General features: G+C 51.9%; 4 protein-coding genes across 16 annotated transcripts in view; 1 reads left to right on the top strand and 3 right to left on the bottom strand.

The window, feature by feature from the left end:
- Positions 1–2,110, top strand: part of NRL (neural retina leucine zipper) — a 2,677-nt gene extending 567 nt beyond the window's left edge. Inside the window, exons 1-2 of one of the 2 annotated variants that reach the window (XM_059708471.1) lie at positions 1–834; positions 1,829–2,110. The exon at positions 1–834 is cut by the window's left edge and continues 124 nt beyond it. In XM_059708471.1, coding sequence (XP_059564454.1) covers positions 287–834; positions 1,829–2,000 — 720 coding nt within the window. In that variant the 5' untranslated portion in view covers positions 1–286 and the 3' untranslated portion in view covers positions 2,001–2,110. The other variant, XM_059708481.1, reaches the window with a different exon arrangement.
- A 1,625-nt stretch (positions 2,111–3,735) lies between these two features.
- CPNE6 (copine 6) lies at positions 3,736–10,161 on the bottom strand. The gene is made up of 17 exons (XM_059708457.1): positions 10,052–10,161; positions 8,513–8,684; positions 7,913–8,092; positions 7,549–7,623; positions 7,301–7,375; positions 7,085–7,168; positions 6,904–6,993; positions 6,454–6,558; positions 6,162–6,248; positions 5,898–5,957; positions 5,502–5,635; positions 5,365–5,419; positions 5,234–5,285; positions 4,773–4,906; positions 4,407–4,643; positions 4,052–4,226; positions 3,736–3,927 (listed from the first exon to the last, which is right to left on the bottom strand). Exons 2-16 carry the CDS (start codon positions 8,678–8,680, stop codon positions 4,089–4,091), a joined length of 1,674 nt encoding a protein of 557 aa, XP_059564440.1. The 5' UTR covers positions 8,681–8,684; positions 10,052–10,161; the 3' UTR covers positions 3,736–3,927; positions 4,052–4,088.
- A 1,887-nt stretch (positions 10,162–12,048) lies between these two features.
- Positions 12,049–28,772, bottom strand: CARMIL3 (capping protein regulator and myosin 1 linker 3). Of its 11 annotated transcripts, none has more exons than XM_059708339.1 (40): positions 28,019–28,772; positions 26,450–26,544; positions 26,091–26,141; positions 25,936–25,995; positions 25,735–25,850; positions 25,423–25,520; positions 25,121–25,191; positions 24,946–25,019; positions 24,683–24,758; positions 24,514–24,602; positions 23,959–24,053; positions 23,666–23,752; positions 23,343–23,452; positions 23,157–23,234; positions 22,549–22,625; positions 22,363–22,467; positions 22,199–22,268; positions 21,636–21,717; positions 21,414–21,510; positions 21,238–21,292; positions 20,992–21,164; positions 20,684–20,752; positions 20,372–20,465; positions 20,188–20,286; positions 19,685–19,813; positions 19,414–19,527; positions 18,905–19,080; positions 18,059–18,146; positions 17,787–17,930; positions 17,451–17,514; positions 17,126–17,334; positions 16,686–16,789; positions 15,797–16,112; positions 15,352–15,480; positions 14,653–14,719; positions 14,453–14,542; positions 12,884–12,984; positions 12,618–12,798; positions 12,376–12,492; positions 12,049–12,261 (listed from the first exon to the last, which is right to left on the bottom strand). In XM_059708339.1, exons 1-40 carry the CDS (start codon positions 28,056–28,058, stop codon positions 12,233–12,235), a joined length of 4,119 nt encoding a protein of 1,372 aa, XP_059564322.1. In that variant the 5' UTR covers positions 28,059–28,772; the 3' UTR covers positions 12,049–12,232. The 11 variants fall into 11 exon arrangements, 10 of the variants coding, with proteins under 10 accessions (XP_059564322.1, XP_059564340.1, XP_059564348.1 ...); XM_059708357.1 differs by having other exon boundaries at positions 12,049–12,258; XM_059708365.1 differs by having other exon boundaries at positions 12,382–12,492.
- Positions 28,773–29,138: 366 nt separating this feature from the next.
- On the bottom strand, positions 29,139–40,659 carry LOC132240790 (dehydrogenase/reductase SDR family member 4). Of its 2 annotated transcripts, XM_059708436.1 has the most exons (8): positions 40,482–40,651; positions 39,319–39,496; positions 34,365–34,466; positions 32,061–32,131; positions 31,912–31,963; positions 31,492–31,626; positions 31,016–31,071; positions 29,139–29,360 (listed from the first exon to the last, which is right to left on the bottom strand). In XM_059708436.1, the coding sequence occupies exons 1-8, from the start codon at positions 40,610–40,612 to the stop codon at positions 29,246–29,248; spliced, it is 840 nt and encodes a 279-aa protein (XP_059564419.1). In that variant the 5' UTR covers positions 40,613–40,651; the 3' UTR covers positions 29,139–29,245. The 2 variants fall into 2 exon arrangements, with proteins under 2 accessions (XP_059564419.1, XP_059564426.1); XM_059708443.1 differs by lacking the exons at positions 31,492–31,626; positions 32,061–32,131 and having other exon boundaries at positions 40,482–40,659.
- Positions 40,660–67,562: the final 26,903 nt, after the last annotated feature.

Here is a 67,562-nt window from a genome sequence, read left to right as displayed (position 1 = left end):
TTTTCCAAATGGAGAGAAATGAATAGGCTGACCCAGGAGGAAAAGGGAGAAGATAAGGTTAGAAGAGGACAGAAAAGGCAGAGTTGAGAATTAAAGGGCGTCGAGGAGCAGGCGATTATGGGCCCGTAAAAAGGGGAGGTAAAAACCATGCGTGGAAAACAGGGAATGGTGTGGAGTCAAGACTGTGGGAACTCGTATGAAGTTGGCCTTTTCAAGACTTGGTGCTACCCCAGCCCCCAACCTTCTCAGAAAGGATTGGGACTCATCCTATTAATTATAGACACAAATGGGGGTGTTGAGGGCATTAAGATTTAATCCAAATCCGTTGAGGGTCACAGGGTTGCGGCCTCCAGGAGAGGAGAGCCAGGTGCGTTGGAAAGGTGGGGTCTATCTGGCCATGGGTCCACTGGAGACACGTGGGCCTGGAGCCGGATCCTATGCCCTGGGCTCAGGTGCAGGATGGGCTCGCTTGACAGTGGGAGGCGGGCGGGGCCAGCAGCGCTGGGCGGGTCTAACGGCTGGAGTCCCTGGGCAAGGACCTATGGGAGCCCGGAAGTGTTGGGACCTGGGGCGGGTCTGGACTGGGAGATTGAATCAGTGGAAGGGCGAGCATTCAGGTCAAGTCCCAAGCCAGGCGGGGCCAGCCTGGCGTTGGGAACTGAGTGTCCAGGTCGGACCAGGTCTCTACCTACTCCCTCTGCAGCTGGCCGAGCGCTTTTCTGACGCGGCGCTGGTGTCGATGTCTGTGCGGGAGTTAAACCGACAGCTGCGGGGCTGCGGGCGCGATGAGGCGCTGCGGCTGAAGCAGAGACGCCGCACGCTGAAGAACCGAGGGTACGCGCAGGCCTGTCGCTCCAAGAGGCTGCAGCAGCGGCGCGGGCTGGAGGCGGAGCGCGCCCGCCTGGCCGCCCAGCTGGAGGCGCTGCGGACCGAGGTGGCCCGCCTGGCCAGGGAGCGCGACCTCTACAAGGCTCGTTGTGACCGGCTGTCCTCCGGCGGCCCCGGGCCCGGGGACCACTCTCACTTCTTCCTCTGAGCCTCTTGGGGCCACGGAGTGGTGGTGGAATAGGTTGGGGTGGGCTCACCATCCAGAAGGCAGCTGTCTCATTCACTAGGTGGTTATTGAGCGCCTTCTGGTGCCAGACACTCCTTTGTATGACCACAGCAATATCCCCAAATTTCCTGGACCCTTAAGGCATGTACCGAGGTTAGATGATGGTCATTTTCTGGGAGAGGGTTCCCCTCCCTTCAAGCGGGCCATGTACAGAAACCCTCTATTTTTTGCCCAAATCCACACGACCAGGATACTGAGATCAGCAGGAACCAGTACCAGGCAATGTGTGTGAGTGTGTGTGGGAGGTGGTGTGGGTGGGGGGAGGGCAAGGGCGTGGATGATGGCTGAGTGACAGTGCATGGGAGGTGAGGGAGTGGTGTATATTTTAATTAAAGGTTTTCAGCCTATAGTGCATTAGGCAGTAATTAACAAGAAGGCTGTATTTTCATTCTGGGGCTTGTAACCTCCCCATTTAGGACTATTGCATTTTCAAGATTTTAATTTCCAATAGCAAGACAGACTAGGAATTTTATCCAAGAGGCTTTCCTCCTACCCAACCCAGTAGCTTCCAGGGCCCAGAGCTGCAAAGGCCTGAGGAGTTCTGGGGGTGCTTAGTGTGGGCTGGGAGAGAACCCTGGGCAGGAGTCTGGAGACCTGGGTGCTCCGGCTCTGCCAAGGATACCACTGTAGTCTTGAGCAAATCATTTACTCCCTGGGTCTTGGTTACCTCATCTAATCCTCATTCGGGTTGGATGACTTCTGTTACCTTTCCAGTTCCGGCACCCTTAGTGTGGGAGTCCAGTGGTCTCCCCAAGACAACCTCACCAAAGGGACTTCCTGTCCTGCTCCAGCTTCCTGGCTGCAGCCTACACACTGGATGAGCCCATGCACGGGTCCTCTGCTGCTCCCTGCAGGCTGCCTTGACCTCCAGACCTACATAAGGTGACCCTGCTACCTCCTGCCTTTCTGAGGGCTGAGGTGAGACTTGCCCCAGCATGACAAGGAGCTGAGAGTGCAGCTTTTGTGAATTAAACTTGAATTCCAGACAGAACTTTATGCTATTGGCTAATGTTCTTGTAATTTAGAAGTGTTCATTTTTTATCCTTGCTTCAGACGTGTGTGTGTGTGTGTGTGTGTGTGTGTGTGTGTGTGTGTGAGAGAGAGAGAGAGAGAGAGAGAGAGAGAGAGAGAGAGAGAGAGAGAGAGAGAGACTGGGAAGCCCCACCTGGGCTGAGTGGTGGTTTTTAGTTCTGGAGGTCCAATAAAAATGGGGTGGAGGTGTGGGGACTGGGCCAGATGGAGCCTGCCCCTCCCACCACTACTGCACAGAAGCTCAGGAGCATCAGTGACTATTCTGAGGGCTCACAGTTGCTATAGTAATCCAGCCCTCTGCTTCAGCAGCCTATGGTGAGAGTGGGTGGGGGATATGGGCTGATCAGAGGCATTGAACTGGGAGCAGCAACCTCACCAGCTACTGTCATAGGTCCTCTAAGTAACATAATAAATGGGGAGAAGCAGTCAGGCATGGGGGAAGAAACTGTCATGTCTCTCTACCTTTCTGCTCCCTCTAACCACTGCTTCCCCAGCTGTCTCTTCCCATCTCAGTTCTTGTTACTGCCTCCCCCTCCTCTAGCCCAGCTTGTCCCTCCTCCACTCAGGAGCCTGCATTGGAGGCCTCTCTTTCATCTCCCCAGGATTTCTTACTTTTCTCCTCTTCTTTTCCCACTACTGGCTATTGGCTACTGGCAATGGCTGGCTCATGGCACCTTTAGCCTCTCCTCCTTCATCCCCTTCCACGCACATCACTGAAGGGAGAGGCTGGGGCAGGGAGGATCCCTCAGGAGCCCAGCTCTTCTTCCTTCATTCTGGATCTCACACATGTCTTACCTGCTCTCTGAAGCTGCAATCCAGACCTACTACTGTTCTTGCACACCTTACTTGATTGGCTGAGGCACACACACGGACAGAGATGCCCATCCACAAGTGTCTCTGAGTCACAAGATGAGGGTCACTCAGATATATTCCACACAGAAATTGCACTAGTGATTGATAGTGTGTGCACTTTAGTCAGATGGGCCTGGGCTCAAGTTTCAGGGCTCCCGGTTCTTCTTTAGCTAAACAATAATGTGCCCTGCTATTGTGAATGTTATTAAGAGTACACAGCTGGACTACCTGAACCATTAAGGCCACACTCATAGAAAACCAGGGATGTGCAGTCATGAGCACACACATACATTCGAACAACTAGGAAAACCAGGCAGCACAGACCTTAGATGCCCCTTCTGTATTCTTAGTTCACTAGCAGACCTCCTGCCCTCCTTCATTCCCCACACACCCCTTCTGGGCCTCACCCCACAGCTGTGTGTGGGCTGGAGTTCCACCCCTTGGGCTCAGCTGGGATTCTCTGGAGACAGCTGTAAAAAGGCATTAGCCTGCCCCCTTGACAGCCCCTTATTACCTTCCCCATCTCCAATAATTAACCCCCATGGTGCCTGGGATCGGGAGTTGAGGATAGGGGCTCCTCAGATCTCCTTGGTACATAGTTGGGGTGAGAGTGTAGAGACATGTGACTGCCTGGTGAACTCTGGCCCAGTTTTTGAAAGGTGCTGGTTCTTAATGGTATTTGTGGGTGCTACAGACTGCCCAGTGGGCATCTGAGACATGATGGATAGAGGCTGAGGTGCTAAGACTGGTTCCCTTTATTAACGGCCAGAAAGTCAGGATCACTGAAGAGCGTCAGTGAGGGGCCACAAGACTATGGGGCCTGGAGAGATGGGGCAGGGCTCTCCACTCACTTCCAGGACCCAGGGGGCACAGCTGATCCAAGAGGGAGAGGCACTGGTCACTCGAGTCACAAGGGTCAGGACAGGCACCTGAGAGAGAGTGGGATAGTCATAAGCACCCTTCTCTGTACCATACCTGGCTGAGATGGGCTCCACCAAGCCCCACTTTGCACCCCCTAGTTAGTGTCCACTCCTTTGGGCCCCCAGGACTCACTGAGAGGCTGAGGGCGTGTCCATCCGGTGGGAGGCAGTCATGGGCTAGGGCTGGGAGTCGTGGCAGGCGTGCAGGGCCTGGGCGCCCCCGGGCTGATGCCCTGGCTGGCGTAGTACTCCACCACCTGCCTAGGCACCTCAGCCAGGACACACTTAGCCAGCGCAGAAGGTGCGGCCTACGGGTAGGGATCATGGCAGTGTTGTTAGGAACCCAAGCATAAGGGGCAGGGGCGGGTATGGGCAGGGCTTTGGAGTGGCCATCTGGGCTCTAGCATCCACCTGGTGGGAGAACCAGGTCAGATTTGGGTGTGTGAGGAGCTGTGGAGTCCTGCTGGGAGGGAGCATCAGACACTCACATCCTTGAAGTCCCGGAAGGGAACAAACTGGACGATGTCGCGGGCCGCGGGCACCCCTCGAGGGCAGCGCAAGGGACCCTCATCGCCATCCAGCAGCCGCATATCAGAGAAGTCAGCATTGCCCACGCCCACGATGATGATGGACATGGGCAGGCGGGAAGCGCGCACGATGGCGGTGCGGGTCTCAGCCATGTCGCTTACCACACCGTCTGTGAGCACCAGCAGCACCGAGTACTTCTGCAGTGGAGGGGAGGAAGGTAGCCTCTGTATGCAAGGGCACTGGCACATGCCCCAAGCCCAGTCCCTGCTCCCCTGCCCCACCCAAGAGCACCCGGGCAGAGTCTGGTTGCCGCTTCCTCTCCTCACCGTGGCTTGGCCGGTGCTCTGCTCCCGCTGGGCTGGCTCAGCCACGCGGTTGATGATGGGGGCCACGTTGGTGGGGCCATAGAGCTGGATCTGGGGCAGGCAACGGCGGTAGGAGGTGATGACCCCCGAGATCTCTGTGGGCAGAGGTGAGGCTTTAAGAGATTAGTGGGGAGCCCTTCCTGATACCCCTTAAAGCAAGGAAGTGTCCTGTTCCTGCCCATCACCACCCCCCCCACCCCAGTTTCTCAGTAAGAAGGAGAGTTGGATGGTCCAGGCACTGGGCAATTGGGTGGGTAGATGCTGGACCAGGGTCTGGAAGTCTTACCAAATGGACCCAGGCACTGAATGGGTAAAGGGTCAGGGAGCTGGGCCCATGGGAATGCAGTCTGTGCTTTGTCGTGGGGTGTACTTGAGTGTGCAGCAAGCTGTATTAGGGGGCTGGTGGGAGCATCCCCTCTTACCTTCACATTCAGGATTTTCCGGGTCAAAGTTGATAGCAAAGTCATGGGACACCTATGAGAACAGTAAGGGGATCATTCCTTCTTGTCTCACTCTCCCACCAGCTCCTCCCTTCTCTTGGCACCCAGCCTACCTCGAAGTTGGGAGGGATTCGAGCCCCAAAGCCGAACGCTGGGAACCGCTTATCACTGGGGAGAAGAAAAGGCTGTAAGGGCCCATTGGGCAAAGCCTCCCTGACTGTCTCCGGCCCTGCCCCCCACCTCTTTCTACCTGTCATAGTCTTGACAGATGCCTCCCACTGCACGCAGGGCCTGCAAGTAGTGATTGGGCTGGCGAGGGCTGAGGCAGTGTAGAGACTGGCTGCTCCTCGGGTCCCCATTGGAGGCTGTGAAGTCAATGGCCACCTGGTGGAGGTGGGGAAACGGACTTGCTACATCCTTGAGAGCCAACAGAGAGGCTAGGCCAGTGCTAGTGTCTGTAGGGAGGACTAAGGTGAATCTGGGTGAGCCCACAGGTAGCATCATCATAGAGCGGGGTGAGGGGTATAAATGAAAATGCCAGGCTCATGAGAGGCCTAAGTAGGGCAGAGGGCATTCTGGGTTCTTTCTGTTCACTATAGGCTTAGCCCTTCCCTCTGGTCTGTGTCCCCATCCCCTGGGCATTTACCGTGAAGCTGATCTGGCAGCCGCCCATGATGTAATCCAGAAATGTGTGTACCTTTTCCACCTGGTGGAAGCAGGGGAGATAAGGTGGAGGGATAGTCCTTCGGGGAGGGACTAGGTGGGGCTTCTGTGAGGGAAGTGGAGGAACCAGAGCTTTTGAGATTGAAGTTGGGAGTTTTCAGTTCCCAGAGGCAAAGGAAGAGCTGAATGTGAGGTTGCAGTGGGGCTCAGGGCTGGGGCAGGACTGGAGGTGGGCACTGGGATTTACCGTGCACTGGGCCAGAACTACGGTCCCCGAGCTCTTGTAGTTCTTCTTCTTGTCCCGATATTTGGGGTTGATGCAGTCCCACTGCATCTAGACCCCACATTCCCCAAAAGCCCAGGTCACAATTCCATCAGGTGACCCCTCATCCCCCTTCCAGCAAAGCCTCCCAGAGCAGGACCTCCATGGCTCAGTCCTTAGGGTGATGCTGACGAAGCATGGTGGCCTCTTCAGCATCGCCCTCAGAATTTTCCCAGAGGTCTTAGGGGGGATCCTAGGGGCGGGGTCTTTGTGACACCTCTTGTCCAGGATTTGCCGTTCCTTCCTGCATCTCCTGGAAGGTGCTGGTGAACTCTCCAATGAAGTCATGTTTCCCACTTGAGTCATAGTCATACACCAGGAACTGAGAAGGCAGGGGGGTCAGGGTCAGGATGCTTTGCGGTGGTTCCTGGGGTCAGGGGGAGGGACTCAGGGAGGTAGGGGTCTAACAGTCTCTAGGTCCGAAAAGACGAACTCAACCTGCCCAGAGAGGCCATTTGCCGAGAACGTCATTCTTTGGCTCAGCCTGGCAGGGACTTTGGCTTCTGATAAAAGGCACACATGTAGGCACACATGTAGGCACACTGAGCTGTGACAGCTTCTGTACCGCACGGTGGGGGAGAGGAAGGGAGCTTGCTACACTCAGGGGAAGGTCTCAGGCAGAGGCTGGGTGCTTCAGTCGGCTGCCCTTGCTTGAAGGGGGCTTCACCTTGAGAGGCCGGTGGATGTCACAGCTGCATAGGGAGTGCAGGGACAGGCGGAATGGCTCCCAGGTGGGGTTCAGGTTGTTCTTCACCACCTTGGAGAGGCACCAGAGAGCCCGTCACCTCCTATCCGGGTTTTCCTACTCTGCGCTTCCTCCCTCCTTCCCCATAGCCCCAGGCACCAACCTCGGTCCTCCAGACCAGCTGGTCACTCTGGTCCTCGTTGGTCTTATAGATCTCTATGAAAGGGTCAGATTTGCTGAACAGATCCTGGTGACATAGGGGAACAGACCCATAAGCCTGGTGAGGTGTGCAGGGGGAAGCGGCTAACACAGAGAAGGGAACAGTGCCGGGACTTTGGGATTTGTCTTGACTTGGGGGCCTGGACTCTGGGATTTTAACCTTGTTGTCCAGCTTGTGGGCTCTGAAGGTGAGCTGCACATAGTCGTTGGTGCCAGACACCTCCTCAGCGACAATCTGCAAGGGGAACACAAGTGGCAGGACTCCCCCACCCCAAACCCCTACCACAAGGTCCACCCTATGCCCTTTCCTTTAAGTGGGGGCCAGTCCTGGGCATGGTGTCACCATGGTTGTTGGTGCAGGGGCATTGAATGCCCTGTCCAATGGTGAGTAGAGGTGACCTTGCCTACCGTGATGGTGGACTTGCCCGCAGTCTTCCCGTTCTTCAGCAGCAATGGCTTAGTGACCTTGGTTTGTGACACAATCTGGAGATGGAGGTGGAGGGAGACCGGCTGTGAGGCCCCACCTGCCTTGGCCAGGGTATAAGGGACAGGGGTAATAGGTTGGGCTAGGGTCGGACTGTGACCCCCATTGTTTAGATGAGGAAACTAAGACTCAGAGAGGTTAAGTATCTTGCCCAAGGCTGCACAGCCAGTGAATGGCGGAGATGGAGGTCCAAGCCTGGAATGAACTAGCCCTAGAGCTCATGCTCTCTGTTAATTTGGATTTCAGAGGGGAAGCAGAAGCTGATGGGGGTGGGGTGGGAATGCAGACCTGGCCCAAGGTGCACTCTGTAGAGCCAAGGAAGGTGTCACTGCTGGGGCTGGTGGCTCCGTCCTCGGCATCAAATACATGGAACTGCAGGGGCTGCTTTTCTTCAAAAAAGTACTCGAGGGCCAGCACCCGGGAGAAGACGGGGCTGGAGCAGGAGCGCAGCACCTCTGTGCGCTCCACCTGCGGCAGGAGGGTGAGGGCCCTCTGGGAACCCAGGTACTTTCCCCCTGGACCACCCTCCGTGCCAGCTTTCCTTGGGCTGGCACACCCCCAGCGACTAGCTCTTCCTTCCCTAGGTTGACCCCCCTCCCCCCCTCCCCCACCCCAGCTCAGGATGCTGCCAGCTCACTAGAGCTTCAGCCCTCTGGGGCTCTCATAAGGCCGTTGGGAGCAGTGCCACTGCCCATGGGGCCATCTCAGGCCCCTCTGTAACTCTGGGCTTTAGAAACTAGAAATGATTTGTGTTTGTAAGGATGGCACACCCTTCACCAAGGTTACCCACACAGCCTGGAGGAGGCCCCTCAGGGTCTTCGCTTTCCCACCTGAGGCCTTTGTTGCCTCCACCCAGCCTCCCTCCTTCCAGGCCTGAGCTGCTCTCACCTCCACCCACTGCTCATCAGAGTAGAGCTTGAGCAGCACGCAGGGGTGGGGCTTGGTGAGTGTGTCTCGGTCCAAGAGGCCATGGCAGGATACCCGAAGCTCCACCCGCGAGGCCCCCAGTGTCATGGCTGGGGGCTCAGGCACCCATCCCATCTCAGGGTCCGACATGTCACTGTGGGGACAGAGCAGATGGCCTGGATACTGGAAGGGGAACACCTGCCATGGGAGGGGGTCTATCTTCTGGAAGCCTGGGCCCCACCCTCCCTTGCCCTGTTTTTTTCCTGAGGCCCGGGACCTCCTGCACCCCCTGCACCCCCTGCACCTCCTGGACCTCCTGGACCTCCTGGACCTCCTGTTTCCCCTGCCCCTTCTGGGCTTGGCTTCTCTTGGAGCTCTGAGCAGAGGCGGGCAGAGTACCTGAGCCTCCCACACCTGCACAGTCTGTGCTTCTGTCACGCCTTCTGGCCTAGTAGGTATGGAAGGGGCTGGACAGGGCTAGAGGGTTGGGGGTGTTCCTGGCAGTCTTGGCTCCTAGGCCATCAATTGATCCACACTTTTTGCTGCCTCAGCACCTTCTGCTGTTTCCCAAGCTATGTTTGAGCCAGCACAGCACTCAGTCTTGGCCCCAGGGAGATAAACTGGGGCAAGGGGGGTGGGGAAAGGGGTGGATGGGCCGCTGAAAGTCTGAAGAGGATGGGCCCCAGGAATGGAGCTGCAGTGGGCCGGAGGGGGCAGGGTGAAAGGTGCCCTGGGCTGTCCCTATTTATCTCCCCCCACTCACTTTGCAGTTGGCTGATGGGAAGGGAGAGTGGTGGGCTTAGGGAGCTGGAGGCAGAGCCCTGTGCCTGCTGAGAGCTCCTCCAGGCTCCTGGCAAGGGCTCCCACTATGACAACTCTCGCTTTCCTCCCCACCTCCCCTGTTCTCACACTTCTTGGCAGCGCTGGCAGTGTCTCTAAGCGACGAGATTTTTGGGGAGCTGCGGCCCCCTCCATGCTGCCCGTGGGATGCACGCACGCCACCTTCCCCCAGCAGTGGTACCAAGCCTCGGGCAGCAGCAGGCAGGGGTACGCTGGCCCAAGTTCATGGCTGGTCAGTTCATCTATCTGTATCTGTCCACGTCTCAGGGTGAGGCTGTCTGATCTCATGTTGTGGTTCTGCCAGCGAGTGTGCATTGGTGTGTCTGAATGCTCCCACCTTGTGTGTCTGTCCCCTAGTCCTGTGTCTGTCTCCAGGAGGGTGTGACAGTTCCTGTAGGCACCTCCCTCAGAACGGGGACCCTTCTCTGGCTGGGTACCCCCTCCCCACAGCCTGTGCTTTCTGGATCTGTGAGGGAGGGTCTGGATTGCAGGGGTCTCTGCCTTCTAGCCACCAGTCTCCGGTTCTAGTAGGTCCCCTGAGAAGGGCAAGGGCATGTGATAGTGAGGGGATCCAGCAGAACCGGAGACTTCTCTGGGGGCTGGGGGAGATGCTATTACAGAGACTGGGTCAGGCTGGGCTGGGCAGGGCTGGGCTAGGCTAGGGAGGAAGGGGAGGCTCACCTGGGCTCTAGTTGGGGGGTTCCTCTCTCCGGCTCTGGCCCCAGCCTTGACTCCTTTTCTTCTCCAGCCGCTGGCGCCAGCTCCGGCTCTGGCTCTGCTGCTATTTATGGGGCAGGGATGGGGAGGGGAGGTGGCAGCACCAGCTCCCCCCTCACCCTCCCTCCAGTTGGGAGGGAGAAGAGAGGAGGGGCAGGGACACTGCCTGGGAGGGAGCCACAGATCTCGGGGAGGAGGGTGGGCTGGAGGTGGCTCAGAGGCAGGACCTCCATGGACACAATGACACACATCTCCTCCTTCACACCACACCCACACCCAGCATCACAGAGATGCACACGCATTCACACCGGGAAGTGATGGAGACACGCACCCACAACCCACAGGCTCACACATATCTTGACACGCACAGATGCCAGCACGTAAACTCTCTGTGACACCACGACGGTTATAGCCCTACAGATACACATAGGGAAACACACCCAGTCTCACAACACTCTCCACATCATGCTTGTTAAGGATATTTGCGCATATAAAAGAACGCCGGCTACACTTGTCACTCACACACACTCACTCATGCCAGCTCAAATACAGCAGAATGGAGATCTTCACGTGCTCCTTAAAAACCACTCGGAACCTCATAGCTCTGAGAATGAGATTCAGTGTCCCAGCCACCAGTCTCCCTTTAACAGGGAGACACAAGGTCATGGACACAGTTGCTTAAGGGCATGCAGTCTCACATTCTGGTCACACAACCAACCCCCAGTGAGATGTGCTGAAGGACTGATTCCAGAGGCATCTCCCCAGTGCCCACAATTCACTGTCCCCCAACCTGAGATTCCTTGCGGGAGGGGCCAAACCATGCACAGATCCTGAGGAAAGATTAGTCATTCCCTAGTGAGACCAGGGGAAGTGAGCAATTGCCTGAGGGCTGCCTGCCCCACGTGAAGACATCTGGGTCCATGTGATGGTGATCTGGGATGAGTAGGCAATAAGGTTCCCCAGAACACCTTCACCTTCAGCCCCTAAGCGGGCAGTCACTTACTGACAGCTCCTGGGTACCAGGCACTGTGCCAGGGGCTGGGGCTATACAGGTGATGAGGACACAGCTCCCGGCCCTGGGGGAGGTGTGTGCATATAGAACAGACAACTTCACAGACAGAGACGATAAGCCAATACACAAGCGCAATGAAGTGTGGCAGGTGCAAAGGTGTGGATCTGGTCAGGACGCAGTGGGCTGCAAAGAGGGAGGGTTCCCTGGGATGGGTCGGGGAGGGCATCAGGAAGGGCTTCACAGAGGAAGAGGCTCTTGAGCGGGAGTCTGGAATGCTACGCTAGTATTTGGCAGCACACCAATGGGAAAAATTAATGTAATCATCAATCTTCTCACACCATAGACGCTCTGTTCACCTTCAGGCCGCTTTACTGCGGAGATTTCTGACTATTGATGGTGCCTGTAGGATGGCACACCATCTAATTCCACCATTAGTGAGCCTGCCTATGTGTAAACACACACACACACACACACACGCACACGCACACGCACACGCACACGCACAGCACCCTGCTCCCAAGTCTCCTCCTGGTACACTGGGGTCTTCCAATCCCACCACACGCCCCAAAGCTGGACACACACTGGTGCTGGTTTCTATCATTTTGGTCTCTTCTCCAGCCAGCTCAGCCCAGATCCTACACATGACACTTACTGGGGTCCCCTCTGACCTGCCCATCACTTCTCTAGTCTCTCCTCTCTGCTCAGAGCCCCAGCCCCAACCCTGTGAGGTATGCCTCCCTCTTCCCCACTGAGAACAAGCACTGAAGGGGAACAGATGGTGGGGTGTGGGGCAGTGAATGGGGAAGGCAGCAAAGATGCAAGGCAGGCAGTGATTTTTCTTTTTATTCTATACAAGTGGGGAGAGAGCCCCTGGGGGTAGAGGGATAGATCTGCCCTCCAGGGAGGGAGATGCCCCCCACCCCGACTCTCTGCTGAGGGAGCAGGCATTCAGAGCCTCCCTCTTTCCAGGTTGCTCCCTCCCTCCCTGTCCCCCTCTCGCCCCCACACCTCATCTTGCCATCCAGCCCCCGTGGGATGGGCTGGCAGAGGGGCCTGGAGGTGCAGGGGGTAGGGGGTCAGTCCTTGTGAGGCACATGTCGAGAGGAGGGCTGGGGAGGGTGCAGCAGCGGCTGTCAGTCTGTTCCTGGCTCACTGGTTCCTGCTGGGGACAAATCCAGGGGGGCCTGTTTCCCGGGCAGGGAGAGCCAGCCGCCCGTATCGGTGCGCCATGTTGGACAGGAGGGTGGGAAGGGGAACTGCCCTCTGGCCCACCCACCGGCACCTGTGGAGTCAGGGGGCTGTCTTCTATCAGGCTCCAGCTTGTCACAGGACTGTGCCCGCCGTGTCCTCTTGGGCTTCAGGGGGGCAGTCCGGCGGCCTGGATCTAAGAGCCCTGAAATGATAGCGAAGGCAGGTCCGGCATAGGAGTGGGGCTCCCAGCTGGGTGCTTGGGATGGGGACCGGCGGGCAGCAGGGTCCCAGAGGCATCCCGAGGCCCCCTCCGGCCAGGCGGCAGACCTTGGACCTCGGACTCCTCTTGGTCCTGCTGTGAGCCCAGCCTCAGCCGGGGTTTGTTCATTCCTGGGGCTGCACCCCCAGCCTCAGCCTCTTCCCTGCCCCCTGGCTCCTGGGGGGGACGGCGGCCCCTGGGCACAGCCACTGGCTTGGGGGGCCGTGGAGCTAATGGGGGGTCCTGCAGCTGACAGAAGGAGGAAGATGCTGGATCATTAGTTAGTCCTTTGCCTTATCAAACTGCCTTCCCCACTCGCCTTGCCAGCCCTCACCTTGGCATTCCTAGCGGGAACGGTCCTCTCCCTCTCTTCCTCCCCATCCTGGGAGGAGGGGCTGGGGCTCTGGCAGCTGTGGTTGGGGGCACTCTCCTCAGCTAGGGGATGATGAGTAGAGAAAAGAAACTGCAGGAACAGGCATTCTTGCGTAGCCCTCCCTCCCCTGCCCCTGTGTTGCCCCGGAGGCCTGGACTTCCCCATTTGCTCCTATGCCTCTGCTAATGTTCCCTCTGCTCTCACATTTCCTTAGACCTTGGCCCCCAGGACGGTCCTGAGCCCGCCACCTCTGGAGTGGGCTCAGGCTGCCCCTCGTGAAGAGCAGGGCCTGAGCTCTTTCCTGCTGGGATAGAGCCAGAGCCTGGGGCCGGCTGGCCCACAGGCGGGGCTGCTCAGCCAGGGCTGCAGTGCCCGGGGCCCTGCCAAGGCTGCAGCCTGGCTCTCCCAGGACTTTGTCTCCTGTCTGACTTAGTTGGCAAGAGCCTCAAGGAGGGGCGCCCTGGCACCCCCACCTCCTGCCTCTGTGGCTTTATGCAAATTGAGCTTGAGGGTAACCCACCTGGAAGGTGTTGTCTGTGTGCGTGTCTGTGGGTGTGGGTAAGAGAAGCCTGAAGGGTGCTGGGGCGGGTGTGCACGCAGTGGAGCATCCAACTCCCGTGGTCTAAGTGAAGGATGGAGCCCCACTTTGCCTATTTAACCACTTTGTCGGGGGGGGATGGGGAACCAGCAAAGATGCCCCCAGTACCGGCTGGGCCTTGGAGGATGGGCAGGAGCACAGGCATTCCCAAGTCAGGGGCCAGCCTGGCTCTGCACGTGCCTGGTGCCCTGGCGTCTGGTGGAGGGGAGGAGGGTGGTGGAGCGTCTATATCTACGGTGAGATGTGTCCCTGTCAGTGCTGTTGAAGGGTCAGACGCCAGGCCTGTGGGAACTTAGGTTGACGCTGAGCTGACCAGCTTTCCTTCAGAGGCTCCGTGGGTGCAAGGTGCTCTGAACCCAGCAGAAGTGAATGTCATAGCATGAACCCTCCTTTTTTATTCCTTCAGAGTTTCAAAGCCAGAAGGTCAATAACTTGTATAAGGTTATTGCTGGTGGTGGCTGGGCTGGGCCCGACAACCAGGGTTTCTGACCTCCAGGGCAGGACGGGCTCTGGCCCCTTCCCTGTGGCACCTGGTGCAGGAGCTGAGGGTGGCTTGGCAGCTGTTTTTGGAGGAGACTGGAATGTTTGAGGTGGGTCTGCCCACTCTTCCCAGCTGAGGGTCAGAGAGAGGATTGTCTGTAGAGGGCGCCACTCTGCTGACAGGGACCACAGGTGGCCCTGCCTAGAGAACTATCTGGAATCTCCCACAGTGTGTGCTCTTGTCTGCCAGTCCTGGCAAAGCCACGTCTGTTCTGTCGGGCCTTTCTTTGGGTTGGGCTGTCTCTTGGCTATCGCTTTGTAAATATCCTTAAACATTTCCCGTGTTGACTCTTCACGGCCCCACCTAGGACTCCCCGATGCAGGGCCGTGGCTTCTGTGTCTGTGGGCACAGCCTGGGCCTCAGCGCTGCTGCCTGAGAGAGGTGCCCGTACCTATGTGCCAGGTGGCCTCTGCACGGCGCATGGCGCTGAAGCTCGGCTTGGTGCTTTGAGGTGGTGGTGGCGGCTTCCAGGCTCCAGGCCCTGGAGTGGAGGCGGGGGTGGCGGGATGGAACAGGGGACCCGGAAAGGCAAATTAGGAGGGGCCCCTGAGAGAGGGGTCAAAAGAAGGAAGGGAGGGTGACCGTGCTCACCTGCATCATCCGAAGAGCGCCGTTTCTGCCAAGCCTGGACGCTGCCCTCCAGGTCTGGGCTTGTGCCCTGAAAGAGGAGTCGAGTCGGGGGCGGGGGTGGGGGGGGGGAGGGATCAGAAACGCCCTCTCCAGGCGGGGGCTGCAGTTAGCAAGGGGCTTCTGCTCTGGCGCTTGCACTGTTTTCCCCCAAAGAGTGGCACCCAGACCACCCTAGGGGCATCAGGAATGGCTCTCATGAATGAAAGTACTGCTATTTTAACAGTCATGTGTTTCTTTTATGTGTAGTAAAAGAAAACAGGACTTTGGTTTTAAAGATAATAATGCACAGGTCCAGACTAAGTTAAAAAAGGCGAGTTGATTTAAATGAAAACAATATGTAAATAATAACACAGGTGGAATGTGGAGAAGATAAAAATCAGTCCTAAAGTGGTAATCAAGTCACCAAAGTTTGGGAAACAGCTCTGGAGGTAAGTATTTTTATGACCGCCCATTTTACAAGGAAGTAGAGGCTCCAGAGGTTAGGTGACCTGCCTGGGATCCCATGGCAAGTGTCTGGTACGGGCAGAGCTGCAGCGAACACCTCTACCCCCAGTGCATGGTTTTTTTTCCACTGACCCACCAGGGATGGGAGTGCAGGAAGGAGGGGGTGGTAGACAGGGACCCATAGGACCCTCACTTCACTGCTTGGGCTCCCCTCACCTCTTGTTTCCCATCGAAGCTCCAACCTTTGGTTCTTCCCAACCCAGGAAGGGCAACACCCTGGACTCTTGGCTGTTGTGCTGTCCCAGGGGCCTGGCCCCCTTCCCCTGGCTCTGACCCCTCAGAACCCTGAAACAAGTTCTCAGGTTTACAAGCAGTTCCTGAGGAAGGAGGGGTTCCACAGGCAGCAAGGCAGTGGGAGGGCCCCTGCCCCTCGGAGCCCCCTGCCCACACCCTTGGAAGAGTTTTTCCATTACCCAAAATGCACGCAGCACTCCCAGCATGCTCTACAGGCCCAGCCCACTCGCAAGGAGCAGGGAGTTGGTCTGACCAAAGTTCCCCAGAGTCCCTAGCATCCTCCCCTTAATTGCCTGGGTGGGATGAACAGGTGGGCTATGTGTGGGACAGCAAACGGGGAGGGCACAGTACCTCCTGCCTCACTTACCATCTTCCTGCGGAAGGAAGGCCCCCGGTTCCCCCCCAGTCCAGGGAGCAGGCTGCTCTCCTCCTCTGGGCTCCAGCAGGGGGAAGAGTTGTTGCCGAGGCTGGGCAGGTCTGGGCTGGGGGGGCTCTCCTGAGTTGGGGGTGGGGGTGGGGGTGGAGGGAGGAGGAGTCCGGTGGTGGGGGACCCTGGCCCCCTGTCCCCCTTGAAGCTCCGGGGCCGACGAAAGTGAAACAGGCCTCGGCGCCTCTTCTTCTGCAGTGGAGGCAGTGGAGGCTCCGGGAGGCCTGGCCGCAGGGGCCGCAGGGTCCGAGGGCAGCTGAGCAGGTTGGGGGGAGTTAATGGCAGGGCTCGGGGAGATGTAAATGCCAGATGCAGAGGGTGGTGCTGGTCGTCTATCTCAGGTCTCACAAACCTCCCAGTTTCCTCTCATCTAGCTCTCCTGCGGCTCTGCAGCCCTCCCCACTTATCTCAGGGGAGATGCTGTCCTCACCTTCCCCGTCATAATCCTCTAGCAGATCAACTCTTCCTCCCAGGCACGCTCCTGCCCTCCCCTCTGTCTCTCCAAGTGACCCCGTTCCTCAGGGCAGGACAGTGACTGAGAACATGCCCTCAGGCCTCTTACCCTAATGGTCATACCACCCAGGGCCTGCAGCCAGCCCCAACCTGCCCCAGCCCGTCCCCACCACCCCACTGGCCCCATCCTTTCTAGTTAGCTGTCCTGAGACTAAGAAAACATGGGAGACAAGGGCTAGGTGTGGAAGGACGAGAATGTGAGGGAATGTCCCAGAGACTGGCTTTGTCCCGGGGCCCCGTCTCCATGGGAGCTGGGCAGACATGAGTCCTTCCAAGCCTGGGGCCTGGTGAATGGGAGTGTGTCTCGGTGCCACACCTGGAACTCTCATCCATGACCCTTCGGCTGAAGAAGTCCTCCAGCCCCTCATCCAAGCGGGTGGCCATCCCATTCTCCTGACGCGTCCCAGGCACGGGCACCTGCTGGGAGGAAAGTCCTGTAGGGAATCTCATCCGGGCCAGGAAGGCCCTCCCCTCCACCAGGGCCTTCTGCCCCTTCGGACGTGGACTGGCCTCTCTTGGCCCCATGGACATTTAGACTCCAGTCCACCTGGAAAATTACTAAGCTTGGCAGCTCTCTCCACATGACTGCTACTGTCTGGCAGACGAATTTCCTATCTGTGACAAGGTCTAGCTCCCATCCAAACTGGACAGTCCCTCTTTTGGTGGCCGGCCAGGGCCCCCGCCACATCCCCCAAGGCTGGTGCTCCCCGCCTGGCCTTGTGAAGTCGATCCTCTTGAGAGGCCTTAGGGACTCACACTGGGCCGACCAGGTCCTGGAGGGGTGGTCCTGGGGGGCCGGGGTCTGCCTTGTGTTTGATGCCTTAGTTTATAGCCGTGAGTGGGAAGCTCGGATAGACCTTCCCAGGAGCCACTGGCAGTGGGCTGGCTGTTCCCAAGTCCTGAGAACCAACCAGGAGGGATCCCCAGACTCCCCAGCTGGCTTTCCATGTCCTGAGGGCTCCCACCTGTGGGGACAGCAGCGTTAGAGGGACTAGCAGGAGGGACAGGGAGAAAGCAGGCTGGCGAGACAGAGGAAAAGGAAAGGGAAACGGGGCCATTAGAATCGAAGCTGGGGACTCACTAATGAAGGCGGACACTGGCCGGATCTTGCGGCAGCGTTTTTGCTTTTTGATGGCCATGGTGTCCTGTAGAAATGGAGGTGAATAGTGGGGCACATGGCAGGATCTCATCTGGAGCCTCCATTTCTCACGAAACCTTCTTTTTAGAGTCCCTCCTGCCTCCCTCTCCTCAGAGGTCTGGGCATTGGGATTAGGGAAGAGGCTGGGCTGGTTGGGGCTGGTGGATGAGACCAGCTCCGTAAGGGGCGGGTGGAATCCGGAGAAGTGGAAGGGGACAGTATTTTGCAGGTTCAGGGGCAGGACCTCGGTTAGGGAGCGGATGGGGGTGGGGTGCTCACGATGTTAGTCCCAAGTTCATCATCTGTGGTCTCCTCGTGGTCATGGTTACGGCCCCGGCCCCGGCCCCGGGAGGACAGATCCTGTCCTTGGCCCGGTCCCCCTGATGGATCTGATAGTGTCCTTAGCTGGGCCAGGTGCCGGGCCTGGGGAAGGACAGGATCCTAAGGAAGTGGTCTACCTCCCAGAGCCTTGAGGGGAGGGGGCTGAGGGAGGTAGTATGATGCCCACATGCAGGGCCTGTCTGAACCTGGCCAGGGTTCAGAAACCTTACCAGGCTCTTGTGTGAGTGGTATAGCTCCTGCAGGATCTCATCCACTATGGAGTTGGTTAAGTAGGTGACGACTGAGAGCTTCACTTCACTGTGGGCACAGGTGGGGCTGCTCAGCCACTCCTTCCCCCGCCCTGGGCCTCAGCCCTGCCCTTCCCCAGGTCCCTCAGGGGGAGGGGCAGCTAGCCCGCCCTGGCCATCCAAGGAGGCCCTAACATGCTGTAGGAGGCTCCTGAGGGCCACACTCAAATCTCCATGAAGGCATACTCAGTCCCACCCACCGACCTCCTGCCTGGGTGTGTGTGGGTTAGGAGGTGGGCAAAGAGACTGAAGGCCCCTGGAGCTCCGGTCAGCAGAGCTGGGTGAGTTGGGGTGCCGAGAGAGCTCTTCTGGTCTCTGCTGTAAGAGCAGAAACCAGTTCTTCTTGTAATAATTTTTCTTTTTCTTTGCTGTGGAGAGTGGTGGCACCCAGACCCAGAATGAAAGAGGCCCAGGGGTGAAAACTGGGCGGGAGAGCGTGTAGTCCACACACTCCAATCACATCCATTCTCTTTGGCCAAGCCTCCGCAGAGGCTGTGTTTGTTTTCAGGAGATGACTCGGTGTGCGTGTGGGGCTATGTGTGTGCACGCACCTCTGTGTGCACTGCCCGGCTCCTAAACCCCGGCTCAGCACTTAGATTTCTAGGGCAAAGACCAGTCCGACCCTGAATAGCAAGGTTGCAGTTGGTTAAAGATTTATCCCTGGTAATGGAGATTGTGCCATTCATTATTCATGGTTGAGAGCTGGGCCCCAAGATCCTAAGTGTTCTGGGTCCAGTCCAGCCCTGCCCCAACCCATCTGCCTCTCACTCCAGCTTGTTCTGAATGTCCTGGCCGGCCTGCTCCAGCAGCGCCCCGCGGATGAAGTTTCGGGGCACAGTGACGCGCTCGGCCACATTGCTCAGCATCTTGTTGTGCCCCTCAGCTACCCGCATGGCCACGGGACATAACTCCTGCGTGAGGCTGACCATGGACTCCAGGATCACCTAGTATGGGGGAAGGGAGGCCAGAGCCCAAAACGGGGCACGGTCAGGGGTGGCTTCCCAGCCGAGAGACAACAGCCTGTCTCTTCCAGCCCCTCAGGTGTCCACCCCACCATATGGACAGGGAAGTCAGTCCAGGGGAGAGGGGAGAGGCCAGGGGCCAAGACGGAAGCTAGCAGAGACAATTCAAGCCCAATGTCTAGTAATGTCTTTGCACAGTGGGAATGTGGGTGGTCTCAGCTCTGCGTTTCCTTCTTGCCCCAGTAATCTCCCCGGGCAGGCCTAGCCCTCGGCGTAGAGCCTGGGTCAACACTAGACTCTTTCCCCAGGACTTGCCTGCAGCTCCTTGTCCACAGCCTTGGACACCTCACTGGCTACGGACTCCAGCCTCTGCCGCACAGGCCCGTCGTTGGCCAGCACGTGCCCCAGCTCATAGAGGCTGGGAAACAGCTGTGTGAGGAAGGGGTTATGGTCAGGCCAGACACAGGCCTTTGTGCCCGGAGGGCAGATGCACAGGCAGGGCCCAGACCCTTCTGGGCTAGCATGGCTGGCCTTCCTGGGTTCTGGATTGCCAGGGAGAGTGTGTGGGGTGTGGTGCAGGGCTCACCGCCCGGGAGTTCTTGGCGTCTTTGATGAGGTCCCGAGCGTAGAGCAGCTCATCCTGCACGGGTTCCAGGGGGCACAGCCTCAGGGCCCGGACCTCCTCCTGCACGCGTCCACACAGCCGCTGCAGCATCTGCAGCACAGCCAGCAGGAGTGTTAGGGGGACCCCGCACAACACCCTCCCAGGTTTCTCTGTCTCCTTGGGCAGTGCTATTGGTGCCAGCACTGCCTGGGTGGTGGTGATATCTCTGGATGGCCTGCTCTCACTTTTTCTGGGGAAACCCTTCGTGAATGCCCGGTGGAGCGCCCTTTTCTGGGGCCCCCACTGTTTGCCCACATGTTCTCTCGTTTTGGGGGCCCCTCTTCTTCCCCATACTTGAGCCCAGTTATGGGCATCACATGATGCCTCTTTCATGCTCCCCTGCCCCCTGTTACATCACACCTGTGCCTTGCATGCCCCATGCATGACCCACACATGCCCCCTGTGGCCCAGAGGGAAACGTTTACTTGCTCGGCGCTGCTGGTCACCAGGCCCTGCTGCAGCCTGAAGGCCTGCTCCTGGGGACACGTCTGGGAGTGGTTGTTCCTCACCAAGCACCACTGGATCTGGAGATGACCGGGTGAGCGGGTCAGGGCCTGGGGATGTGGGCTGGCCCCTGCCCTCTCTGTTCCACCCTACGTAGGTCGCCACCTTCTGCCAGACGTCCTCAGTGCGCTCGGGGGCGCTGCGATAGGCTTGGGAGATGTCGCTCACGGGGAAGGACATGAAGCGCAGCGTGTGGTTGCTGTGGACGCAAGAGCACAGCTACATGGAGGAGGAGATGAGGAGAGGCCCCTGCTCCCCCAGACCCACCTCCTGCCGACCACTTCCCTCGTCCATGGCCCTTTCTAACATTTCTGTGCAAATAGGTCAAGAGGGCTGGTGTGAGGCTGAGTTGGTTCAGGCTTGGTCCAGGCCCAGGAAGCTGGGGGCCTGGGTCAGGGAAGGGCCTGGTCCACTCACCTCTCCAGGGCCCTCGCAATGTCCAGAAAGCCCAGGGCAGATGTATTGTTCCGATCCCACAGGATAGTTCTGGGGAGAGGTTGAGCACAGCTTGTTACCTTCCCTCTGAGTCCCTGTTAAGGGGCAGGACACAGCCCGCTCCTTTCCTGGGTAATGAGGCAGACTCAGAGATGGTTTGGGACTGAGGGTTTCCTGGAAGCTGGGGCAGAGCAAGGCAAGCAGGAAGGGCGTGTGTGTGTGTGTGTGTGTGTGTGTGTGTGTGTGTGCACGTGCCCGTAGGGGGTCAGAGGGTTCAAGTGGGGACCCACCTGAGGGAGGAGTTTATCTGCAGGGCCTTAGACAGCATCTTGGCCCCAATGTCCTCCATGCCGTTGCCGCTCAGATCCACCTTGGCCAGGCAGGTGTTGCTGCCCAGGGCATTGATGAGGATGCTGGTGCGCAGCTTCAGCCGGGAGTCCGCCACGGACAGTGACTGCAGGGACTGTGTGGGCAAGTAGGGGTTGGGCCCAGTTCCCAAGGCTCCCGCCACAGCAGGTTTCCCCGCCCCCACTCACACAGTCCTCTTCCTGGATCATCTGCACCAGCTTGTGGAGGATCTCCTCCAGGGTCCTGTGGGGAGAGGGCTGGGTCATGAAATTGGGGGAGTAGGGAGGGGGTCAGAGGCAGTACAGTGAGCCAAAAGGAGAGGGGGCTGACAGAGTGAGGGCCTGTGTATGGGGAGGGGCCTTACTTGGCCTTGACATTGAAGTTCTTGCCCAGGAACAGGTGCTTGAGGGACTTGTTCTTGCCAAGTGCGGGCACCAGTGTCAGGAGGTCGGAGTCAAACCCTGGCCAGTAGATGGGAGAGGCCTGGCCTTGAGGCCCAGGCTCACAGGAGTCTCCTTAACGCTTCTCCCCCACGCTCCAGGCCCTGTCCCCACCTGGCTCCCAGGAAGAAAACACCTCCACTCACCATTGTCTGACAGATCCAGGCTGCCCACACAGGTGACAGCCCCCAATTGCTCTTGCAAAGCCTGGGCTCCTGCTGAGCGGAGCTGCAGGAACAGGGTAGGGGTGGGTAAGGGTAAGGGCGGGGGGAGGCAGGGTAAGGGCGGGAGGAGGGCACCTTTAATGTTCAGAGACCAAAGTAGTTACGCCAGGACTCAAGGTCATATCAGGTCTGGGGTGTAAAATCAGGAGGCCCCTTCTCCACACCAGATTCTTCCCCAGGGCTCTCTCCCTTTCAGTCAGAAAAGTCTCCAGGCCGCTGCACCCGAGATAGCTCGCTCCTGCCCTCTGGTGGGAAAGCCTGGTATCTCCGTCCGCAAAGCTTTAAGGGGGGAGATACTGGAGACTGAAAATGACCTCTGGAAAGGGGGACGCAGACCACAGACTGAGGCGGGAAAGTGGGGGTGTGATCAGGTTGGGGGTCACAGAGGAGTGGTGCAGAGGCAAGAGACTGCCAGGGTTTGACTAGGTCAGAGAAATGAACAGCGGGTGGGGGACAAGCAGTGGGATTGGGGACGGAGGGCTCACCTCACAGCCGCTGAGGTCCAGGTGCAGATCACTGAGGTGGCTGTTGAGGGACAGGCCCTGCAGCAGCGCCCTGTGGGGGGAAGGCGAGCAGGCCCACTTGCACCTCTCGCCCCTTCTCTTAGGGCTTCCCCGTGGACGCTCCCCCAGCCCTGCACCCACCCGACCTGAGGGCCTCCAGGGGCAGCTTTGTGGCAGACAGGTTGACGTGGCTCAGCGTGTAGGCGCTGCTGAAGAACTGCTTGAAGGCTGGTGGGGCCTCCCGGCCCTTCCTGCAGAGACCCCTGGGGTCAGCAAGGGAGAGGGACACCCACCACTTGCCCCATCCCTTCCTGCACCCCTCACACTCCCACCTGTGAGAGCAGCTGTTACGCGCCAGGTTGAGGTAGGTTAGGTGGGAGCAGCAGCCATGGAGCAGGGCACCCAGAAGCTGTGGGGAGAGACATGGTGGGTCTCGCAGGGGCTGGGAGGGTTGCTGGGAGGGGTCCTCCCTCCCCATCAAGGTCCTGCTCTTACCCCCCATGGTCAGTCTATGTGAGCCCAGCTATGGATGACCACTTCCCCTCGTATTGCCTCTGTTTCCCCCCTGTGGAAAGTGGGTCTACTCCTTGCTTGGTCCCCAGGGGTGGTAGAGAGGCTCACAGACAATGGATGCATAAAGCCAGGGTCACCTCAGGCTCACAAGGTGCCTTGTTCACATAGCCTCATGGTGGATGCAGCCTTGGGCCAGGGGGATGGAGCGAGAGCTGGCTTTCATGGAGCCAGCACAGCCTTGGGCAGGGACCGAGATAAAGGGCGGCACCGGTGTCAGCTGTGGGCATTGCTTTACAAGTCAGCTGAACCTGAAGCCATCCTGCCAGCTCTGCCCATCTTCATACCCAAGGAAGGTGGTGGGGCACAGACCTACCCTGGCCTCCCCAGTCACCGCAGGCTGGTCCACCATTACCCACCCACCCCTCACCGAGTCAATGGCGCAGTCAGTCCCTGCCAGGTCCAGGTGCACCAGAGCGTTGGGCTGGGCCAGGAAACTGTACAGGGCCTGGGAAGGGAGGGCAGAGGAGTTGCAGGGGAAGGGGCGATAGAGACCCAGGCCCTGCAGCCTGAGCGTGCTTCGGCAGGGGCTGGAGGCTATGCTCCGTGGACTCACATTGGACTCGTCTGTGGCAAGCAGCCCAGGGTTCTTGCTCAGGTCCAGGTATCGAAGGGAGCTGGCAAAGGCCGGGTTGGCCCCGAAGGTCTGGCCCAGCGCCTGGAGCCCTGAGCACAGCGGGCACTGGGCTGGGTTGGCCCCCATCCCCACCTCTTCTCCGGGTGTACAACGCTTCCCCACTCCCCTAATGTGGCTCCTTTCCTTCCTTTGATCCCCGGGAGGCTGTGTGAGTGTGTGGATATGCCTCTGGACGGGGCTCAACATCCTAGGCAGCACTGGGGAGGCTAATGGTCACACGTCAGGGTCCCCAGTGCAAATACCTCGAGGAGAAATGGCGGTCTTGGCCAGGCACAGTTTGGTGAGGCCCGTGGGGAAGCAGAGGAGCTGCTGGCTCAGACTGAGGAAACCTGGGGAGTGGGGAGAGAAATGCACCCAGTGGGAGCAGGTGGCACAGTCAGAGTTAGGGGTGTGAGTGGGGTACAGGCCTGGGGTGAAGGATGGAGGTGTTGGGGCAGGGGCTGGTATCAGGTTGGAGATCCACTGTTCAGACCGGGTTGGGCTCTGGGCTAGGTCAGGGGTCTGCATTGCGGTGGGGGTAGGATTCCGGGCTCACCCTTGTCCTCGATGGGATTGTGGGACAGAGTGAGGGCATGTAGCACACAGCTTCCGTTCTCCCCAAACACGCAGGCCAGCTTCTGGACAAAGTCCCTTCAGGCGGGGGAGGAAGGGTTTGTTTGTCCCAGGCCCCGGGCTTCCCCTTCTCCTCCACCTGCCCGCCTGGCTGGGACTGCACAGGATAGAGCCCCCAAGGTGGGGAGCAGCTCAGGGTCTGGCACGGAACTTGTCACCACTCCGGAGCACAAGAGAAGTTGTGCTGAGGCAAAGCCCAGCTTCGGGCCCTCGAGTCAGAGAAGCCCACCCTGCCTGGTGGTTGGTGGAGCATGCTGGGGCAGGCCCTGCTGGGGAAGGCCCTGGAGCTGGGGTCAGGAGGCTAGGTCTGAGTCCAGCGTGACCATGGACTTGTTTTCTGCCCTCTTTGGGCCCCAGAGTCTTCTGTAAAGTGAGGAGCAGGATGCGATAGCTCAGAGGCCCCTATCGTGCTCTGAGGTTCTGCTGCCCTAAGATTACATCACGGGGGCACCACCGCCCGAGGAGGAGGCTGGCTCACGTCTTCAGTCCAGCGTTGTCCAGCACCAGCTCTTCGAGGCTCCCCGACTTGCTCAGGGTATGTAGCACCTGTTCTAGCACTTCAGAGCCCTGAGGACAGAGGGGTGCTGTGACCAGGGACCAGAGAGGACACTTCTCCTCCCACTTCCACCACCCCTCCTCGTCCCTACCAGCCGCAGGTCCTTGCAGTAGAGTTTGGTGAACCACTGGTTGTAGGCCAGGGCTGCCACCATTAGGGCCAAGTCTCTGTGGGGAGATTGAAGTGGGTAGGAAAGGGTGAGCAGGTGGGCAGGAAAGAAGAGACTGGGGATAGAGTGGTTGGGCTGGATGGGTAGAAGGCAGTGCAGGGGGGTTGGGGAGAGAGAGCTGGGACTGTGGGTGGGATCAGAAGGGCTTCTGTGGTGGGGGTGGGGAGTCTATCCCATCAGCTTACCGGCTCTCCAAGTGGCTGAAATCTAAAAGGTTGAACTCGCGGTTATCCTCGGCATGATAGATGGTGTCCACATCCTTGCAGAGGTAGAACTGGCTCACACCTGCTCCCCTCCCCCTCCTCTGCCCCCTCCCTCCAGGTCCCAGCTGCCCAAATAGTGGGTCCCTGCCCAACGCACCCATTGCACCTCCTCCCGGCAGTGCAGCCCATTGTAGTCACACAGGGCAGCGTAGGTCTCGGAGAAGCCACCTGTGGGCAGAATATGGGTTGGCTCCACGAGGGGCAAGGGAAAGAGGAACAGGTTTGGGGGTCAAGGAAAGGTCAGGGTCATTTTATGTCCTGGGTTCCTGCTACACCATGAACCTCTGAGGTCCGGGAGCTGTGGGGTCCCCAGGGCAGGTGAAACCCCATATATAAAGGACTCTGGACAAGGGGCAGGGTGGTTCAGGTCCCACTTCCGTCAGGTCTGCCCCTGCTCACCACACACACTGTGAGTGGTAGATGTGGAAGTCTCAGAGTTGGGGGATGTGTCTCGGGGCCCTTCTGGAGTGTCTGCATTTCCACGCCGGATTAGACACCTAGAAGATGAACAAATCCATCCCAGAGAGAGGTGAACAGAGGCTGTCAATGTCCTATGGCTTCTGGATCCCCAGGAAACAACAGGAGCAAGAACATGCTTGCTCTTCTCCTTGCTGTCCTCGGAGCTCAGGTTCAGGGGAAGGAGGGAAGGAGGGGAGGAGGGAGAGGTCTCCTTGTTGTCCACCCCCTTGAGATTCCTCCTTTGCCACTCACCCAGGGCCAGGGCAGACCTTGGAGAGGGCTGAGCTCACATGTCGCGTCACTTGGTCCACACTCTCAGCTGATGGCAGCCGCATGCTCACCATGCCTCGTTCTGTCTCCACTAGGATCTGGGGGCGAGGGAGCAGCAGGGCCTCGCATACTGACCCCTTCCTCCTGCTGGCCCGATAGTGGGGCCCAGGCCCTGGTGCTCACCTGGTTCTGACTGAGTGTGTTGAAGGCCCGGATCTCCAGGACATTGAAGGAGCTCTCCACCTGGGGGCGTGGGGTGCTCAGCTCGTGGTAGGGGTCTGGCTGCCACGCCCAGGAGGGAGCATGCCAGGTGCTCTCCGCTCCTCAGCCCAACTTACCTTGGCTGGGACTTTCAGGGGGAAGAGGTGGAGGCGCCAGGAGGTCAGGGCCTTCAGAGAAAGGAAAAGAAAATCAGCAGCAAATGGCCATTCCCTGGGCCATCGATTCCTGCCCTCCTTTAGCCCCCTCAGCCTGTGTGCAACCTGGCCAGGAGCGGCCCTCTGTGCTGGGGGTCCTCCCTCTCTCTCATGCCCCATTCTAATCTCCTGGACGTGGACCCAGCCCAGCCTAACCCTCTCCTACACTACGGCTCCTCAGCTCTCCCCCACCTCTGTGTTCCCGGCCTCCCAGGCTCTCTGCCCTCAGCAGCCCCGCTGCCCTTGGGGCCTCCCTCTGCTCCCAAGCCCAGTGCCCTCACCAGCACTCGGTCCTCAAACTTCTTGGGCTTCGTCTCCAGCTTCACGCGATGTTGCTGGAGCACAGCCCCTTGGCTCAGGCACCTCCGGATGCTGTCTGCAGGTGGATAGGGGCCTGCTCAGAGCTCCCCTTACCCTGGCCACCCACCTCCTCCGGGCTCTCCGGGGGCAGAGTCAGGTGGGAGGAGAGAGAAGAAGAGACAAAGGACAGGGACACACACCTTTCCTTCTGGGCTGACTTTTCTCTTCCTATTAGAGAGGGAGGGGGTGTGGAGAAAACTCTGGTTCCTGATGTTTCTGAATCAAAAGACAGCGGCGGGGTGACCCTGTCTGTGGGAGGGCGTGTCTTACACTTCTGAGGGTGTGAAGGGTTTTTCCAGCCTGTTCACTCCAGCAACTGTCAACCCATACACAGTGAGTCAGTGTGTGGGGGTGTGGGCGGGTCCCTTTAACTACATTCTAGGTGGTCTTGGGTGTGAGTGTGTCTGCCTTTTACAACGCATGTGTGCGTGCCTTCTGCAGATGCAGTTGGTGGGGATGGGGAAGTGTGAATGAGTATGCTGTGCTTGCAGTTGTGAAAGGGGCACGGAGCCAGAAGGTTCCGGTGTGTGTGGCAGGTGGAGTTAGTGTTTAAATGAAACCCTATCCATCTGCTGGCAGACCATCGAGAGAGAGAGAGAGAGAGAGAGAGAGAGAGAGAGAGAGAGAGAGAAAGGGAGAGAGAGGTGGGGGTCCAGGCGCTATAGAGATGTTTGTACACACATCTCAGGATTGTGCTTGTGTGTGTGTAGGTGTGGGAAATCGCCAAGGCCCGCACGCCTCTGAGGATCCTTGAGCGCCTGATCTCTGCCTGGGCTGCTGCCTCTGGGGGTCAGGGCTGTGGCAGTGCTGGGGGGGCCCCCGGGCCTTGGTTTGGGCCATGCAAACAGGAGAGGCCTTGAGGTGTGGGTGTAAGGTAGTGAGAAGGGGGCCGGCTGGGACGGGGGCACTGTGGGAGGTGAGCTGCAGAGATCGTGCTCTAGCTTTTAGCTCCAATGCAGGCCCTCTTCCCTGACTCCCTTCTTTGCCCCACTGGTCTGGGCGCTGCTAGGCTGCTAGGGGGCTCTCCGGGGCCAGTTCCGGGGCGGGGCCGGGAGAGGGAGGGTGTAGAGCCAAGAGGCGGTCAGGACCAGGGGCAGCTCCCTTCGTGCAGCCCGGGTTGGGCCTGGCTCCGCCCGGCGGGGAAACAAGGACTCTCCGGAGAGGAGACGAGCCGCCTCGCTTAGGGGTGGGCCCGGGAGTCAGCCCTAGGGACCGCGAGGGGACTGTACCTGTCACCAAAGATCAGCACGGGCGGCTCTGGGACAGGAAGGTCCTGACAGGGTGAGGCGAGGGGGGCAGCGGAGGAAGCTCCGGGGTCAGATGCCCGCAGCTAGGATGCAGGGGCAGGGGAGGGAGTTGCCTTGCAAGCGGGATGCATGGGGCGGGGGCGGGGCGGGAGCCACCGGGGCCGGGGTGTACCGCGGGGAGGAGCGCACTGGGTCTCGAACGCTCCCAGACCTGGCGTCCCGGAGACCACCGCAGCCTCGTACCTTGCAGCTCGCGGGTGAGCTCCGTGCTGGACTTGGCCATGGCGGCTGCTGCTGCTGCCGCTGCTGCAGAGGAGCTACCGCCACCGCCGGGGAGCCGCGGCACATGCTAGACCCGGCTCCGGCAGGGCCCCGGCGCTGAGCGATGCTGCAGCCGCCGAGCCCGCTCCAGTCGGGGCGGCTGCGTGAGCGCTCCTGCCCCCGCCTCCCGGCGCCGGGTCCCCCGCCCGCCCGGGGAAGCGCGGGACTGAGCATGCGTGCCGCGCCTCCGGGCTGCGTGAGACCCCGCGCGCTCGCGCCCACCCCTCCTGCCTGCTCCCGCGTGCGACGCCTGGTGCGTGTTGCCAGGAGCCCGGGCCATCTCCTAGGCGGGGGACAGCGTCCCCGCCTTGCGTGCCACACACTCCTCGAGCATCACGAGCAAAGCCCATGTCTTTTGTTCGTGGGTCTGGGTACCCCGTTCATCCTTGCAAGGCCCCTTCCTTTTCCCGTTTGTTCGGGCGGTCCAGCTCGCCCTCGCGGACCTGCGAGGGAACTCGGGGCCCAGGGCAATGCCAGGAGAGGACTTGGCCAGATCTGGGGGAGCTCGTCCTCCCTCTCCTGCTGCCCAGCCGTGGGGATCCCTGTGGCGCTCTGGGAGTTCCCATGCCGCCTCCTTCCAGCTGGCAGCTCTGCAGACACCTCCACTCCGAGCAACACGCTCAGGTCCTGGAGACGGGGAGGAAGGTTAGGGGACCCAGAGATCCAGTTCACTCAGACTTGTGCTCTCTGCTCAGCTACCACACCTGTGCCCCCCACACTAAAAAATGAACACACTGAGTTAAAGCAACACGATCATCTGCATTTTATTGGCACCTCATTTGCAAGTTAATTTCCAACCTTCCTAGCCCCTCCTTCAACTCCAGGCCCTTCTCTCCCATCTCCCTCAAATTGCCCCCTGCCAGGAAATAAAAAAATATGTTTTTTGCCAACGTAGACTCAGCCTACTCAGCAGGCCTATCCTGTGTCCTCAGGGGAAGTCTTTATCCAAGGTTACAGCAACAACAGGAATCCTCATAAGACCAAACCTCGATGGCAGGGAAGGCTGGATCTTGTCACAGGGTGTAGCTGATTTTAGGGGGCGGGGAATGGTGAGCGGTGTGATAGAGGTGGTAACGGCTGGTAGATTAGTGCTGGAACCCGATGGGGGCTGAAGCCCAACCTCTGCCCTGGTAGCCTCTCTCCAGGTACTCAGAGGCGGGAGGGGGCCCCTCCAGCCACGGTCACTGTTTCCCCAGTGATGTAGCTGGCATCTTCAGAGCACAGGAAAGACACAATGCCTGCACAGTCTTCTGGCGTGCCTAACCTGGGGTGCAGGGAAGACAAAGAAGGGGGTAAAAATCAAACAGGCCAGGCCCCCACAGAGAATGGAATTTACTTAATAAGTATCAGATGATTTTTCAGGACCAGTGTACAGGTCCATCAAATTGGGTTATCATGATGATAAGCTGTTATAATTCGGTATAAGCGTAAGTACTGTACTCTGAGAAAATCACTATAAGTTATATTCAAATAATAGAGATACTTTGTTCTTTAGAGAACTCAGGACAAAGTAATTTGTTTCACATGTGTGCATACTAGTCAAGTGTCAGGGAGTCTGTGAGATAGTAAGTGGTTTGTTTAAAATGACTCCATTTGCACAGCTTTAATTCACAGATAACATTTTCAGGCATCTATTTTTGTCCCTTAGAGTCAGGTTCATTTTGTGAGAATGTGCTAATTCTCAGTGTTTTTATCAGTGATTGCTTAGTTGGGAACATTTTAACATAACTGCCCGAGTTCTCTAGAGGTGGGGCAGAGTGTGTATCTCAAACCCAGATTAGTGGTTCTTCATCCTAGTTGTATATTATAATCACCAGGAAGGCTTAACACCTCCCGCCTCCTTCCCCCCACCCCTGCCCAAAAGATGCCCAGGACTTGCCTTGGACCAATAAAAAAGAATCTTTGGGCCCTGGCTGGGTAGCTCAGTTGGTTAGAGCATTGTCCCAATAGCCAAGGCTGTGGGTTCGATCCCCAGTCAGGGCACAAACAAGAAACAACCAGTGAATGCATAAATAAATGGAACAACGAATCGAAATCTCTCTCCCTCTCCCTCTCTCTCTCAGCAATAATAAAAAAAAAATCTTTGGGAGTGGGGCCTGACCATCTGTAGTTTCATAAGCTCCCTAGCTGAGTTGAATAGGCACCAAGATTGAGAAGGATGGGGCTAGTGAACCACTGGGGCGCTAGGAAGACAATACCCCAGCTTATTAGTGAGTTGTGGACTAGGCCTGCAGCTCATGCTGACATCAGATGCTTTGGGAGCACTGGGGGGAGTCTTCTCCCTTAAGTTGGCCTGTTTCCACAAGTAGTCCTTGAGGGACAAGATGGAGAAGCTGAAGACAAGAGTTCCCAGAAGCCCGAGGTTGGAGAGAGGCAGGGAACTTGGAGGAAAGGGAGCCAGATGAAGGTGCTGGAACAGTTCGTCCAGCCCCTTGGGGAGGAGGCCAGTTTTCTTAGGCAAGGGGAGTTTTGGGACTTAGTAAAAGCTCTTCAGTCCTTTTATTTGGGTTGTAGGATCATCAACCTGAGCTTTGAAAACATGACTTTCAAAAACACACATGACTTTTTATTCAAAGGGAACTAAAAAAGCATGTTTTGGTTTTGGTCCCTAGTAGCTAGGGATGCCTAGAGGTGGTGGCAAGCAGCCAGCTGGAGAGAGGAGTCAGGGCCTCTCCCAGAGCTCTTCTTTACTGAAACCTGGACACATCTGTGTTTGCTTCTGCAATGGAAGCGGACTCCCTGTAGCCCCGCCCCTCACTGTGGTGGGGCAGTGTTCATGAGCTTGTGAAGTGTGAGTGTTTGAGGCAGAGGAGAGCATGCCCCTGCTGTCTGTGGGACCAAGAGACACGCCATGTGGGCTGTGTGAGGGGCCGTATCTTCCCATCTTTATCCCTCTTAACTCCCTCTGTGACATCTCACCTTCTTATCCGCAGGGCTTCTTTTAAGGTCTCCTCTCTTGCCTTGTCCATCCACAACTGCAGGAAAGGGGAATCTCTTTATGTGAAAGATGCAGAAAGGGGGGCCAGGGAGGGGGGAAACGGCCGACCCTCACATTGCGGGAAAGAAAGGGTAGAGAGAGGCCCTCTCCCACTTCCTAGTTCTTCCTAGCCCCCAGCGTCTCCCCACCGCCCTCTTCTGTTCATTCTTTTCAGATTCTAGTGAGGCACTTCACTGGGTCCCCCCATTCCCACCCACTTAAGGAGATATGAAATGGTGTGAATAGAGTCTGACTTTCTCAGTCTCCACCGAACACCGGAGAAAGAACGGGTCTGGTCCGGACAGGTGGCTGGCACGGAGGGGGCGACAGAAAGGCTGGGGAGGGGAGCAGGGGTGATTGGGAGCTCAGGACCCCGGCGCCAGCTCTCCCAGCAGGATGCAGGACAGCCCCTCCTCACCACTTGGCTGAAGTTAGTCTTGATGATTCCGGGCGCCAGGCAGTTCACCCTTATGTTACTGTGGGCCAGTTCTATGGCCAGGTTCTTGCCGAGACCCAGCAAGGCTGTTTTACTGACATTGTAAGCGCCCAGGCCCTGGGGAAAGGAAAAATGGGTTAGTCTCTTTGTTTTTGGTTCACTCTTGGTTCTTACTGGAAGACATAAAGGGCAGTAGATAACAGGGCATCTCCTGCAATGGAGGCTTGCAGTTAGAAAACGGCCTTGAGGCTGACCCTCCCCAACGCTGGGGTTCGTGGAGGCCGGGCATCTGTTTTATGGGAAGGGACTTGGTGGTGTGATTGCAAAAGGGGACACAAGCTTCTTCGGGTGACTGGAGGTAGAAAGGTGCAGGATGGAAGTGGCAGAGGAAGGGGCTCTTACAGGAAACGGGGTGTAGGCTGCTATGGAGGCCACAATCACCACTGAGCCGCCTCTGGAAAGAGAAGAGAATGACCCTCTGCCCAGCAGAGACCCCCGCCCTCAGACCACGTGGGGCCCGTCACACCCAGGCTCCCTCTCCTTCTCCGTACCCTCGTTTCTCCATCTCTGGCACCACTGCCTTTGTCATCAGGGCTGTGGCCTTCACATTAATGTCCAGAATCTGAAACCGGGAGAAGAAGGGGAGCAGCATGAGGGGAGAGCTGGAGAGGGCAGGGTGATGCGCACTCAGAATAAGTTCTCTCGGATCTGCCTGTTGGGGCTGGTGGAGATCTTGGAGATGATTTCCGGGACCTTACAAGCGAAGAAACCAAGGTCCAGGGAGAAAGAAGTGTCTCTCACCAGCGTATTCAGCGAGGGAATGAAAATTAGGCCTGGGTGAGAAAGAATGGAGCCTGGTTCATCTTGTTTCCTAAGTAGCCAAGTGTGATTTGGCCTAGAATGGACCTAAACTCTCCGGGCTATGTTGGACTTTAGCTGGATTTTCTCTGTTTCTTCTCATTAGGGAGAGCCTGGAATGAGGTGGGCCTGCTGGGATCTGCCCTGGAGTGGGCCGTGCTTCTCAGGGAAAATGTGGCCTGACCGGGGGCCCCTGGGGCGTTCCAGCACTGCGCTGGCTCCTGAGCTCAGGGACTGCGATGCTCCTGGCCCTCCAGGGTGGACTGTCCGGCTGAACATTTGTTGGAAAGTGGGGTTATGAGAAGTGGGATCATTTTGGGGAAGCTGGGGCACAGGCTGGAATCAAAACCTCACGCCCATAATTTAAAACCACATCACACTGCTGCCGAGGTAGTCCCCTCACACGTCCGCTGGCAAACTCTCATTTTGAAAAATTTCAATCGTACAGAAAAGTTGAAAAAGAAGTACAATGGATATCTTTTGCCTAATTCATCAATGGTTCACATTTTGTCCCTTTTGCCCTGACTGTGTTTTTCCCTGAACCACTGAAGGTTAAGGTGCAGATGTCATAATGCTCTAACACTAATACTTATGGATATTCTCTAAGAGATTATAATCCATGATCACACCCAAGAAATTTAACACTGATAATAATGATTTTATCTAATGTGCTGCCCATAATAAAATTTCCCCAATTGTCTCCCATATGTCTTTTTTTAAAAAAAAAAAACAAAAAAAACCACACACATGTTTTTATTGATTTCAGAGAGAGGAAGGGAGAGGGAGAGAGAGATAGAAACATCAATGATGAGAGAGAATCATCAATCGGCTGCCTCCTGCACGCCCCCTACTAGGGATAGAACCCCCAACCTGGGCATGTGCCCTGACCACGGAATCGAACCGTGACCTCCTGGTTCATAGGTTGATGCTCAACCACTGAGCAACATTGGCGGCATCCCATTTGTTCTTATTTGAAAAACCCAAGGTTTAATCAAGAATCAACCCTGGCATTTAGATTTGATGTACTGTGATTTCTTTTTTAAATGCAAACTAAAAAGAAAAATTACTTGGTTTAAAATTATTTTCCTGTGGTCTCCATTCAGATTGCTCATGAAAGATGCTTTTCTACTTTAAAGAATATCAATCAGGACCGACTCACTGAAGAACAGTCGGCACTTTGGTCTCTCTGTCTGTGAAACACTGATAAACTACGATATTTTAGTATTCTTAAATTCAGTGTTGAGACATTGATGACATCAGAAGAAAACCAAAACCAGGGGCAACTATAAAAAAAACCCGGCATTTCCAAATCATGTGGGAATATTAACCTTAATAAACAAAGACAGATATTTTAGTTAAGGCTTTATAATTAAAGAATGTAGGTGAGCGAAATATATTATAAATGTAGTGTGATTATACACATTCACATAAAACCCAAAATTCCACACCTGAATTTGGACAGCGGGATCTCCAATTCACTTGTTGCAGTTAAGAAGAAAAGAGCGCAGGTCTTTTTCAGAAACCGTATGTTATGAAGCAGCAACTTAGGTCATTTCACCAGAATTGGTATCTCACTGAACTAGCCGCTATTAAAGTTTTCCACCTCATGAGAAATACTCTTTTTTGGCCGCTGAACAAGGGGACAGGTGGTGCGCCAATTTCAATGTATCAGTTATTGGCAGATTAGCTGCCGTGTCTGCTGGAGGTAAGCCAGGGAGAAGCACCTGGGTAGGGCACAGTGAAGGCCGGGTGCAGGGAAGAAGGTCCCTAGGAAGGAGCAAGTGGAAGAAGACAGGCCCCGGAGACGCAGCAATGAAAGAGCTGGGCAGGGAGAGAGGAAGCCACGCCCACCGGCCCTTTCCCAGGTGCACTCCAGGTGCAAATCCCAGGGATTCCTCACGTTTACCAGCACACTGCACCTGACAAATGCCTGGTAAAGGCAGGCTGAGTTTGCGCTGCTCTCTGAGGCCCGCCCCTTGAGCTTTATCCCCTCTTACCTTGTCCCACACCTCCTCGGTGACGTCCATGAGGTTTCCAAAGAAAGGGTTGACGGCAGCGTTGGAGACCAGGATGTCGATGCCCCCGTGAAGCTTCACGGCCTGGAGAGAGTCAGGGCTGAGTCAGGGCTTCGGGTCAGCGGGGGACGCGCATTGATTAATGGTGATAGAGAATTCCTCGTTAGGAACAAAGTGATGTCAAAATGACACCTCTGTTTCTGGGAACCTTTTTCTCTAGAAGTACCCTAACCTCTGCTCAACACTGAAGGTCGTCTCATGTCTTTGACATCTTTGCTTCCTGCCCCCACTTCTCCTGAGGCTGTCGCTGACCCTTTGCTCCTTACACCTTCTCTTTGGGGCGCTCCTTTATTCTCATGGCCTCGCTGTCACCTCAAAATCTATTTCCAGACCCTCTTCTTTTCACACGGAATCCCAGCCCCATTTCTCCAAGTGCTCACTGTCCGGTTCTCCTTGATATGAGTTACCATTATCTCAGACGCAGCCTTCCCACGCCTCCCTGAATGGAGAAACTGGTTTAGATGGACTCAGAGAAAGTGACCCTGGGAGGGGCCGTGAGGTCAGTTAGCCGCATGTCCTTATGGTGAAGGTGATAACTCCGAGGGCCGGGTAAGTTAATTTCTCAAGACCCTACAAGTCAGGGATGTCTTATTAGGGCCAGCTAAGCACAGGAGCCAATTCATTTTGGTCTCTGGGAGGGGCAGAGAGATTTGCTCAGGGCGCAAAGCTAGTTAGTGGTGGCAGAACTGAGATCGGTCTGATGGGGGGACACCCGTCTGGGATTAAGCGGTTCTGCACTTGGTGATCATGTCATCCCTCCACGCCCCCTTTAATGGCCTGGAGGCATGGAAGGTTCTAGGCAGAGCTGAGGTTGAAAGTGGGAAAACCACGGGTAACATCTCCTTACTAAATAGTAGGTATGTGGTAGTAGGAATGTGCTGGAGAAACGATTGGCCAAACAGAATCTGCCAACAACATACCACCCTGAAATCAGACTTTGCATTTGCCCAGAACTGGCAATTTTTGTTATCCTCATCCGAAGACATGCCTTTATTGTTGTCGTTTTTTAAATTCTCACACAAGGATATTTTTTATTTAATTGATTTTTTTACAGAGAGGATGGGAGAGGGATAGAGAGCTAGAAACATCGATGAGAGATAAACATCGATCAGCTGCCTCCTGCACACTCCCTACTGGGTATGTGCCTGCAACCAAGGTATATGCCCTTGACAGGAATCGAACCCAGGACCCTTGAGTCCACAGGCTGACGCTCCATCCACTGAGCCAAACCAGTTAGGGCACGAGGATATTTTTTTCATTAATTTTCAGAGAGTGAAAGGGAGGGGGAAGGGGTGGGGGGGGGAGAGAGAGAGAGAGAGAGAGAGAGAGAGAGAGAGAGAGAGAGAGATGAGAGACATACATTGACCAGTTGCCTCCTGCATGCGCCCTGATTGGGGCTGGGGAGTGAACCAGGAACCAAGGCACATGCCCTTGACTGGGAATCATGGGAATCAAACCCTCAACCCTGTGGTTCAAGGGCCAATGCTCTTACCACTGAGAAAAACTGGCTAGAGCTGTTTTTAAGTTTGAGAGAGAGAGAGAGAGAGAGAGAGAGAGAGAGAGAGGAATCATCGATGTGAGAGAGATTCATTGACCTGTTGCCTCCCATACATACCCCGATTGGGGATTGAACCACAACTTAGGTATGTGCCCTGATCTGGAATTGAGCCTGTAACCTTTAGATGTACAGGATGATAGTCCAACCAACTGAGCCACCCTAGTCAGGGCCAGAACTGGCAATTTTTTTTGCCTGGGGCAAGCAGCATTAAATGGGCCCTCAGTTGACTTTGTGCCTCACGATTTGGCACAGGGAGGGGTGTTATTAACAATGTGTACCATCTGCTAGCTCCCGTTTTAACTAATTATTCTTGCTAACTAGGTGCTAAGCTCAGATGTTTTGAACGCCTGAGCTGTCAACATGTAAATTTCACAAAAATTTAAAGTCACATAATCTTTAAAAACCAGTATCAATACTTTCTTGCGCTCTCTAAATTTTAGCGTCCTGGCACAAAGCCCCAGTCATTTGCCTTGGCTCTGTGTAAGCCTGATCTAGGGACTTGTGACCCACAAAGAGCAGAATACGTTAGAAAGTGTGTGCTGTGGCCTGCGCATGTGTCTTTGGGAGTGGGGAGAAGGTGGTGGATTGCACCAGAATCACCTGGAACTTTTTGATTTCTGCTGTGCATCCCTCTCCTTCTAGGCCTATCAGCATGGACAGGGGAGGAGGCTGGGTTTTGATTGAACAGAGATAGAGGAGCATAGAAGATTAATGAGAAAGGTATTCTGGCTATCCAGCCGGTGTCTTCTAAGCCTTTCTCTAAATTGTGCGATCACTACACAAAAGTAGTTAAGCATTGGTTGCTCTGTGTCCTAAGGATATTTTTTCCATTGCTTTTTCAGAGAGAGTGGAAGAGAGGGAGGGAGGGAGAGAAACATTGATGGAAGAGAGACACATTGATTGGTTGCCTCTTGCATGAGCCCTCACCAGGGGTGAGGAGTGAGCCCGTAACCTAGGTATGTGCCCGAGACCCTTTGGTGCGAAGGCTGACACTCTAACCACTGAGCAATGCTGGCTAGGGTGTGATAGGTATCTATACTAATAAAAGGGTAATATGCTAATTAGACTGGGAGACCTTCCAGGAGACCCTCTGGATGTCCTTCCGGACAAAGCTATGGTGGTGGGGCCGAGGCAGAGGCGGTTAGAGACGATCAGGCCAGGAGGGGAGGCAGTTAGGGGCAAGCAGGCCAGCAGGGGGGCCAGTTGGGGGTGAGCAGGCCAGCAGGGGGGCCAGTTGGGGGTGAGCAGGCCAGCAGGGGGGCAGTTGGGGGTGAGCAGGCCGGCAGGCAGATTGGTTAGGGGCGATCAGGCAGGCAGGCTGGTGAGCAGTTAGAGCCAGTGGTCCCAGATTGCAAGAGGGATGTCCGACTGCCAGTTCGGGCCTAAACCGGCAGTTGCACTTCCCCTGAGAGGTCCCAGATTGGAGAGGGTACAGGCCGGGATGAGGGGCAGCGCCCACCCTCTGCATGAATTTTGTGCACCCGGCCACTAGTATTTTTTTAGAAAAATATAATCAAGTGGAGCAGCGGCTGATCTGGTTTCCACTCACCACACCTTTGAGAAGCTTCAAGGTGCAGGTTGGGAGGTTACTGGGTAGTAACTATCCTCAGAGCACAGCTTTTCTCATTACAGGGTGACAGCTGGCAACTGGTGGCACACATCTCAAATTGCTAACAAGTATCCCATTACTCCCCACCCTGACTTGCCCGGGGAGTTGTTCTGCTCCTCTCCTCTGCTTCCCATTTCTTGATGCCGGGTTAGAAAAAAGCCTTTGTTGGTTCCACTAGATGCCTCCTGGGCATATACCCATTTGGTCCCACCACCACTGCTCTAGACCTGAGTGAGAGCAACAGCTTCTTCACGGATCTCCTTGGCTCAGAGTTTCCTCTGGTCCAATACATCCTTCCTACCAGCGCCAGATTCTTTCTTTAATAACATTTCCATCTTGCTCAACACCTCACATGGCCTCTTACTTCCTACAAGGATGTCGGAACTCCTCAGGATCGAGGTCCCAATCTTGGGCTTTGTCCAGCAGCCTATGCCAGACAAGGTCACTTTCTTGAACCTACCTTTGGCTTTCTCCAATCACATTTTTTTTTAAAAAAACAGGTATATATATTTAAATATGTTTTTATTGTTTTTTTTTTTAGAGAGAGAGGAAGGGAGAGGGAGAGATAGAAACATTCATGGAACAGTGATGAAACACTGATTGGCTGCCTCCTGCATGCCCCCTACTGGGGATCAAGCCCATAACCCTGGCATGTGCCCTGACTGGGAATCGAAAGGTGCATGGGACCGTGCTCAACCAACTGGGCCACCCCAGCCTGGCTCCAATGCTCACTTGAGCATTCCCAAACAGTTCTTTCAAAATGGAATAACCTTATGCCATCGACCATTGTTTAACATCCCCCTCTTCTAATATTACCCACATAATTTCTGCCATTTGGTTAGTACAATCCCGCACTTTCCATTCTAGGGTAGACTCTCTCTTCCACTCCAGGAAATGAAGTGTAGCCTGAGCCTGAGAGAAGGGGAGCCTCTTTGCCAGATGTTCGTATTTTCCTGTGTAGCTGGAAGGCTGGTGCCAAGTACCAGCTCTGACACTGGCCTAGACCTGCCTTTGAGAGTAAAGTCCAAGTGGGCACACAAGGCCTGACCTGACGATAATGGGAAACGCCTGGCAGTCTGTAGGCAGCTTGGCAGGTCTGGATGGCACACGGCTCCTTTCTTACTGGCTGTTGGGCCTTGGGATACAGCTCCACCTTTCTGAGCAGAGTGTAAACAAGAATAGTCTTTGCCTTGTTTGGGTTGTTGTCAGGTTGAGAGATGACCTGTGTAACACTCTGAACAAAGTGAATGGCACACAGTAGGTGGCTGAAACATGGTGGGCTTCCTCCTGCAGGTCTCCAGGGACTGCCTCGACGCTGAAGAACTGGGGATTGATTGCTGATTTGCTCATAGGCGGGAACATCTATTTTGTGATTGTATCTACCCTTCTCATCTACCCAATTAAATTGGAAACTACTGGAGAATCGGGACCAGCTGTGTGTTTTTTTTCGGTGACCCCAAGGGCTGAAGCATTAGAGTGTTTTTGATTCTCTGACTGGGATGATGGGATGATTCTTAGAGACATAACAGAAAGGCACACAATAAAAGTGTGCTGGTGGACTGGTGTGGGTATGCAGAACACACTGTTATGTTTTAGTTAATAGTGCTGGCTTGGATCACACCCATGTGGTCCAGGAAAGCTGGGAAGGAGGCTGAGGCTGGTTCCCTTCTGCCACCTCCTGGCTCTGTGCCCATATCCTTGCTGCTCACCGTGGTCACCAGCCGCTCCCGGTCCTCAGCCTTCCCCACATGGCACACGGTGCCCGTCACGCTCAGCCCCTCCCCCTGCAGCGCTGCCACTGCCCGGTCCACGTTCTGCTGCTTCCGGCTGCTGACCACCACGTGGGCCCCGTCCTGGGCCAGACGCCGGGCGATCGCCAAGCCGATCCTGTGGGCAGAGAGAGATATGGATGGTCAAGGCCAGGACGGGGAAGAGGTCGAAAGCACGGGCTCCAGAGTCAGACAGCCCTGGTTTGAATTCTAGCTCTCCATTTGGACACTTGTTTACTTAGTTTTCTTATGGTTTTGGCCTCAGACTAGGTTCCCAGAAAGTGACATCACCTTCCACAGGCCCCACCACCATGGGGTACAGGCCCCATACCCTGTAGGGAATGAGGGGAAAGAAATGAGCTAGGGGTGTAGCAGCAGCCCTTCCATGATTGGAAGAGCCCTGCCCCCAAATATCGACCTTATTAGTCTGCATCATCTCAAAATTCTATCGTTAGTTATGTTTTGGGGTGCATATGGAAGGGTGGGTCTCTGGTCAAAAATGTAAATTTTTTATTTTACTCTCCTGGGAGTGAGGGCTATACATTTTGCAATTGTGAGCTATTAGCGTTTCCAGTCCATTTGTATTTTAGATTCGTGCCGAGTTGGTGTCTGGCAAAGTCCTGTGATGAGAAGCAGTATAGACAAGAGCGGTGGGTGCAGAGAGAGGCTGTGCGATGGAGGCCAAAGTGTACGCAGCCAGACAAAAAATTGAATAGGTGTCTTGTCTAGGTAAGGGGCGCGGTTCTGGGAGACTTGTCGAGGTGTCCAAATGGGGTGTCTGCAACACTGCCATAGCCCATGGAGGCAGTGGGACAGCATATATATATTTATAGTATTTTTAAAATCTGGTCTTCCTAGACTCAGGGCCAGTGGACTGGGGCAGCGCAGAGCACCGAGGCACTGGGTTGAAGGGGGCAGCACTGAGCTGGCGCAATGGCGCAGAGGCAGCAGCGGAGGAGACTGGGACGCTGCCGGCCAACCACGTGGTCCCTGACTTCCTGGGCCGCGTGTGAGACTGAGGACGCGACCCGGGAGGCAAAGGACGGGAGTTACCGCCTGTCCAGACAACGGGGGGCCTCAAAGACTCCGGGCCGGGCACTCACCCGTCGGTGGAGGCCGTTACTAGGGCCACCTTATTCGCGAGCGGGTCCCGGCGCGCCACCCCGGAGCTAGCCATCCGCACCGACTTCCAAGACCGGACACAGGCGCCCAGCAGCAGCCCCGCCTTATGCATGGCGCCGATCGGTTGTGCAAGGCTCCGCGCCCCGTGGTGGGGCGGTGCGAGGGGCGGGCCGTCTCCCGCCGCGTGCCCGCCCTTGGACTGGACCGTTCCTCCCGCTCAGCGCCGGCCCTTTGCGCGGGGAACAGGCTGTGGTTGCGGGCGCCCCCTGCCGGCGCATGGCCGCCGCGCCCCGCAGCTCCCTGCTCTGCTCTGGCGGGTGTGGGACAGGGCTGTGCGTCCAGATTTCCTGAAGGGCTCACCCCACTGCTGGAACCCCTCACACCCCTCCTTCCACATCTGCTTGCCCACGTCATTTTTCGGGGGGGGGGGCAAGGGGTGCAGCTTTGAGCTGGTTGCTTTTGCTTCCCAGAACTTCAGGATGGACCTTCTCTGAAAAAGTCTGGGTCTAAATATCTGACAGCCCATAACGGGGCAATTATTTTGACATTGCCCATAGAGATGAGGCCTGTGTGCACTACACGAGGGTCTCGGGTGAGGGTGGAGGCGCCTGGAGGGAGACGTAATGGGGACAGCTGGGTCAGGCCTGACACTGCCCTTCATTCTAGCTCAAGGTCACCTCCATCTTGACAGGCCTGGGCGGCAGGCTCTGATCAGTGTGGTAACCAGAGTGCAGGGATAAAGATCCTGGCTGGACAGGTCTCATATACCCTTTACCCCAAGAGGACTTCCCCGTTATACAGGGCCTAAGTGGAAGCAAGGAGGCTAGAGGGCCCCCAACCAGTGGGAATACAGAGAACTCGGGAGCACTCTCTTCTCCACAATCCCCAAGTCCCCAGGTCCTGGCCTCCAATACATATTTGTTGAATGTAAAAGCACTTTATAAACCGTAAACTACTAAGCATGGTAATGATTGCCACCATAAAGTAATTATTATTGCTGCCAGAGGCCAGACTCTTCATCTGTAAACTAAGAATGCTGGAGCAGATGATGAATAAGTCCTCGCCACTATAAATTGTGTCCGAGACTTCAGCCTCCACTTCTGCCAAGTGGGCTGAAATGATCTCCCTGCAGGGTTTCTGGGAGAATTCATAAATCTGGATGGCTTATAGTACACTGTAGAAAGGCCCTGGCAGACCCAAGTGCTAGTGTCTGCATTGGTTTAATCCAGTGGCCTCTAAAAGCCAGACGGAGAAGTGGTACGGATCCATGGCACAGTTTTCACTAGTTCAAGGCAAAATGAGAAAATAAAGAAAATGTAGTGAGTATCATAAAGCTAAGCTTATTTAACTCTACAGATACTCCTTTATTCTGGGATAGGCTTTTGCTTTTGTGTGTGTATGTGTGTGTATTAGTCTTTTTGTTAAGAAAAGATGATGAAAGCAGATGGGTAGGTTGAGAAAAGTGTTGTTAGTTGGTGAAATCACCAGTTTGGGAACCCTATGTCAGTCCCTACAATTGGAGGAGAGAGAATGCTGGTCTGTGAAATTCAGTTTGGAGGATTGCTGTTTAATAGAATTTATACTTGCTAAAGATTCATTTAGTGTATGTATAGGTTAGCTGATCAGCCAAAAAGGGGATTTTAGCCGTCAAAAGGGTGTGTGTGTGGGTAGCAAGCAAGTATTATAACAACACACAATGGATTTATAGTATATTCCTCAACCAGTAAGTTACGGCTGTGGTACTCAGTTTTGGTACTCAGCACATCCCGATGAGATAAGAGAGCTTAAGTCTAATTTTCCCCATATCCGGGGAAAACTGACTCTCTGACTGGTGCCCCTCAGTCTGAAACTCATGAATTATTGACAGGCTGGGTAGTGTGACACTGCTCTTCCTCCTCCCCTGTTCAGAGCTAATGCACTGTGGGAACCCTTCCCAGCGCTCTCCACCTGTGTGTGGGGCTGTGGAGAGCGTGTGTAGGGGGACTAGGGTAGGGGTTCTCAGGGCTTTTGGTTCAAAGGGACAAACTTGAAGGGCAAATTTGATCTCTCATCATCTCCTGCCCAGAGGTGAGTAGCCAGATCCAGGAGCTGAGGTTGTGAGGGAGATGGAGGGATACCATACTCCAAAGGGTTCTGGGAAGAGAATTCTGGCCTGGGAGCTCCGTGAACATTGGCTTCTCCTCATCTGGGCATGGACCAAATAATGAACGATATTTGGTCTCCAGCACCATTTGGGAGCATACAGGGGACACTCGGGAGGGGACCTGAAAAGAAAAGGGCAGAAGTGTGGGATCTCCAGTTCCCACTCCTCATCAAGGTGGTTTGTTGGATATGTGGGCAGGACATTTTGGGGGAAAATGCATGGATGTGTTGGAGTCTCTTTGAAATGGGAACTTTAATAGACAATGGGATTGTTCTTGTATGGAGATGGTACCATCTGCAGACTTGAGGAAATGCTCTGTGATTGAGGACTATACTCCCATCTTCTTTAAGGGCTGACTGTGGTCCAGAAGGAAATTCACCTGGAATGGAATTTAAATCTTGGGTTTTGCAATAACCATCCCAGATTGGTTTTTGGTTCATGTGCTATCATTTGACACAAGTCAGGAATGGGCAGTGTGGGAGGGCTGGGGATAGCAACTTTTTAAAAATATATATATTTTATTGATTTTTTACAGAGAGGAAGGGAGAGGGACAGAGAGTTAGAAACATCGATGAGAGAGAAACATCCATCAGCTGCTTCCTGCACACCCCCTACTGGGGATGTGCCCGCAACCAAGGTACATGCCCTTGACCGGAATCGAACCTGGGACCCTTGAGTCCGCAGGCCGACGCTCTATCCACTGAGCCAAACCGGTTAGGGCAATAGCAACTTTTTGAGTCGGCAAATGTTGGTGCTTTCTAGAAATTTTATTGAATATTTCCAATCTCATGAGGTAGGTGTTTTTATTTTCATATGTGAAACCATAGTGACTCATGGCAATCTGACCCTCTGTCAATGTCAAATAGCTACACTTATTTTTTTCTGACATTGTTGGAGAATGACAGTTTTCTTAAAAAAATTAATTTTCTCTGAATTGGAATTTTACTTCATCATCAATTTGTTATTATTTTAATCATTAAAATATATATTTTTAAAATCATATAAGTAACACATGTTAATGATTTTAAAAAGAGAAGTGAAAAAGTAACTCTTCCCTATGTTTCTTTTTACCTACTACCCATGTAGCACTTGGTCTTGTTTATCCTTCCAGAAATTTCCTATGCATTTATGTGCATTGTCCCCTTAAATATGTTCCCATGAGTGGTCTGACACTATACATCACTGGTCCCTTCAAATTACTGGTTTCTTTTCTTTCTTTCTATCCCTCTTCATTCCTTTGTTTCTTAAAGTAGAGAGTGTTCTGATTGGTACACAATAGATCTACTCTATTCTCTCTCTTTAAAAATAGCTGTGCAGTATTCCATTGTGTGGGTATTCCATAATTTATTTAGTCAGTCTCGTACTGATGAACATTTAAGTAGCGTTCAGAGTTTTGCTATTTCAAACAATGCTATAATGAACAACCTTGGATGTATATATATTGTGTGTTTGGTGCAAATCTGTTTGTACCTTGGGCCACATGTTTTAAATGAATGACTATGGTAAAATTACCTTAAAAAGAAGTTCTGGGGGATTTGTTTTTCTACAGTAAATTTATCTGCTGCCCTACCCTCATATATTGACGTAGAAGGTTTTCAACTTTGGTTGATGGCGTAAACTCAGTGATAAGTATTGACATACCCTGGCCTCAGTGGCTGGGAGGCCATGAGGAAGGGGGTCCCACTGACCTGCAAGCTCACAGAACGAGGCGTACTCATTCCCACGACTGTCATTGAGAATGCCAGCCCAGCATTGCCAGATCTTGGGATTTTTAAACAGAAGGTAGAAATCTGGATTTTAATATGAGATATTTGATGTTTAACTGTTGACAAATAATTTATTTAAAACACACACACACACACACACACACACACACACACACACACACCAGTGAATGGATCTGTAGGTGCCAGAGACTGACACAGTCTCTGCCTATTTAAATGTAACGGATTATTAATTTTGTGAAATATTGCTCTATCCAGAATCTCATAATTCTGTTGCATAGCTTATTCAATTTCAGGTTTTTCACCCCCCTCCCCCAGATTGCCCTGTATTTAGACAGTTATTTATGAACACCGTTTAGAAATCGCCCACCCAGTGTTTGTATAAGTCTTTTACAGGAGCTTTGTATAGCAGCAGGCAAAAGGTTCTTAGAGACAGGCTACTCTTTCCCTCAGAACCAGGATTGCTTTCAACTGTTGTGTTTGGGAAGGGGTGGTGGGGGTGGGGGTGTCCCTCAGTCTGTTTTTAAGTAGCAGTTGGCTCCATCTTGTGTCTCATCACTCTCTGCCGCTGGCCACTTCTGGGGACTCCAGGATTATAATCCTGGTATGGTCTCCAAATAGAGGCTGAGATGTAGGGACAAGAGGGGAAAGGCCATACTTTCCCAGCTGCCTTATCCTTTTTTAAAAAATTTAATATATTTTTATTGATTTCAGAGAGGGAGAGAGAGAGAGAAACATCAATGATGAGAAAGAATCCTTGATCACCTGCCTCCTGCATGTCCCCTATTGGGGTCGAGTCCGCACCCAGGCATGGGCCCTAACTAGGAATGGAACCGCGACCTCCTGGTTCATAGGTCGATGCTCAACCATTGAGCCACGCTGTCTGTGCTCTTTTAAAGTCCACATAATGTCATTGCATCAAGAAATTCACTGAAGATTTTGGGGTGGAGTGAAATACCACATAGAGGGACAAATCCCCCCCGACAGGCTGCCTAATAAGGCTTCCCATTGGGCACAACCAAATTCCTAGCCCTGTTTTCAAAACTGGTTTCCCCCTTTCCTCCCTCAGTGACAGTCCCTCTGGCAGACTGGAGATGCAGATAACAGCTCAGATCCTCTTTCTAGAAAGGACTTGCTGGCTGCTGGGACTCTGATGAGCTATCAGCCTCCAGCTGACAGTTAACTCCTTCTTCTCGTGGTGGCCCCAGCCCGTGACTGAGCAGGATGGTGGTACAAGGACCTCGTCCTTTTTGCCTAACGTGGGGCTCCTCTAATGGCCACCTTTGCTTTGGAGCTTCCTGTTGTTTGTCAGACTTGCATCGTGTGGTGTAACAGTTCCTCTTTCTCAGTCCTGCTTCCTCCCTTTTCCTTTCACAGGTGTTCCTCTAACCTTTCGGAAACCTTTGAACTCCTAACTCCAACCAGGCATCAGCCTTGTTGAGGACTCACCGACAGTCTCTTTTTCTTCAGAATCTTTCCAATGCAAGACCCCCCTCCCAGCACACAGGGGTGTTTTTCCAGAGGATTGAGGATCAGCCTTCCTCCTCATTCAGAGCTTCAGGGCATTCAGAAGCAAGAATCCTGTCACTACAGTTTGGGTTATTGGAGGGGAGGCTTCCGTAGAAAATTGCAGGGTGGGCATTGGCAGTCTAAGGCCACACACAGGGTAAGGCCAGCTCTGGAGCTCCACGTATTTTCCTTCAAGATTTCTCTGCTCCCATGAGGTGAGGAACTGTCCCCTCACCCCTCCTGAGGTACTAGTATTCCATTTCCTGTGAGGAATTTCCAGATCAACTGTGGGCATGCACCCAAGAACCAACATCAATTTTTAGGGACAATGCAATTTAAATCCATGTTAAGAAAGAAAGCCATTTCCCTAGAGGTGCCAGCCTGCCCTCTCAGGAGATAACGTTTGACATTGTTATGCAAAGCAGTTTCAGGTCTCTGGTCCCGCTCTGAGATCAGTGTAAGAGGCAGATGGTATGAAATGAATTAGACCCATCACAAGCCTTGCCAAAGGACAGAGCCTACTTCTGAGGGCTCTCTCCTTGTTAGCCTAGATCAGTGGTCGGCAAACTCATTAGTCAACAGAGCCAAATATCAACAGTACAATGATAGAAATTTCTTTTGAGAGCCAAATTTTTTAAACTTAAACTGTATAGGTAGGTACATTCAACTTTAAATTCATGGTTTTCGTCTTCTGTTTTTCTTTGCTTCTTCTTTGTAGCCATCTCAAACAGGGCACCTAAAAAATGTTTCATTTTATAATAATAAAGCCACAAACACAAAAGAATTACAATTCTTAAATTAATGACAAAAATACCTGTAGTACTTGCAGCTGGTTGGAAAAATACAGGTAACTTTATGCTTCCAGTAGGTACTTTTGTCACCTGCCCGCAATTTGCGGACGCGACTAGCACTAACCACTGCACAATGAGACTGCTGACTGACTGGCACGAGCCGCGTCTCCCGTCACCCGACCGACCGACACCCCCCACTTCCGAACCACTTCTTCAAAATAGACTTGCCCAGGCCGAAAACCGACTTCTGTGCATGGGCCACGAAGTTTCAATCGCACTGTACGTGAGCGCCCGCACGTCGTATTTTGTGGGAGAGCCACACTGAAGGGGCCAAAGAGCCGCATATGACTCGCGAGCCGCGGTTTGCCGACCACTGGCCTAGATCAAATTCTTGAGCAGAACTGCACTTGTTTTAATCTCTGCAAAGGAAGTGGGGGTGGTTTATGAATTTATTATCCTTCTGCCTCTAGCAAGCCCTCGGGAGTGAAGGGAATGGGTGGGTTGGTCCTGGTTATAAGTTCTCTGCTCTCTGGTTTTGAATTTATGGACACAGGGATTGTTCTTACCTATTGATAGATCATAAATAAACAAGGAACCATACCATACATACTTCTAAACTTAAAGAGCACACCTTTTTTTTCAAGTAATTATAGAATCAAAGGTAGTACATAGAGACCCCATGTTCCCTTCCTCCAACTTCCCCCAGTGATGACATAGGTAGTTCAATATCAAGACCAGGACATTGACATTGGTACAGTACTATTAAACTAGACTACAGCCCTTACTCAGTATTCATCATTTTTTTCATGTGCATTCATTTGTGTGTGTCAGCGTGTGTGTGTGTGTGTGTGTGTGTGTGTGTGTGTGCGCGCACACTTGCAGGCTCCTTAACTTGTTGGTATATCTTGGGGATCTTTGACGAGTAGGCCATACAGACCAGAGCTACTTCTTTCTTTTTCCTTCTTTCATTGTCTGGATGGATGATCACTTATCAGTCCCCCTTTGAAGTCAACCTTAGTTGTTTATGTCTTTTCTCTACTACATATGATGTTGCAATAAATTTTTGTACACACAGCTCGGAGAACTTGTACTAAGCCCAGGCAAACAGTTGAAGCGATGGGGCAAAGGGTATGTGCCTTTGATATTTTGCCGTTGCCCTTCAGAAAAGCGGTGCCTTTTCCAGTCTTAGGGCACTTTCCTGACGGGCAGTTCAGTGTGATAGTGTCCATTTCATCACACCCTCATAAGCAGCCAGTTTCAGCAAACATTTTAATTTTTGCCCTCTGGGTGAAAAAAAAATTTTTTAATTTACATTTATTTATTAAGATGATTGTGTATTTTTTCAAATGTTTACAGGTATTTGTATTTCTTATTTTATAAACTGCTTTTTTTCATGTCCATTGTCCACTTTTGTTGGGTTGTTTACATTTTTCTTATTCTTATACATTCTTTATGAAAGGAAATTAACCATTTGACTTATGTGTTGCGAATATTTTTTCTCAGTTTGACTTTTGAACGCATGTCTTTTTAATATCATGTAAATGCTTTAAAATTTTTATGGAATCAAATTTATCTTTTTTTAAAAGGCTTCCGAATTTCATGTCATGCTTAGAAAGGTCTTCCTACTCTAAGAGTATAGAAAATTCATGTTTTCATGTAGTTATTCAATGCTGTGTTTATGTGTGTGTGTATTTAAATCTTTGGGCCATTTGATATTTGTTCTTATATGGGAAATGAAAGAGTTCCAAGTTAATTTTTCCCGCAGATGGCTAATGAGTTACCCCCAGGCCTTGATTTCTTTATTATTCCCACTTTTATTTGAACCTGTGTCTGGATTCCATTTCATTCCATTGATTTGTCTGTCTGTTCCCAAGTCAGGATTTTAATAGACACTGCAAAGAGGAGAAGGAAAGTGGAAAAGTACCATGAAATATTTTCAAATAGAATGGCATGGCAATTCCGAGTTTGGAGAGAGATTTTTAGTTGGGGTAGTTAGGAAAAACGTGATGGAAAGAGGGGCATGGAAGACAAAGCTTGAATGATGGCCACATTAGCCAAAGGGGATAAAGAGCAAAGGCAGGGTCATGTCTTGAATACAGTCAAGAGCAAACAGAAATTATTGTATTACTCTTTTGAGGCATTTTGCGCATACATTTATTAATCAGAATAGCTACAAGTTGAGCACCCCCTATTTGCTCTGTCAATTCTGATTTCCACGACAATGAACAAAGTTGATATTATTCCCACTTTAGGAATGCAGACAAGTCTCAAGCAGGTTAAGTAACAGCTTGTAAGTGACTACACTGAGATTCAAATCCAAGACAGCAAACAAACAAACACCAGAATAGAAAACATCACAGTCCAAGGTGATGTCCCTGCTCTGCTCTTGTCCAGTGGAGTCCCTTGACCTTCTCTGTGCACACCAGTCTGTGTTCTTTCCTCAAAACCAGCATGTTGTAGGAAAGTGCAGGAGAGCCTGAGGGGCCTGGGGATCTGTGTCCCTTCCCTCCCCCCATAGCCCATAATCAACAACTAATAGGGACAGGGATAGACATACCCCAGCTTTTTTGACTTTTCATTGGTTTTGAGGTGTGACTTACAATGCCCCCAAGCCCTCTGTGGGAATGAGTCAAAATTACTCTCTATGTGACTTAGCTTGATATTACAGCCTTACTGGGCCCCTTCCTGGTCCAGCTTCCTCACTCCTCTAATTCTTTTCCCTGGAAATATTTCCCAATAAACCACTTTCACATGCATCTTTCTATAAGCCAATATTGTTCCAAGAAATGTGTTTCAGTTATGTAGGTGTGTGTGTGTGTGCATGTGTGTTTGTATATTGTGTTGCCATTTAACATGCATTTCTTACTGTGGAGCCAAAAAGTTTGAAGGCTGCTGTCTTATATACCACATAAACTGTGTGTAGTTTGGTGAGCTGGACTGTTTCCTGGATGCCCCAGAATCAGAACTGCAGATCAGATTCCAAGTGTTACTGCCTTTTTTAGTACAATGACTTAAAATATATTGAATAAAAATGTGTATTCATAGGTCTAGAGAACCCCATCAGCTTTGACACAATTGGCTAGACTGTTCTTTGAAATTCTTTGGGCAGTCAAGCCTGCCAAAGAGCTAGCTGGCTTTCTTTCTCTCTCCTCCCCTCACCTCCCCCCCCCCACCCCCCCCCCCCCGCCGCCAACTCAGAGGGGCACCAAGAAGTTATTATTTTAAAAAAAAGATTTAAAAAATTTTCAACTACAGTTGACGTTCAGTATTTTTATTAGTTCAGGTGTACAGCATAGTGATTAGATATTTATATAACTTACAAGCCTGCCAAATAGCTTTCAGAGTTCAGATTTCCTTTTGCCAAGATTGATAAATGTGGTATAAAGGTCACGGTGGTTGAGTGTTAATTTTTTGCAGACTGACATAACAGGAAGACCAAGTTTGCCTTGCAGAAAAGCCAGAGCGTATGACTGCCCACAGGCAGGGTCATCATCCCAGAGCTTGGCCTTAGGCCTGGCTTAGAGGGAGGGAGGTGGGGTCTTCCAAATTGCTCTTCATTTAACCCCAAAGACAGTGTAGTTAAAGCAAGAGAATACGCTGCATACTCGTTAATGACCAGTGAGACCTAGCAAAGGTCAGGCAGGTCTCTGTCAGTCAAAGCTGTGGGATCCCAGGGCACGCCTGGCTATCAGAATCCACTGGAGGCCATGCATGGAGGGCAGAGAGCACCAATTCCCAAAGTACAGTGGTGATGAAATCTGGAAGGCAGTGCCAAGGAGAGGGCAAGACGCCCATCTTCCTAGGGAGGCCTTGGGGGCCCTGCCATCAGGTGTAAGTTGAAGATCCTTATTGGTCAGGACATGATGTAAGATTGGCTCCATATTTAGAAAAGAAAAATAAAAGTTGAAAATCTGGTGGAATGATTAAGAGAAAAGGAAGGAGGTTCAGGCCATCACATTTAGGATGAAGATGGCTGAGTTAAGAATGTATAAGGTCTCTACTATTGTCCCAGGGAAGAGCTATGCTTTCTGCTAGCCATGGACATCCTGGTCACCTGAAGGGGTGCTGCAGTGTGGGGAGTGGGTGCTTATCAGCACCAATAAGGTCTGGTTGAAGGATTCTTCAGAAACAGACAACTCCCTGTTTCCTGATTCCAGACTTACGCCTCTGCCTCCTGACTGCTCTCCAGGAAGGACGTGTGGGTCATGGACGTCTTTTCTCATGACTGGTAGGGCATGTTCCACAATGAAACTTAATCCATTTGCCGATGAGACTAAATCAATTTCATGTGAGTTTGGGTTGTGAGAGTCAGTACCATGCTCCCTCTGAAATGTTGACTCCCCATGTTTCTGGCTGAGCAGTCTGAGGGCCACACCAGGGGTCAGGATCCTGTGAGGCCCAGCCTGAAATGGGCAGTCAGAGCTCATGCCTATGGACCACAGAGGAGTGCCAGGATCGCATCAGGGAAGATCCTGAGGCTGAGCTGGAACCCTGAGAGTAGGCAGCACAAGCGGATTCCTGACGGAGTAGCAAGCTTTAACTGTTGGTGAGACTGTAGAGTTCAGCAATAGAGGGGGTGTCCACATAGGGGTGGGGTAAGAGAAACCTTTGATTCTAGGGAGCAGAGCAGGGGTGGAAGGGAGATAGGGAGTCAGTTTTGTCCCCAGTTTCTCTCTTGTTGTTGCTGGAAAGTTAGGTGTCTCCAGGGGAAACTTGCTCTATCCTAGCAATGATGAGAGGCTCCCTCACTCTGGATCCTATCTCTCTGACAGGGCAGGGTGGAGTGGCCCCCGGTGAAGCATGATGGGTTAGGCTGTGGGGAGATCCTTGGCTCATAATATACAAGCATTAACTATTTTACACTTTATTATATTCATATAGTACTTTCACATACACTTTATTCTGTAATTGTTGTAAGGGTATACCATTCCCCCCTAAAGCAGATTCTAATTAGTCAACGGTATGCTGATTAAGCATCTGAGGAGAAGCACTGTGCTAAATACTCAGAGATTAAAGATTTACAACATAAACCTAGTCTTTGCGCTCAAAGAATTTACAATTGAGCTGAGGAGATAAGACATGTCAAGAAACACCTAGAAGTTAGGGGGTGAGGGTAGAGGTGGGCTGGGAGAGGTCAATGGGGGGAAAAAGGGACATATGTAATACTTTCAACAACAAAGATTTAAAAAAAAAAAAGGAACACCTAGAAGACAACTGTAAAAACTGCTGAATTATCTGCCTACTCACCTCCTTCCCACCCTTCCATTCATCTCCCCACAGTGAGGCTCAATCCTGCCCCAGTTGGCAGGACTCTGGAGGCACTGGGTAGATAAATGAATCTTCCCTCCTTTGTCCCACCCAGTGCTCATTCCATGGGATTTAGTCTCAGTTCTTCACACCCCTCTGTCCGCAGCCTTACCTTAGGGCTCAGTGGGGGTGAATGAGAATAGGGTTTTATGTGAAGTTATGTCTAATGGATCCTGCAAAGCTGATTGTGCTTAGATAAAAATAGGCTTAATTTCTCTGATCATCTTATATTAAAATTGCATGGGGTCGGTGAGTTGAATGGGTCTGACGTACCTTGTTAAATCAATAAGCATCTGCTAGTTTCAAACATGCAGAAGGAAGGGAAAAGACCATCAGGAGACCTGGTGTAGACTTCTTGGGACTCCTCTGGTTGCTTTTCCATGTTCTTCACTCTGCCTTTATACCCATATTCTGGAAACAAACATTTTCCCCAACCTTGTGCTAATGCTTGTGTAAGCATAATAGTTTGTGTGTGGTTCTTTGAACTAAACAGGTTCAAGAGAGTGACAAAAGTATTACTGGAACTACTTCTGCTATGGGCCAGTTTTTCTTTCTTTGTATTTTTATTTATTTATTTATTTAAATAGATTTTTTATTGATTTTTTACAGAGAGGAAGGGAGAGGGATAGAGAGTTAGAAACATCGATGAGAGAGAAACATCGATCAGCTGCCTCCCACACACTCCCTACTGGAGATGTGCCCGCAACCAAGGTACATGCCCTTGACCGGAATCGAACCTGGGACCTTTCAGTCCACAGGCCGACGCTCTATCCACTGAGCCAAACCAGTTTCAGCTCTTTGTATTTTTATTGATTTCAGAGAGTAAGGAAGAGGGAGAGAGACACAGAAACATCCACGATGAGAGAGAGAATCATGGATCGGCTGCCTCCTGCAAGTCACCCACTGGGGATCGAGCCCACAACACGGGCATGTGCCCTTGACTGGAATCAAACCTGGGACATTTCAGTTCGCAGGCCGACGCTCTATCCACTGAGCAAAACCGGCTAGGACAGGCCATTTTTTCTTAACAGGAGTTCCTGGAGGGAATTAAGGTCTACAGAATATTATTTGAATGACTATTTTCTCAGTTTCCCCAAGGCTGGCATATACCTAGAGATTGAGAAGCACTGCTCCGGACCCTGGTCCACGGCTCTCAAGCAATACCTGAGCACCTCCTTTTCACAGCCTGCCACAACCGACCCATAAGACTTCTTGCGTCATGAGCTTTGACAGTGTTTACTCGGAGAGTTCAAAGGAGAGACTAGCTCCCTATGGGGGGTAGTATGGTGAGTTATAAAGTTATTAGACATACAAAGGCCTTATATTAACCTAGATCTTGTAAACAGTGATTTAAATGGCAAAGGTGAAGAAAGTATGCCTGCCCCATCTGATACATAAATTTAGAGATTTTATGATTTGGTAAGAGGAGTCAAGGTGTTGAGTAAGTCTGGAATTTGTCAGTTTTGAGAAGTAGATAGAGAAGATAAGGGTGCGGTGCCTTGAGCTCATCAAGACAAGAACGGAAACCTGTTGGGACAAAGCAGCACAGTAGCCTAGGGACTCTCGCTTCCTTGCTCCCCATATGGTTCTGGGCTGGGAAGAGACCTGGGAAATACTGTAATGTCGGAGCTTAAATGTTTAGGAAAGCATTTTCTCTGAGTCAGGCTTGGCCTACGCATTGCCTGACACCTGTGTTTTAGAGGTAGCCAGGGAGATAATACATTCCTCCAAGATTCTGGTTTCTCCCGGGACTGGACGAGCAGGCTGCCGAAATAACTCCACCCTTTCTTCTCTGCCACTACGGCGCACTGAATCCTGCTTGAAACCATTAACTTCCCATTCTCTAGCGTCCGTCCTTTCTCCCCTGCTGGACTCAGGGAGGGTGGGCAGTAGCATGAAAACTTGCTGAACTGCAACCCTAGTTTGTGGGGCTGGGTCTCTGTGTAAAGACCCACTTCCTTAGAATTTCTAGTGTTACCCATGGAAAAACAAAATTTATTCTTATTCTAGGATAGATCTCTCTGCTCTATGTTCTTATGTACTTCCCTTTGAAATACTTACCATACCAAAGATTGGTTATTTAATATTTGTTTTTCCCAATAGACTGTGAGCTTTGTGGGATCAGGGCCTGAGTTTGTCTTGTCCACTGCCATATTCTTATCAACAAGTACAGTGAAACCCTTCTGGGCATCTCAAAGAGGGAATTTAAAACAGGGAATTGATTACACAGGAAATGGTAAGAGGTGAAAAGCTGAAAGGGATGATGGGATAACCAGATATGAGTGACAGCAGGAAGCTCCTGCCACCACAAGGGCCCAAAGGACACAGGAAAGAGATGGTGTCACCAGGATCAGAGGTTGAGGCTATACCATGGCCGGGCCTGCCAAGGATGCCGGGTGGAGGGGCTGACTAATGGGGAGCTGGAACCACACAGAAAAATGATGCTCAAAACAGAGAGAGGGAAGGAGAAAATAATCTGGCTTCTCCTCACTTCCCAAACCAATATCTTGCTAATGCCTCCCCTTGGCCATCGTAGTTGGAAGATAGGAGCAAGGATAAACAGGAAACTGAGTTCTCAGGAGAAGGTTGGGGAAGAGACCTAAGAGCAAACGGGCAATGACTGGTACAGTATGAACTAACGGATATTTGTTGCTTGCATAAATGAATAGATGTAGAGATATGCATCAAATATTGGCTGATCAATAATTTAAAGTAGCCACAACCCTCCCATTCACAGCCTGTCAAAACAATTCCATCCCTCACTCCTCTGCCACTAGTTGCCACAGATGTCTTCTTTAGACATAGGTGTGGACAGTGTAAACCAAGTGTTATTGAAGCTCAAAGGAGAGACAAAAGCTCTAGAGCTGGCAACTTCATTCTGAATAGCTTTTTTTTTTTTTTTTTAATCTTTATTGTTCAGATTATTACATTTGTTCCTCTTCCCCCCCCCCATAACTCCCCTCCTCTCAGTTCCCGCCCCACCCTCCGCCCTCACTCCCCACCCACTGTCCTCATCCATAGGTGCACGATTTTTGTCCAGTCTCTTCCCGAATCTACCACACCCCTTTCCCCCCCAAGAATAGTCAGCCCATTCCTTCTATGTTCCTGATTCTATTATAATCACCAGTTCATTCTGTTCATCAGATTATTTATTCACTTGATTCTTAGATTCACTTGTTGATAGATGCATATTTGTTGTTCATAATTTGTATCTTTACCTTTTTCTTCCTCTTCCTCTTCTTAAAGGATACCTTTCAGCATTTCATATAATCCTGGTTTGGTGGTGATGAACTCCTTTAGCTTTTCCTTATCTGTGAAGCTCTTTATCTGACCTTCAATTCTGAATGATAGCTTTGCTGGATAAAGTAATCGTGGTTGTAGGTTCTTGGTATTCATCACTTTGAATATTTCTTGCCATTCCCTTCTGGCCTGCAAAGTTTCTGTTGAGAAATCAGCTGACAGTCGTATGGGTATTCCCTTGTAGGTAACTGGGTTTCTTTCTCTTGCTGCTTTTAAGATTCTCTCTTTGTCTTTTGCTCTTGGCATTTTAATTATGATGTGTCTTGGTGTGGTCCTCTTTGGATTCCTTTTGTTTGGGGTTCTCCGCGCTTCTTGGACCTGTAAGTCCATTTCTTTCACCAGGTGGGGGAAGTTTTCTGTCATTATTTCTTCAAATAGGTTTTCAATATCTTGGTCTCTCTCATCTTCTGGCACCCCTATAATTCGGATGTTGGTACGCTTGAAGCTGTCCCAGAGGCTCCTTACACTATTCTCGCATTTTTGGATTCTTTTTTCATTTTGCTTTTCCCATTGGGTGTTTTTTGCTTCCTCGCATTTCAAATCATTGACTTGATTCTTGCGCTCCTCTGGTCTGCTGTCGGGAGTCTGTATAATATTCGTTATTTCAGTCCGTGTATGCTTAATTTCTAGTTGGTTCCCCAATATAACATCGAGGGTCTCATTAGATTTCTTGAGGATCTCACAACATTTATCGGCGGTCTCACCAGTCTTTTCGAGGGCCTTACTAAGTTTATCGGCAGCTTCTAGACAGTTCTCAAGAGACCTTAAAAGTGTGGTTCTGAACTCAATATCCTCCATTGACAGTTTTGTCCTTTTCTTTGTCTCCGCATTTTTTATGCTTTCTTGGTACACCCCCTAGTGGTCTTTGTGTGCAGTCTTGTTGCCTTTAAGCGTTGATTGATGTCGGCAGTACCAGGGGTGATTTGACCTCCAGGCTAACTGGCTATGAGAGTCCGCTGGGTCTGCAGTGGGAGGGCTTCTGTGCTGGATCTCTAAGGCGGTGCTAATCTAGCCTTTGCCTGAGGCTATCCGGCAAATGGTTCTGCGCAGGGCTTGGGCGGGGCGGGTCCCCAGGGATCTACAGGGAGGGCCGGAGCGAGCAGTTATGGCTGCTCTCAGTTCCTTCCCCAGGGACTCTGCCTCTCAGAGTCCCAGCAATGGCTGCAAACCTCGGAGAGAAAGCTGCCTTCGAGTTCCGACCGAAGCCAGACAGTCCCGCTTCTCCCGTTTGAGTCTTGCTCCCCAGAGACTCGCCCGGATCTGGAGCTCAGAGTCTGAAACTCCCTCCCGATTGAAAACAACAACCGCGCCCTCCGCCACCAGCCCGCTCCGCGCGCGCACTCCGCACCTGAGTATTTCACTTCAGCACTGCGCCTCCTCTGAGTCTGGGTATGATATTCTCTTTCCTCCTAGTTGTAGAATTTCCACTCAGCCAGCCTTCCTGTGGTTTTGGATGATGTCCGTTCTGTCCTTTAGTTATATCTCTGAAGTGGTTGTTCGAGGCAGCGATCTCCTGCGTTAACCTACGCCGCCATCTTGGTTTCTCCATTCTGAATAGCTTTATTCTGAAACACTTGAATTAAATTTTTTTTTCTCCTGCTAGGAGGACCCAAAATACTAGTAAAGATGTAGGCCATTTAACATTGCCCAGTTAGAAATCAAGCCTAGTTTTCTTGAGCTTCAAATCTAACAGCTGCAGGGCTAATATGCCTCAAAATGACACAAGGTACCACTTCTGAGGCAAAGACCTAGGCCAGGGGTGGGCAAACTTTTTGACTCGAGGGCCACAATGGGTTCTTAAACTGGACCGGAGGGCTGTAACAAAAGCATGGATGGAGTGTTTGTGTGAACTAAATAAATTCAAAGTAAACATCATTATATAAAAGGGTACAGTCTTTTTTTTTTTTTTTTTTTTTTAGTTTTATTCATTTCAAACGGGCCGGATCCGGTCAGCGGGCCGTAGTTTGCCCACGGCTGACCTAGGCTGTCCCTCATAGGCAGGCCCTTGGTTAGGGTTTTTATTTTTTATTAAATCTTTATTGTTCAGATTATTACAGTTGTTCCTCTTTCCCCCCATAGCTCCCTTCCAACCAGTTCCCACCCCACCTTCTGCCCTTACCCCCCCACTACTGTCCTCATCTATAGGTGTACGATTTTTGTCCAGTCTCTTCCCGCACCCCCACACCCCTTTCCCCCTGAAAATTGTCAATCCACTCCCTTTCTATGCCCCCGATTCTATTATATTCACCAGTTTATTCTGTTCATCAGATTTTTTATTCATTTGACTTTCAGATTTACTTGTTGATAGATATGTATTTGTTGTTCATAATTTTTATCTTTATCTTCTTCCTCTTCTTTTTTTAAAAAAATATATTTTATTGATATTTTACAGAGAGGAAGGGAGAGGGATAGAGAGCTAGAAATATCGATGAGAGAGAAACATCGATTAGCTGCCTCCTGCACACCCCCCACTGGGGATGTGCCGCAACCAATGTACATGCCCTTGACCAGAATCGAACCTGGGACCCTTCAGTCCACAGGCTGACGCTCTATCCACTGAGCCAAATGGGTCAGGGCCTTCTTCCTCTTCTTAAAGAATACCTTTCAGCCTTTCATATAATACTGGTTTGGTGGTGATGAACTCCTTTAGCTTTTTCTTATCTGTGAAGCTCTTTATCTGATCTTCAAATCTGAATGATAGCTTTGCTGGGTAAAGTAATCTTGGTTGTAGGTTCTTGCTATTCATCACTTTGAATATTTCTTGCTACTCCCTTCTGGCCTGAAAAGTTTCTGTTGAGAAATCAGCTGACAATTGTATGGGTACTCCCTTGTAGGTAAATGATGGTCTTTCTCTTGCTGCTTTTAAGATTCTCTCTTTGTCTTTTGCTCTTGGCATTTTAATTATGATGTGTCTTGGTGTGGTACTCTTTGGATTCCTTTTGTTTGGGGTTCTCTGCGCTTCCTGGACTTGTAAGTCTATTTCTTTCACCAGGTGGGGGAAGTTTTCTGTCATTATTTCTTCAAATAGGTTTTCAATATCTTGCCCTCTCTCTTCTTCCTGCACCCCCATAATTTGGATGTTGATACGCTTGAAGTTGTCCCAGAGTCTTCTTACACTCTTCATATTTTTGGATTCTGTTTTCTTTTCCGGTTGGATGTTTTTTGCTTCTTCGCATTTCAACTCTTTGACTTGATTCTTGTGATCCTCTACTCTGCTGTTGGATCTCTGTATATTATTCATTATTTCAGTCAGTGTATGCTTAATTTCTAGTTGGTCCTTTCTCATATCCTCGAGGGTCTCACTAGATTTATCAAGGATCTCACTAAATTTATCGGTGGTTTCTAGAAAATTCTTGAAAAAGCTTATAACCATGGTTTTGAACTCTATATCCAGTAGTTTGCTTTCCTCCATTTCTGTCATTTGTGACCTGTTTCTTTGTCTCTGTATTTGGCTGCTTCCCTGTGTTGATAGAGTGGCTTTGTGTGCTAATTGTCCTATAGGGCCCAATGGCTCATCCTCCCCAATTACTGAGGTGGACACTCTTGGTGCACCCCTTTGTGGGCTTTGTGCACAGTCTTGTTGTAGTTAAGCCTTGATTGTTGTTGGTATCACTGGGAGGAATTGACCTCCAGGCCAATTGGCTGTGAGAATCAGTTGTGTCTACGGTGGGAGAACTTCTGTGCTGGAGACACCCTTCTGGGGCAAGACTTGCTTCAGTGGGGCTTTGGTGCTCACTGAGTCTGCCCCCTGAGTGTGTCCCTTATGGATCTGAGGAGCTGTAATCTGGATGGTCCCACTCTGACCACTGGGTACACTGGCTCTTGGATCTCTAAGGAGGTACTAATTTAGCCTCTGCCTGAGGCTACCCAGCTGGAGCTATGGAGAGATCTGCAGATTCCTCTACTTTGTTTGGGGTTTGGAGGTGCCCAGATGAGGCCCAGCTATGAAGCAATGCAAGGTGCTGTGGGGTCTTGGGCCTTCTTTTGGAAGTTCTAGGTCTCTCTGACCCAGCTGCAGTTTGTTAGGTAATTTTAGATTGCAAAGGGCCAGGCCATTCATATGCAAAAGCCTCTGCGTGCAGCTTGGGTGGGGTGGGGTCTCAGGGAATCAACAGGGCGAGCAAACAGCTATGGCTGATCCTCAGCCCTGCCCTAAGAGGACCTGAGTCTCAGTGTCCCGAGGTAATTGCTGCAAGCACCTCCTCTGAGAGAAAGCCGCTCTCGAGTTCTGTCAGATGCCAGACAGTCCAGTTTCTCCCCGTATAAGTCTGGGTCCCCAGAGACTCACCTGGAACTGGAGTTCAGAGCAGTCGGGAGCTTGTGTCTCCCTCCCAATTGAAAAAGACAACCGCGTCCTCAGTTGCCAGCCCTTCCACGTGCGCCTCCGTACCTCTGCACTTTACTTCCGTACCTCCTCTGAGTCTCAGTGTGCTTTTCTCTTTCCTTCTAGTTGTAGAATTTCCACTCAGCCAGCCTTCCTGTGGTTCTGGATGATGTTTGTTTTGTCTTCTAGTTGTATTTTTGAAGTGGTTGTGCGAGGCATCACTCTCCGGTGTTTACCTATGCCGCCATCTTGGTTTCTCCTCGGTTAGGGTTTCATGTCACTGGTGGAACCATCTGAGGCTGCCATTCCAGATGGGCTCAGGTGCCTTTTCCCATGCAGAGAAGGCTGCAATTCTACAGCGTGTCCACCAGATGGCCACAAACAGCGCCCCCCGCCCCCTCCTCTGCCCACTGTCACCTCTATTCCTCCCCCCAACCTCCCCAGAGTCCAGACTAAACTGAGACATAGTGTCCCAACCATGCCTTGGCTGCCGGTGGGGTCTCCTCCTAGGTACCTCATGTGTTGGAGCATATCTGGGAAGTAGAGGCAGCACTGATCCCAGAGGGAGGCATTTCCTATTCAGTTCTCTTTTTTTCCCCTTCACTGGTTCATTTTACGTTTAATAAGAGTCGAATTCAAAAATTTATAGATGGGGAAATCAAGTAGGAGAGAGAGAGAGAGAGAGAGAGAGAGAGAGAGAGAACATACATATGCATTTTGAAGGTGCGGTGGCAGGAAGTGGGGACATTCTGGTCGAATCAATTCATCCCTGCAGTTTAAAATTATTTAATGTAGAAATTCAGAGCTGGGAAAAGACCTTGAAAATAATTTAGCATCCCCCTCATTTATAGCTAAGGAAACCAAGGTAGCCTTTATTGCTTACGAGATGCCTGGAAGGTTCAGAAACTTTAGGAATGCAGTTAATAAATAGAGTTATTAAGGGGTTTCTGATAAGATTTTATTTCGGTATTCCATCCTTCCTCCCCCTGTCTTAGGCCCAGCCCGAACCTTAAAAGTTGCAAAAAACACAAGAAGGCATTTTTCAGTTTACTATTGAAAATGTTTGGTTCTCTGGTTCTAATTCCTTCTTTGGTCTTTGGATTCTTTCTAGACTCTATTGAAACAGAAGGTAGAAAGAACTGACATAGTAGGAAAATTATCCGGGAAGATGGCGGAATGACTAGAAACCCAACCAAACTCCTAATTGCAAATGCTATTAAAGTCAATCAGAAATTTCACTAAAGAATTTTCAGTACTAAGGTAACCTAAGGGAGCATGCCTTCAACTTGAAAAATTGATGTGGGCTCCCTGAAGAAGCTTCATCACCCCCCAAAAGAGCAAAGAGCACAGTAAACTTTAATTAATCCTGAAAAAGAGCAGCGGCAGGACACACAGAATTCAGAGAGTGGTTGGAGCCTCTTTTCAAAGAAATGAAGTGGACACTATATCCTCTCAAGTGAGAGAAGGTCAGAATAAAAAAGAATGAAGGTAATAATCACTGCAAAACAGAAACTGAAAATGTTCATGTTTTAGTTGCACAGGTAGAAATGGCACTTAAATCATTAAAAAATAAAACAAAAAACCCCACAACTTGGGCAATATATCCGAAATTTTAAGAAACAAAATCGGGAAATGAAACATTCAGGAGGCAGATCTGGGGAATAGAATTTAGCATTTCAATTTCTGAATGGTTAGACTTCCTGAATAAGCAACCAAAATAAAAGGCACTCAATAATTAAAGATGCAAGAATACATTTTTCTAGAATCAATAAGAGATTAGACTGAAAACAGAGAAGACTCAGATGGTCTAATAGGATACTTATGAACATTTGAGGAATAACTTGCTATTTGAAATACAGTTCTCACACTCTTACACCTTTTCACTTGATTTTTCCCCCATAACTATGTGAGGTGGACCAATATTTTAATTTTTCTATTTTACTGATAGAAATTAACCTCCGAGAGGTTAAGTGATTTGCCCAAGGGACATAGCTGGTAAGTGAAGAGCCCAAGTTAAGTTCGGGGCTTGCTCTCCAAACTGGGAGGGTCTCATATACATTTAAAACAAGAAGGAAAATGCATCTGCAATAACGGGTGAAAAGAGATCACTTTTTTTTCATTTCTTTCTTTTTATAAATTTTTTTATTTTATTATTTAACGTATTACAGATAGTAGTACATATGTCTCTCCCCCCCCCCCCCCATTGGAGAAGATCACTTTTTAAAAAAATTGATTTTCAGACAGAGAGGAAGGAAGAGGGAGAGAAACATTGAAGTGAGGGAATCACCAATGGGCTGCCTCCTGTAAGCCTCAAACCTGGGCATGTGCCCTGATCGGGAATCGACTGGCAACCCTTCATTGCACAGGATGCCCAACCTACTGAGCCACACCGACCAGGGCAATATCACCAAGGATGGGAGTGAGAGACAATGTGTGTTTTTATTCTTGACCTGGCCAAATTGTCCTTCATGTGGAATGGGACAAAGACCCATAGCTCTTCAGAGTCCTAGAAATCCAGCAGTCACCCACCTTATTCCAATAGGCTCTGAGGACTGCTTCTAGCAGAGTCTGCATTAAACACTTAAACCTAAACAGATGCCACTGACCTGAGTTACCTTTTATAGAAATGCATAAGTGAGAACAGTATGAGGAAGCATTTTAGTTGATAAGTATAATTGCTGAATTTGATGAAATGAAAGATGCATGCTTATAGCTATACTAGGGGCCCGGTGCACGAAATTCATGCACTGGGTGTGTGTGTGGGGGGAGTGTCCCTCAGCCCAGCCTGCCCCCTCTCACATACTGGGAGCCCTCAGGCGTTGACCCCCATCACCCTCCAATCACAGGATCGGCCCCTTGCCCAGGCCTGACGCCTCTGGCCTAGGCGTCGGGCCCGGGCAGCGGGGACCTGCAGTGGCAGCGGGGGGCGCCGCGATTGCGCGGGCTCCGCCCCTGCCCCTGCAGGATGCCTCTGGCTGAGGTGTCCGGCCCGGGCAGCGGGGACCCACAGCTGCAGCGGCCCCGCGATCGTGGGCTTCGCTTTAGGCCCAGGCAAGGGGCCCCTAACTCCTGGGACTGCCAGCTTCGACCAGGCCCAGCTCCCATCGCTGGCTCCACCCCTACTTCCTGCTATCACTGGCCAGGGCGGAAAAGGCACCTGATTCTCCGATCATGGCTGGGGGACAGGGCAAAGGCGGCCCCAGGGCAAAGCCCTGCCCCCCAGCTCTTAGCTCCCCCCTGGGTTTCCAATCACTGTCAGTGGCAGGGGCCTTCTTCCTGCTTTCCCTTTCGCCTCCCTGCATTGTGCCTACATATGCAAATTAACCGCCATCTTGTTGACAGTTAACTGCCAATCTTAGTTGGCAGTTAATTTGCATATAGCCCTGATTAGCCAATGAAAAGGGTATCGTCGTACGCCAATTACCATTTTTCTCTTTTATTAGTGTTGATAAGGCATTGCAATCTGCTGTCACCTTTCTAACAGAGTTATTTGGCTAAATGTGAGGCAAACTGTCTCCTAGACTCAATATATCACTCCAGGAACTTATCCTAAAGCAATAATGCAAAGAAGAAAAAGTTATAGATGCTTAACTGATATTATTTATAATTACGGAAACTTGAAATAACGCCCCCCCCCCCCAAACCCCAACTGGGTTTTTGCAGAAACAAATATTGTGTAGCTATTAAAAATAATGAAAATGAAATGTGTGTATGAAACTAGCAATGGAAGTAGAACTAAACTTTTTATAACCATGATTAAACAATGAAAAACGTGCACATATAGTTAAAAAATTGAAATGCAATTTAGAGAAATCACATGCGTTTATTTAGGGAGGGGGGACTGACTTTCTATTTTACTGATAGAAATTAACCTCTGAGAGGTTAATTTATTTTTTTTATTTCTTCCTTTGAATGAGTTTTAAATTTATAAATCATAAAGAATTGCCCATCCCCTGGGTCAGGGATTCATGGCCTCTGTCTGGAAGGGTAAGAAACAGCTCATAGGCACCGTGTCTGAGTAGGGTGACTGGGAGCCTGTGGGCCTGGGAACAGGGCTAAGAAGAGACTTAATTTTTACTCTATACTCTGATGCCGTTTGAATGTTGTGTCTTGTTCATGTGGCACCAATGATTAAAAAATGATACCCAGGCATTTGTATCTACATTGACTATATTTCTGATCCAAAAATTGGGCCAAGTGGTCTGATCATTTGGACAGAAGAGTCCAAATCAGTGTGATCTTGGAAAATCCAGAAAATTTAGTCAGTGTGCTAAGTAATTGCAAGGGTGGGGAGTGGAGACCACACTGAGGCTAGAGAGAGGGCAGCGGGTGGGAGTCTGCTTGAAGTGGCAGAGACCAGGCTGAATCCTGGGGTTGAGGACCAAGGGAGAAGAAAGCTGCAAAGCAAAAGATGAGTACAGACAGTGGCAAAGACCTCAGAGGGCAAGTGTGTGTTGCCGGTGCCATGGGGTGGAGTGGCCAGTGAGGACAGGACCACTGCTGTGGTGTGGCGCCGATAGAAACCAAGGTGTGGGGTGGGGTGGGGAGCTGCTCTGGCCCGACCCTCTGGTGCATAAAGTGAAGATACCAAGGAGGCTTAGAACAGGTGGCTGCTGGGGTGGGAAGGAAGCAGACACACCAGGCTGGGCCAAGGATCTGGGGCCAGCGGTGCTGGGGGAGCGGCAGGTCCTCATTGCTTCTTCTCCTTAATCACTGGTAAGGGAAGAACAGGAGTAGCAGTGAGAGGCCTAGGTTCAAGTCCTGCTTTGGGGACTAGCTCTGTGACCTTAATCTCTGTGTGGTCATCCTCAAATATAGGTAGTATTATCTGGAGGTCGAATGAGGAGGCAACAGTGAGACTACCTGCAAAACTTGGAAATGGGGAGGCGGGGAGTAAGTGCTCTCTGAGCTGTAAACTATAAAATCAACATAAAACAGATCAAAGCAGAGACGTGCCATGCTACTTTAAGGAGGCAGTATGACTCACAGGCCACTTCAGATGGGCTGAAATTTGAATGAAAATATTAACTCGTTCATCAGAACAAGAGCTGAGAAACCATAGACGCCCCAGGGGAGGAGTGGCGGGTGTCCATACTGGTCTACGCTCACTGCTCAGGGCCGGGTGCGGGGACAGGTGTGGTATGTTTGCAGAAAGGAATGCAATGGGCTGCTCTGACCCCAGCAAACATTTGAATCGTAGTAACATGCGCACCAAGGAACCCTCTCCTGGCACAGTTGGGCTTCCCACATGGCCTGCCCCACAGGAATAAAACTTGCCATCAGGAGATGAGGATAGCAGGTCCCTTTGGAGGTTATTTCTCATTGGTTACCAAAATAGTTAGAAGCACTCACTTTGGAACCAGATTCAAACTCTGGCTCTGCATCTCCTAGCTGGTGACCTTAGGCAAGTTACTGGACCTTCCTGTGCCTCAGTATCTTCATCTGAAAAATGGGGATATTCATAGCACCTGCCTCACACTTGTGAGGCATCATGTCAGAGCATTCAGCACCTGGTGTGTATAGTATGACCTGTACGTACGTCGGTGGTGTTTCTGGAATATTCCCGACTTGGCATTCTGGCTTATGCGCGGTACACTGTGGGAGCCCGCTCGGGCTGCTGCCGCCCTTGAGAGACCATAGAACTGGCTGAACTCTCTGCACTGGTAGAACCAGGTTTCTGAACCCTAAACCTGCAGGCAGACGGTCAGCCACAGGGACTTCTCCAAAGTAATGTCCTGTGGGTACCTGAGGCAGGGACCCAACTGGCTGTCTCTGGGAGAACCCCGACTTGTTCTGCCTTTCCTTCCACACTCTAATGCCACCTGCGATTGCTGGGAGGGTCGAATAGGATGTCAGTAAGGCTCTCAGAGAGAGCAGGCACTGAATAAATGAAGTTGCCTGCCTACCCCTAACAAGGTACTTTGGCCCTTGCCTTCCGGGCTCACAGTCCTCTGGGGAGACAGACATCCAAGGAAATCATACAGCTACATATGAAGTGCTGGGATGCCCAGAGGACGGAGAAATCTATTGGCCTGGGGAGGGAAGACAGGGCTCTTATTTTGAAGAAAATTCCAAGAGTTTCCTAGAGAGAGGGCATTGCAGGTAAAGGATGTGGTTTATGTGAGTCTTTTTTTAAAAATATATTTTTATTGATTTCAGAGAAGAAGGGAGAGGAAGAGAGAGATAGAAACATCAATGATGAGAGGGAATCATTGATTGACTGCCTTCTGCACATTGGACTGAGCCTGCAACCCAGGCTTGTGCCCTTGACCAGAATCGAATCTGGAACCCTTTGGTCCACAGGCCGACACTCTATCCACTGAGCCAAACCAGCCAAGCAGTTTGTGTGAGTCTTAGAAAGGTATGCAGCCTCCAGGTGGCTGCAACCTGGGTGCACGTGGAAAGGGTGGGAGAGGAAACAGAGCAGTGTGACGGGGAGCAGATCCCAAGGGTATGAATAATGCAAATTGTGCAATGCTAATAAGTTTTTATTTCATCCTACAAGCAATGGGGATCCCCTGAAAAATTTCAGGTAGGTGAGTGACAAAAAGGAATTTGCTTTGTAGATGTGAGATCCTTGAGAGCAGGGGAGGTATCTTGTGTCTTTAGTGAGACACAATTTTTTTTAAAAAATATATTTTATTGATATTTTACAGAGAGGAAGGGAGAGAGATAGAGAGCTAGAAACATCGATGAGAGAGAAACATCGATCAGCTGCCTCCTGCACATCTCCCACTGGGGACATGCCCGCAACCCAGGTACATGCCCCCAACCGGAACCGAACCCGGGACCCTTCAGTCCGCAGGCCGACGCTCTATCCACTGAGCCAAACCGGTTTCGGCATAGTGAGACACAATTTTATTCACAGTAAGAAATCAACATTTGATAAAGGAATGACAGACACAACTGGTGGCTATGGTGCACAGATGGGTGTGGGGCAGGCTGTTGCAATAGCCCAGGTGGGAATGCTGAGGGTGTGAATGGAGGTAGTGGTAGGGCATGGAGAGTAGGTGACATGACATTTGAGACTTGTGAAGTAGCCTCAGCGAATTTTGGCAGGCTGGAATTCAGGGAGTGATGGATTAGAAGATAAAGCAAAGATGACTTTATGATTTCTAGCTCGGGTGCTGGCAAAGCTATTAAAAACTAAAGAAATACAGGGGGAATAGCCAATTTGCTGAAGTTTAGGACAACAGCACAGTATGAAGTGTTCAGTGGATGTAAGTGATGTTTTCCTCTCAACATTTTGTCTGAAAGCAAGGGGGCCATTGTCAACACTTCTGATCAGCTCTATTGAGTCTTCCGGGGGACCAACAGTTTTAAGGTGGGATGAAAGAAATCACCGTACAGTTTCCACCGATGTATTTTAGATCATCTCAGTGATGGGACATGTGTAACAAGGCAAGTATAAGCAAATGTGTCTACATTTAAACATTAAAAATACACAACTGAGTGGAAGTTGCTGAGATTTCCCATGTAACCCCTGCCTGCACACATGCGCGGCCCCCCTTCCCTTTGTTATCATCCTCCACCTGAAGGCACATTTGTTACAATTGCTGAACCTACATTGACACATCATTGTTACCCAGAACCTAAAACCCCTCTAAAAATTAAAATATATTAATTACAAAAACCCCACATAACTGTCTACTGTTATATACAACTGTATGTTGTGTGTGTATATGTACACAGCTGTACACTGTGTACCAGCATGTTGTGTGTTTGCACGTACACAGCTGTATCCTGCTGTATGTTGTGGAGACAAGCAGGGCTGTCTGGTACATGACCCGGACCCTGACCCTGGGCCTCTCTCTGAGTTGCCTGACAATGAGCCAGCTCTCAGATTCAATGGCCCGTGGGACTGAGGGCTCCCAGTTCTCCAAGGTCTGGGAGCTGTGGCATCGCAGAGAATTCCCCTAAATAGTAGGCCCCAAAGACTGGGACTGGTGTGCATAGCTAAAGCG

The sequence above is a fragment of the Myotis daubentonii genome, chromosome 1 (genome assembly GCF_963259705.1).
Source record: "Myotis daubentonii chromosome 1, mMyoDau2.1, whole genome shotgun sequence".
NCBI lineage: Eukaryota > Metazoa > Chordata > Mammalia > Chiroptera > Vespertilionidae > Myotis > Myotis daubentonii.
The sequence above is the reverse complement of the archived record's forward strand: the minus strand, read 5'-3'. Positions and strand labels throughout refer to the sequence as shown.

What these genes read in the sequence shown, in the direction of transcription:
- LOC132240790 (XM_059708436.1), bottom strand. Translation starts at nt 40,612, where the DNA reads ATGCATAAGGCGGGGCTGCTGCTGGGCGCCTGTGTCCGGTCTTGGAAG. An exon ending in CAGCCTACACCCCGTTTCCT is followed by an intron (nt 31,627 to 31,911) that starts GTAAGAGCCCCT and finishes TCCTTTCCCCAG; the next exon opens with GGCCTGGGCGCTTACAATGT. An exon ending in AGACTAACTTCAGCCAAGTG is followed by an intron (nt 31,072 to 31,491) that starts GTGAGGAGGGGC and finishes CCTTTCCTGCAG; the next exon opens with TTGTGGATGGACAAGGCAAG.
- CPNE6 (XM_059708457.1), bottom strand. Translation starts at nt 8,680, where the DNA reads ATGTCGGACCCTGAGATGGGATGGGTGCCTGAGCCCCCAGCCATGACA. An exon ending in CGGGCAAGTCCACCATCACG is followed by an intron (nt 7,376 to 7,548) that starts GTAGGCAAGGTC and finishes TTCCCCTTGCAG; the next exon opens with ATTGTCGCTGAGGAGGTGTC. An exon ending in AGAGCACCGGCCAAGCCACG is followed by an intron (nt 4,644 to 4,772) that starts GTGAGGAGAGGA and finishes CCTCCACTGCAG; the next exon opens with AAGTACTCGGTGCTGCTGGT.
- CARMIL3 (XM_059708339.1), bottom strand. Translation starts at nt 28,058, where the DNA reads ATGGCCAAGTCCAGCACGGAGCTCACCCGCGAGCTGCAAG. An exon ending in AGTTTGAGGACCGAGTGCTG is followed by an intron (nt 26,142 to 26,449) that starts GTGAGGGCACTG and finishes CTTTCTCTGAAG; the next exon opens with GCCCTGACCTCCTGGCGCCT. An exon ending in GACCGCCATTTCTCCTCGAG is followed by an intron (nt 23,453 to 23,665) that starts GTATTTGCACTG and finishes CGCTGTGCTCAG; the next exon opens with GGCTCCAGGCGCTGGGCCAG.